This window comes from Bubalus bubalis, chromosome X, assembly GCF_019923935.1.
Source record: "Bubalus bubalis isolate 160015118507 breed Murrah chromosome X, NDDB_SH_1, whole genome shotgun sequence".
Taxonomy (NCBI): domain Eukaryota; kingdom Metazoa; phylum Chordata; class Mammalia; order Artiodactyla; family Bovidae; genus Bubalus; species Bubalus bubalis.
Window position 1 is genome coordinate 141,340,904 of NC_059181.1, and position 72,089 is coordinate 141,412,992.

At 40.3% G+C, this 72,089-nt stretch overlaps 1 protein-coding gene and 4 long non-coding RNA genes across 7 annotated transcripts in view; 2 read left to right on the forward strand and 3 right to left on the reverse strand.

Moving 5' to 3' along the window:
- Window positions 1-9,825: 9,825 nt before the first annotated feature.
- LOC123331885 lies at window positions 9,826-11,453 on the reverse strand. Its single transcript, XR_006548690.1, has 2 exons — window positions 11,394-11,453; window positions 9,826-10,355 (listed from the first exon to the last, which is right to left on the reverse strand). It is a non-coding gene; the product is annotated as an uncharacterized LOC123331885 (long non-coding RNA).
- A 12,213-nt stretch (window positions 11,454-23,666) lies between these two features.
- On the reverse strand, window positions 23,667-37,059 carry LOC123331883. Of its 2 annotated transcripts, XR_006548687.2 has the most exons (4): window positions 36,653-37,059; window positions 29,106-29,205; window positions 26,168-26,251; window positions 23,667-24,262 (listed from the first exon to the last, which is right to left on the reverse strand). It is a non-coding gene; the product is annotated as an uncharacterized LOC123331883 (long non-coding RNA). The 2 variants fall into 2 exon arrangements; XR_006548688.1 differs by lacking the exons at window positions 29,106-29,205; window positions 36,653-37,059 and adding an exon at window positions 26,896-26,995.
- Window positions 37,060-39,504: 2,445 nt separating this feature from the next.
- On the forward strand, window positions 39,505-43,650 carry LOC123331884. The gene is made up of 2 exons (XR_006548689.2): window positions 39,505-40,492; window positions 43,362-43,650. It is a non-coding gene; the product is annotated as an uncharacterized LOC123331884 (long non-coding RNA).
- A 25,585-nt stretch (window positions 43,651-69,235) lies between these two features.
- CCDC160 (coiled-coil domain containing 160) overlaps window positions 69,236-72,089 on the forward strand; it is an 8,472-nt gene continuing 5,618 nt past the window's right edge. Inside the window, exons 1-2 of one of the 2 annotated variants that reach the window (XM_025276363.2) lie at window positions 69,236-69,561; window positions 70,666-70,720. The gene's annotated coding sequence lies outside the window, so the exon portion shown is untranslated. The remainder of the gene's footprint in view (window positions 69,562-70,665; window positions 70,721-72,089) is intronic. The other variant, XM_006074809.3, reaches the window with a different exon arrangement.
- On the reverse strand, window positions 71,017-71,998 carry LOC112582125. The gene is made up of 3 exons (XR_003106709.2): window positions 71,889-71,998; window positions 71,477-71,609; window positions 71,017-71,254 (listed from the first exon to the last, which is right to left on the reverse strand). It is a non-coding gene; the product is annotated as an uncharacterized LOC112582125 (long non-coding RNA).

The following is a 72,089-nucleotide window of genomic DNA, read 5'->3' on the forward strand; positions in this document are numbered from 1 at the left end:
TGTCTGACTCTATGCGACCCCATAGATGGCAGCCTACCAGGCTCCGCCGTCCCTGGGATTCTCCAGGCAAGAACGTTGGAGTGGGTTGCCATTTCCTTCTCCAATGCATGAAAGTGAAAAGTGAAAGTGAAGTCGCTCAGTCGTGTCTGCCCCATGGACTGCAGCCTACCAGGCTCCTCCATCCATGGGAGTTTCCAGGCAAGAGTACCAGAGTGGGTTGCCATTGCCTTCTCCATGATGTGTACTAGGCAACAATAAATGTCTATTGAATAAGTTATTAATACATAAACTTATGAACAAATAAGAAAAGCTATGACCAACCTAGACAGCATATTAAAAAGCAGAGACATTACTTTGCCAACAAAGGTCCATCTAGTCAAAGCTATGGTTTTTCCAGGAGTCACATATGGATGTGAGAGTTGGACCATAAGGAATGCTGAGCACCCAAGAATTGATGCTTTTGAACTGTGGTGTTGGAGAAGACTCTTGAGAGTCCCTTGGACTGCAATGAGATCCAACCAGACCATCTTAAAGGAAATCAGTCCTGAATATTCATTGGAAGGACTGATGTTGAAACTGAAACTCCAATACTTTGGCCACCTGATGCGAAGAACTGACTCATTGGAAAAGACCCTGATGCTGGGAAAGATCGAAGGCAGGAGGAGAAAGGGATGCCAGAGGGTGAGATGGTTGGATGGCATCACCGACTTGATGAACATGAGTTTGAGCAAGCTCCAGGAGTTGGTGATGGACAGGGAAGCCTGGCATGCTGCAGTCCATGGGGTTGCAAAGAGTCAGACATGGCTGAGCGACTGAACTGAACTGAACTGAGCTGGTAAACAAATAGTGACCTTGGAAAAGCACATTCAAGAGTAACTTGTTTCCAAAAAGCTAAAAAAAACAATTGAAGGGGGAGTAAATGGAGAAGATGAGTATGGACCACGAAAAAATGGGCGGAGGGGGAAGGAAGAAAGGAGGGCTGAGGAAATGTTACAGAGATTGCTAGTTCCCTAACCAATATTCATTGTCCCCTCTAAAAGACTGGCTTCCACTGGGCACATGATCATCTAAATTGGAATAAAGTCTGTATTTCCTGACTCTCTTGAAACTCTACGTGGCCAGTGGGATATAAGCAGAAATGTGTGGTAGAATTTTGCATATTTCCCTGAAAAGGTCATTGATATGTGCCCCTTGCCTCTTCCTACCCCTTCTTCCTTCTTACTGCTTGGAATATTGATACAATGGTTGGCACCTCCTCTTGGTCCCTGAGGAAAAGAGCCACACTCTGGGAATGGCAGAGCAGAAAGCTGGAAGAAACTCGAGTCCCGGATAACTATACAATCACCACATCAGCCTTGGATTGCCCTCCTCACACCCTTCACATGAGAAAGAAACTTCAATTTTGTTTAAGCCATTGTTAGGTTGGGTTTTTCTGTTACTCACAGCAGGGTCTAATCCTAAGAAATACAAAGGGTAGTTTTCTTTAGGATGGGGGAGAGAAGATAATGTTTATAGCTAGAGAAAGGAGTCGGTAGAAAGGGAGATAGCAGATCCAGTTGACAGATAAGGTTAATGAGGGCATGGAAGGGATGGAGACCTGGGATACAGAAGGAGGGATGGGCTTTGGTTAGGAACAGACACTTCTCATTCTGTGAGCCCTAAGGAAGGGGACAAGAACTAACATTGGCTGAGCACATTCTAGATACTAAGTGCTTTATAAATATATCTAACCTAATCATTGTAATACTTAAAGGTCAGTATTATAAAGAGTACAAGTTTTAAGTTTGTGCTCAGTTTGCACAAGTGACTTTAGAGAACTCCCTGGTGGTCCAGTGGTTAAGATGCCGCACCTCCACTGCAGGGGGCACAGGTTCTATTCCTTAGTTCCCTGGGAACTAAGACCCTGCAAGTTGCACAGCATAGCCCAAAAAAAAGTGACTTTATTATTATTTCAATGAGTTCAGTCTCTATCTCAAGTTATAATCAGATTTCAGTTCTGTCTATATTGTTTGTGATAACAATAGCAAAACGTTGAAAACAAACAAAATCTCCAGCATAAGGGATTCATAAAACAAATTATGGTTCATTTCCACAATGGAACAGCCTACAACTGCTAAAAAGAATTAGGTAGTTCTCTTTGGATTGACGTGGAATGAACACTAAAACATATTGCAAAGTGAAAAAACATGTTGAAGAACACTGGGTATAGCATGCTATAAATGTATGTGGAAAAGGAGAAGCCAAATCAAAGAATATACATGCTTGTTTATATGTATGCATCTATCTCTAAAAAGAATACACAAGAAACTAGTAACGAGTGGATATGCCTTGAGAAAGAATGGGATGGTGAGAAGGAGACTTGTATATTCTTTGGGGATTCCCTGGTAGCTCAGCCTGCAATGCAGGAGACCCCAGTTCGATTCTTGGGTTGGGAAGATCCGCCGGAGAAGGGACAGGCAATGCCTATTGAATTGAAGATGATCTACAATCTACATATTTTGCCTAAAAATATTACTTAAATAAATAAAACTTCATCAGTTGAGGATTTTTCCTTCATCCTCCTTCCTGGGCTGGCATCTCAGTTCTAGCAGGCTTGAACAGCCCAGAGGCTGCATTGAAAAACTTGAAGTGTTAGTCATTCAGTCATGTCTGACTCTTCGTGACCCAATGGACTGTAGCCCATCAGACTCCTTTGTCCATAGAATATTCCAGGCAAGAGTACTGCATTTGGGTTGCTATTCCCTTCTTCTCCAGAAGATCGAACCCAGATCCCTTGCATTGCAAGCAGATTCTTTACCATCTGAGCCATCAAGGAAGCCCAGTGGCTGCTGTAAGCAGCAGCTATTCACCCTGGAAACACTTAGATCAGAGGTGGATTCAGGTTGATGGGGCCCTATTTACACAATTTGGAGAGGCTTTTTTTCTTTTTTGGCAATGCTGTGTGGCATGCAGGATCTTAGTCACCTGACCAGGGATCAAACCCATGCCACCTGCATTGGAAGCATGGAGTGAGTCTTAACCACTGGACAGCCAGGGAAATCCCTGGAGAGTTTTTTTTAAAGAATTGTGAATAAATATTAAGTACAGGCCTTGGAATTTGTCTGTGCAAATGAGGGGCCCTGAAGCTGAAACTTCAATGGCTTCAAGGTAAATCAGCATTATTCCATTGGATCTGGGCTAATGTCCCTCCTCCACATTGCTCCACTGAGATAAGCCCAGGCTCATCTTATTCCCAGCCTAACGATCATGCCCTGAATGCATACAGTCGTGACTGGCAGCCTTCTTCCAATCTGCCAGCTTCCTCTTTTTCTCAGATAACTTCAGTGCGCTTCTTAGAGGTTACAGGAAAATTCAGCTGTTTTTGTTGCAGAAAGGGGCACCCCTTCCATGGCCTGAGAGTGGGCTCTTGTCTAACATTCAGAAATGAATTGTCTGAGGAGACATGTGTGTTGACAAAGCAAGAGACTTTATTGAGAAGGGGCACCTGGATGGGGAGCAGCAGGGTAAGGGAACCCAGGAGAACTGCTCTGCCACGTGCCTCACAGTCTCAGGTTTTATTACAATGGGGTTAGTTTCCCAGTTGTCTCTGGTCAGTCATCATGCTTGTGCCCATATTTGGTCTGACTCAGGGTTCTTTCTGGTGGTGCATACATCTCACAGCCAAGATGGATTCCAGTGAAAAGGATTCTGGGAGGTTGGCAGGACAATATTATGGGCTGGCATCTCCTGCCTCCTTTTGACCCCTCCCGAATACTTCCAGTCAGTTTTAGAAGACATATTATGGGCCAGAGTCTCCTCCCTCTTTTTGGCCCCTCCCAAATTCTCCCAATTAATTTTTGGTGTTAACAAAAATTAACAGCACCATGGTGTTAACAGCACCATGCTCCTTATTGGGACCTCCTATTGTGAGACAACTCATACAAGTGGTTATCATCATGCCTTGTCAAGGTGGACGGTTTTGGTTAACAGTTTCCTAACATTCTCACAAGCCAGTGCTGTGAGAAAACTGGAGAATCAGAATATGGACAGTAAAATAGCAGCATTGTGAACTCCTCTGAGATCATGAAGTCATCAATCCCCACTTGGGCATGTCACATTCTCTGGCAGTGTCCAGCCAGTCAGGTGCAGGAGCAGAGAAAGGAGAGCTGTTGTATTGGGCCACAGTTGGGATTTTGTATAATGAGTATTGTATCAGGACAAGGACAAGGGAGGTAGTAGTATGGCATGACAGATGTTGAATAGATGGACCACGGATACTAGATTCAATGGTAAAGATCAGAATTTGGGAAAAAAAGATAGTGCAAAGGGAGGGTGGGGGTAGAGGCTGGAAGTAGGCAGAGTTGAAGCCAATTTACTGTGAGGTTGTGGTGCTAAGAGGTTCAGCAGTGATTTCCATGACATCACTATATCCTCGTCCTCTTTCTGTCTTCATGGTCACTCATTTACAGTCTCTTTTATTGAACCTTCTTTCTTCAACTGCCCTTTAAAATAGTCATATCTCCAGGACTCTGTCGCCATACTGGACCTCTCTACTTGGCTATCCCACAAGCCCTTCAGATCCAACACAACAGATTTGTCCAGCTCATTCTCCTCCCCACCTCCTATTTAGTCTTCTTCCAATGTATTGAGCCTTATTTTACAAACTTGATTTATATAAGAACACTCAAATTTTAGAGATGATATAACTGAGGCTCTGTTTACACAACTTGCCCAGTTTCTAAGTCTGCTACAATTATCAGGGCTGGGATTTGAGCCCAGGTCTGGCTGACTGAAAATCCCATCCTCCATTCATAAGTGCCCTTTGATAATTTTGGAATTTTATATGCCATACTTACAAGGCTCTGTCCTGCTCAGTGGAACCACCATTCACCATGTTACCTAAACCAGAAACCTGAGAGTTATGCTCATCTCTTCTTCCTCAAGACCTCTCCCCATGTAATATAATCTCCTCCATTACCAAGTCCTGCTGATTTTACCTCATAATATCTTTGAATCCATCCACCTCCCTCTATCTCCACCACCACCTCTCTAGTTCAAAACACCTGGACCGCATTCTTCTTTGGATCCTCCACCCATTGTCCACATACAGCCAGAGATGTGCTAACAAAGCACAAGTCAGAGCAGATAACTTCCCTTAGTGCCTAAAAGATCAAGGCCACTTTTTATGTGACGTAAAAGATTCTCTATTATCCTCAACAACCTCATCTCTGGCTCTGTTCTTTCTTAAACAGGGCACTCAGGGATTCAGTGATTCAGCATCTGAAGTTTATACCACTAATGAGGTCTCTTTAAGAAAAAGAATACAAAATTAGGTAGGAGACTCTGGGGCGGGGTGGGGGGCAGGCCCTGCAAGTGAGGAACCCTGAAGCTTAAAATTCATTAGCATCACAGAAAATCAATTTCTAAGAAGACTCACCAGTTTGGTAAAAGCACCATGCTGCTTCATATGCTTGCTACCTTGACAAACGTGTCTCCCTACTTGAAATGTCCCTTCCCTGCTTTTTCCTAGCAACTTATGCTTTGCCAGTGGTGTGCTGGAACCAGATCACAGGCTCAAGAGAGCTGATTGTTAAACAGTAATTTTGTGAACTGGTTTTTAAACACAGCCATTATTCAAAGTTTAATTAAATAAATTTCCAATTAAGTAAACTATATCAAAAGTAAAGGTAATAAATACTCAAAACTCATCACTTCCTAATTATTTTTCCACACTTTATTGTTATCTGTGTTTGTGATGCTATCTCCATCCATTGCATCTATGTGGTGGAAATAGTCTATAAATATGTGCTACAGTACATCTCTTCCCAGCTCTGCATTCATGGACTTCACACTGATAGCTTAAAGTGGGTGGGAGTATTTATGGCACAGAAATCAGCAAATGCCACAAGTCAAGACTTGGTTTTCCCTAGAGAGCCAATTGTAAAGTATTTACCAGCACACCAATGTTATAACCCAACTCAAGGAGCACCTCTGTGCAGCCTGCCCTGATTCTCTCCTCCTTAGATGCACGTGTGCACACGCATGTACACACACACACACACACACACATACCAGTTGATCACCACACCCCTCCTATACCCCATGATAGCATTTTAACATACTGTATTTCAAGAGTTGGTTTAATTAAAAGCAGGTACTATGTTTTTCCAGTAGTCATGTATGGATGTGAGAGTTGGACCATAAAGAAGGCTGAGCGCCAAAGAATTGATGCTTCTGAACTGTGATGTTGGAAAAGACTCTTGAGAGTCCCTTGGACTGCAAGGAGATTCGACCAGTCCATCCTAAAGGAAATCAGTCCTAAATATTCATTGGAATAACTGATGCTGAAGCTGAAACTCCAATACTTTGGCCACCTGATGTGAAGAACTAACTCATAGGAAAAGACCCTGATGCTGGGAAAGATTGAAGGCAGGAGGAGAAGGGGATGACAGAGGATGAGATGGTTAGATGGCATCACTGACTCAAAAAACATGAGTTTGAGCAAACTCTGGGAGATGGGGAAGGACAGGGAAGCCTGGCATGCTGCAGTTCATGGGGTTGCAAAGAGTCAGACATGACTGAGCAGCTGAACAAGAACAACTATGTTTCATCCATCTTTGTATCACAAATGCCTCACACATTGTAAGGGCTCAATAAACGTTGGCTGAGTTTCTGGATTCAGTTTCTTCTTATGTCAAATGAGAATACCTGCTCTCCCTACCACATGCAGACCTTACAAGGACAATTGAAATACTAGACATGAAAGCACGTTGAAGGAAATAGTGAAAAGTGTCATACAAGTGCAGGGTATTATTTTCACATGTTCATATAGTTTATTGAGTTTCCATCATAAAACACCTGTTGAAACATATAATTCTAGCTTTTCCTTGTTCTCTTGAAAGATTTTCTGACATTTAACCCCTGGGCTCCCTGGGCCTCTTTGAATCTTTCTGGTGTGAGAGTCAGGCAAAATTGCTTTGTTTTTAACAAAGCTGACTATAAAGTATGTTCCTATAAAGTTGATTTTGGAAACCGACGAAGAAAATGATAAAAATCAGAGATATATTGCCATTGAGGGAAAAATCCCAGTTGACATTTAAGGACCCAAAATGATAAAAGGTATCAAAATAGATTAAACCACTTTACCCAAAACTCTCTTTTTTGGTATCCTATTTCATTTTTATTTGTCTTATTTAACAAGTTCAAATATATAGTTTACTATGTGTCAGACACTATTCTAAGTGCTTTACAGATATTAACTCATTTAATTTTCATCAATCACGCCTTTTTATTTTTTAGTATTCATAGTAACAACTAACATTTATTGGGTGCTTGCTATGGAGCAAGAATTTGCTAAATTTTTATGTCTTATTATTCATGAAAACCTCACATTAGCCCTCATTATCTCCACTTAATGGAAAAATGAGCTGAAACTAAGGGTGTTAAAAACTGTCCCATATTCTCCTTGTATAGATAAGGATACTGGGTCACAGAGAGGTTAAGTAAATTCCCCAAGGTCACACACTTTCTTCCACTGTGGGTCATTTCTGGACCATAACCTCATGATTCTGACTTTACTCTTGCAGCCCCCAAACCCACTCTTCCCTTCTTCTCCTACGTGGATATTTACCAGATAATGATCACATGATCTCCTACTATGTTGGGCAGTAATAGCAAACTATATCAGTATGCACTGTGACATGAGTCTGGCTTTCAGCCAAGAGAGCTGAATTTGCTCTGCCACTAACCAGCTGTCACATTTGGGGAGCCCAAAAACCCAGTAGGACAGAGAAGGCTTCAGCATGGCACCAATAATGCAGCCAAGAATTGCCTGCTGTAGTGGGAAGCCCCTTGAGGAAGGATGCGGCTACTCCCAGCACAGTGTTACAGAAGGTTGCAAGCCTGGCTTCAGGGCTCTTCCCTTTCTCACCCTTGGAGGACTGCCTTGACCACCAGACCTGTGCAAGAAACAGGGTCATTGGAAACTGCATCCACTCCCTCACTTATGTCCTTGATCCCACACCCTTTGTACTGAGTATTTGATGGTTCTGCTGCTGCTGCTGCTAAGTCGCTTCAGTAGTGTCCAACTCTGTGCGACCCCATAGACGGCAGCCCACCAGGCTCCCCCATCCCTGGGATTCTCCAGGCAAGAACACTGGAGTGGGTTGCCATTTCCTTCTCCAATGCATGAAAGAGAAAAGTGAAAGTGAAGTCGCTCAGTTGTGTCCGACTCTTAACGACCCCATGGACTGCAGCCTACCAGGCTCCTCTGTCCATGGGATTTTCCAGGCAAGCGTACTGGAGTGGGGTGCCATTGCCTTTCTCCGCTTGATGGTTCTAGAGCAAACCAAACACGCAACTTCGGGCCAGTGTGAGTTGATACTGTGATTAATATAATCCTAGGTCTTTGGACCACAATCAGCTTTCATGGTCTGACCTATATCAGACCTCCTGGACAAGTTATTCAACATCTCTGAGTCTCAACTTTTCCATTTCTAAACATATGAGTCAGTGCTATGTTGTAGAAAGAAAAAAAGAGTTCTGTGTAAGACAAGATTTTTCATTCATTCATTCACTAAAGCAATGTTTATGGAGTGGCCCCTCTGTGTCAGTCACCAAGTCAGGCACTGGAGACATAGAGATGACAAAGACTGATATTGGGGTAGTCCCAGCCCTTACAAAGTTTACCTTCTAGTTGGGAAAATAGGCAAGGAATGAGCAAATAAGCAAATACTATAAACTTGGATAAGTGTCACACGGTAAACACTGATAGAAATAGTGTGTGGAGATGGGGGTAGAGGCAAGTTTACTTTTCACAGAATATCAAGTAAAGTTTCTCTCAAGTGGCATTTAATGCAAGTCAAAACTACAATGAGGTACCAGCTCACACCAGTCAGAATAGCCATCATTAGAAAGTCCACAATCAATAAACTCTGGAGAGAGTGTGGAGAAAAGGGAAGCCTCCTACACTGTTGGTAGGAATGTGAGCTGGTGCAGCCACTATGGAAAACAGTTTGGAGATTCCTTAAAAAACTAAAAATAAAGAATTCCCTGGGGGTCCATGGTAAGAACTTTGAGCTTTCACTGCCAAGGGAGTGGATTCAATCTCTAGTTGAGGGACTAAGATCTGACAAGCCATGAGGCATGGCCAAAAAAAAAAAAAACTAAAAATAGAGTTGCCACATGATCCAGCAATCCCACTCCTGGGCATAAATCCAGACAAAACTATAATTTGAAAAGATATGTGCACCCCTGTGTTCGTGGCAACACTATTTACAATAGCCCAGACAAGAAACAACCTAAGTGTCCATCAACAGCTGAATGGTTAAAGATATGGTATAGATAGACAAGAGACTACTACTCAACCACAAAAAGGAGTGGAATAATGCCATTTGCAACAACACGGATGGACCTAGAGATTATCATACAAAGTGAAGTAAGTTGACAGAGAAAGACAAATACCATATGATATCACTTATATGCGGAATCTAAAATGAACTTATCTATGAAATAGAAACAGATTCACAAACATAGAGAACAGACTTGTGGCTGCCAAGAGGGGTTGGAGGAGGGATGGACTGGGAGTTTAGGATCGGTAGATGCAAACTAGTATATGTAGAATAGATAAGCAACAAGGCCCTACTATATAGCACAGGGAATTATATTCAATAACCTGTAATAAACCATAATGTAAAAGATTATGAAAAATAATACATATATATGTATAACTGAATCACTTTGCTATACACCAGAAACTAACACAACATTGTAGGTTAACTATGCTTCAATAAAATAAAATTTCAAAAATTAAATAAAAATTGAAAAGCAAAAAAAAAAGGCAGTATTTAATTTTTTATTATTTTAATAGATTTGTGACCTTGGCCAAAATTACAGTAAGCTAAAAAAATACAACAGGTAACTGCTCTGAATCTCAATGGGTGTAACTCCTACTTCCCAGGATTCTTGTGATGATCCAGTGAGATAATATGTATAAAACAACCAGCACATAGTAAGCACCCTATGAATGTTCATTCCTTTTCCCTTCTAGCTTGAGCAATTGATATTTTCCATCCTGAAAATTGCTTAAGATCACACAATCTGCTTTGGCAGGTATTTACCTATCTAGTTCAACAGTCAGAATTTCAGTGGACAAACCAAGACATCTGGAAATTTGCAAAAATAATATGCACTTACACTTTAGGATTGAATCTAGACGCTTCCATTTAGGGTTTCCCCATCATGAAGTCTGAATAATCCTTCCTCTAAAATAACCAGCTGTCTGAGACTTCCTTGGTGGTCCGGTGGTTGAGACTCCATGCTTCTAATGCAGGAGACTGTGGCTTCCATCCTTGGCCAGAGAACTAGGATCTTGTATGCTGTGCAGCCAAAAATAAATAAATAATCAGCTGTCCAAGCAATGAATTAATGTCCTGTAATTTTCCAAACCGTCTCCAGCCAGACTTCCCTATCACTGACTTAACCTTCAACAAAAAGTTATGGGAGATATCCACTACTGGATCCTTGTACTACCCAAGGATCTGGCTCCTTGATTTCTCTGTAGGGTGAAACAAACCTTTAATAGGGAAAGGAGGCTGTGGTTCTCACCTTACAGGTGAAGGACTAGCAGAGTTTAATTTTGATGCCCAAGGTCACATAGCACATTTACTAGCAAGCTCAGACCAGAATTCAATAGTGGCTTTGCCATTATTTTCTTGCTTAGACTAGTCCTTGCCTAGGGTGATGATTAAAAACTCAATTCAGCAGAGCTAAAACCTCTACTGACTGGTCATCCCATCACAAGACATACACACACTAATTGACAGAGTGATGTTGGTTTTGTCAAGAATGATGTGATGATTTGCGGCTGACACTCACTATCTTACAGAATCTGTACTTAGAGCTAAGATGGAGATTATTATACAATAGGCCAGTCCCCTGAAGGTCACTTGGTAGAACCTCACTTGACCACACTTTAAGAACACAGTGCTAAACACACACACACACACACACACACACATACACACACCCCACCACCACCAAGGTAGTCAAACTTTTTAAAGAAGTGCTCATTGTTAATAATGTACCCACAAGTAAAAGTTTAAACCATGTTTCAGTTACAGCCTGAAATGTGGGGAAGATCACACTGTTGGGCCAGGAAGAAAGGAGGTGAAAGTTGCTCAACCTGACAAAGCAAAAACAATGTTCTTCGTTTCTGATTTAAGATATTTTTCATATTCAAGAAAGAATTGCTATTTATTCAAATACTGCTTCCAATTATCAATATTAAAGAAGATAGATCTCTAACTTAAAATTTTGTCTGAATCAACCATGGTATAACATAAATCAGGACCTAAAACCCTGGGGACATTATGAAGTTTTTGTCTTTAGAAAAATTACTGATGATATGCTTTTACCCTTAAACAAGTATGCTGCTGTGCTGTGCTAAGTCACTTCAGTTGTGTCCAACTTTTTGTAGCCTCATGGACTGTAGCATGCCAGTCTCCTCTGTCCATGGGATTCTCTAGGCAAGAATACCAGACTGGATTGCCATGCTCTCTTCCAGGGGATCTTCCAGACCCAGGGATCAAACCCGTGTCTCTTACATCTCTTGCATTGGCAGGCGGGTTCTTTACCACTAGTGCCACCTGGGAAGCCCAAAACAGGTATACTTATTTCCAATTGTTTTCAATACAGTCAGTCTCCAACCTAAAATTTAAGAGCCCTGTCAAAATTAAAATAGCGTACTTATGCATTAAGTTAAACTATGGCTGTTTTCAAATTATTCAATGCAGATAACCATGGAGTATGCTTGAAATAAATTAGAAGCAATGGCTGTAACAGTGTTTCCCAAGTTGATGCTTTTGAGCAGCTCCTAGAAATAGCGCTAGTAATATCCCCGGTTTGGTAGCCAAAGCAATTTAAGCAAATTAGAGATGCTTAAGCTTTTGTCAAATGACTGTACTAAAATCAAATTTGATACACTTTAAAAACCAATATTATAGATAGTAATTATAATTGCTTCCAACAAGTCAATTGAAAAACCATCCCAGACCTCCAACATAGAGTGTCTAAATAGGATTGTCCTTTAAGCACAATTCTACATAAATTACTCAAAGCAACAAAAGAACAGAAGTCACTGTAAAACAGATGCCATTTGATACTTTGTTTCTTCTAAAGCATTCAAAGTGTTCTGGCTTATAGTCAAAATAATCTATGGCTGGAAAAATTCTTGGAGAAAAAGAGGAATTACTGGAATATGAAAGAACCTGCACTTCACCATGAAACAATGTTATGGTTCCTGAAGTGAACTTGCTTTTCCTTTGTCTTGTTAAAAAAAATATGGTGAATATAAGTCATGAGGATATTTTCTCATATGTTCCTATAGAAGACAGGCTACATAAAGCTGTTTGGGTATTTTCCAACACAAGACCAGATGTTCTTAAGTGAAAATGGTGTGAAATTGGGATACACAGCAAATGTTGATCTCTATGACACCACTTTGCTCTTCTTTTTCTTCGACCCTCAGCTTGGCTGCATGCTCTTTTTTCATCAGCTCTTTAAATGAGTCTCTGTCCTCAGCACTCTCTGCTCTCCTCATTGCTAAGGCTTTAATGGATGGGCAGAGCCAGATATGTGTCCTCTGCTCTAGTCCCCCTCTCCCCATCTCTCCCTGGATGTCCCAAAAACCTCCTAAACTCACTTGTATAAAAGTGATCTTATTGTCTTTCTCCATCACGTCCACCAGCCCCGCATCATTTCCCACAACCTTTTACCTATTGCCACTACCTGCTGTTCCTCTGTATTTCAGCTGTGCTTGCCAGGATTTCGGGAGCCACTCCAAAAAAAATTCAAGAAGTAGGGATAAAGTGTGTGGACTTTGGAGTTAGGCTACTCCAGGTGCAGCCACATTCTAATTAGATAAACTATCAGCAAGATTCTCCCACTTCAGTTCAGTTCAGTTCAGTCACTCAGTCGTGTCCGACTCTGTGACCCCATGGACTGCAGCATGCCAGGCTTCCCTGTTCATCACCAACTCCCAGAACTTACTCAAACCCATGTTCATTGATTCAGTGATGCCATCCAACCATCTAATCCTCTGTCATCCCCTTCTCCTCCCACCTTAAATCTTTCCCAGCATCAGGGTCTTTTCAAACGAGTCAGTTCTTCACATCAGGTGGCCAAAGTATTGGAGTTTCAGCTTCAGCATCAGTCTTTCCAATGAATACTCAGGATTGATCTCTCCTTTAGGAGGGACTGGTTGGATCTCCTTGCTGTCCAAGGGACTCTCAAGAGTCTTCTCCAACACTACAGTTCAAAAGCATCAATTCTTCGGTGCTCAGCTTTCCTTATAGTCCAACTCTCACATCCAAACTCTCACATCATTTTCTTATAGTCCAACTCTCATATCCATATGGAGTCCATAGCTTTGACTAGATGGACCTTTGTTGGCAAAGTAATGTCTCTGCTTTTTAACATGCTGTCTATGTTGGTCATAACTTTTCTTCCAAGGAGCAAGCGTCTTTTAATTTCATGGCTGCAATCACCATATGCAGCGATTTTGGAGTCCAGAAAAATGAAGTCGCTCACTGTTTCCATTGTTTCCCCATCTATTTCCCATGAAGTGATGGGACCACATGCCATGATGTTAGTTTTCTGAATGTTGAGTTTTAAGCCAACTTTTTCACTCTCCACTTTCACTTTCATCAAGAGGCTTTTTAGTTCCTCTTCACTTTCTGCCATAAGGGTGGTGTCATCTGTATATCTGAGGTTATTGATATTTCTCCTGGAAATCTTGATTCCAGCTTGTGTTTCTTCCAGTCCAGCATTTCTCATGATATACTCTGCATATAAATTAAATAAGCAGGGTAAGAAAATACAGCCTTGACGTACTCCTTTTCCTATTTGGAACCAGTCTGTTGTTGCATGTCTAGTTCTAACTGTTGCTTCCTGACCTGCATATAGGTTTCTCAAGAGGCAGGTCAGGTGGTCTGGTATTCCCATCTCTTTAAGAATTTTCCAGTTTGTTGTGATCCACACATTCAAAGGCTTTGGCATAGTCAATAAAGCAGAAGTAGATTTTTTTCTCCGACTTACTAATTCCATAGTCTGGCCACTATAATCAGGCAGGATTCACAGCCTATATCACCTACTTGCAAGCTGTGTCACCTTGGGCAAGTTATCTAACCTTTATGGGTCTGATTTTCTTCATCTGTAAGACAGAGATAATACAGATGTATTGCATGCAATACAAGGCCCGGTACATAGTAACCACTCAGTAAATATTAGCCATTATTTTAGTTGTCTACATTCTTCCCTCATCCAATCATGTTCTCCTTCCAATACTTTATTGTAAAAACACCTAAACATAAAGAAAAGCTCAAAGAATTGTACATTGAACATGCACATCCTTATCACCTAAGTTCCACTATTGTTAACAGCTGGCTATACGTGAACCGTGAACTTCCTGATGTTCAAGCTGGTTTTAGAAAAGGCAGAGGAATCAGAGATCAAATTGCCAACATCTGCTGGATGATGGAAAAAGCAAGAGAGTTCCATAAAAACACCTATTTCTGCTTTATTGACTATGCCAAAGCCTTTGACTAGTGTAGATCACAGTAAACTGTGGAAAATTCTGAAAGAGATGGGAATACCAGACCACCTGACCTGCCTCTTGAGAAACCTATATGCAGGTCAGGAAGCAACAGTTAGAACTGGACATGGAACAACAGACGGGTTCCAAATAGGAAAAGGAATACATCAAGGCTGTATATTGTCACCCTGCTTATTTAACTTATATGCAGAGTACATCATGAGAAACACTGGACTGGAAGAAACACAAGCTGGAATCAAGATTGCCGGGAGAAATATCAATAACCTCAGATATGCAGATGACACCACCCTTATGGCAGAAAGTGAAGAGGAACTAAAAAGCCTCTTGATGAAAGTGAAAGAGGAGAGTGAAAAAGTTGGCTTAAAGCTCAATATTCAGAAAACAAAGATCATGGCATGTGGTCCCATCACTTCATGGGAAATAGATGGGGAAACAGTGGAAACAGGGTCAGACTTTATTTTTGGGCTCCAAAATCACTACAGATGGTGTCTGCAGCCATGAAATTAAAAGATGCTTACTCCTTGGAAGGAAAGTTATGTCCAACCTAGATAGCATATTCAAAAGCAGAGACATCACTTTGCCAACAAAGGTCCGTCTAGTCAAGGCTAAGGTTTTTCCTGTGGTCATGTATGGATGTGAGAGTTGGACTGTGAAGAAGGCTGAGCCCCGAAGAATTGATGCTTTTGAACTGTGGTGTTGGAGAAGACTCTTGAGAGTCCCTTGGACTGCAAGGAGAACCAACCAGTCCATTCTGAAGGAGATCAGCCCTGGGACTTCTTTGGAAGGAATGATGCTAAAGCTGAAACTCCAGTACTTTGGCCACCTCATGTGAAGAGTTGACTCATTGGAAAAGACTCTGATGCTGGGAGGGATTGGGGGTAGGAGGAGAAGGGGACGACAGAGGATGAGATGGCTGGATGGCATCACTGACTCGATGGACGTGAGTCTGAGTGAACTCTGGGGGTTGGTGATGGACAGGGAGGCCTGGCATGCTGTGATTCATGGGGTCGCAGAGTCGGACATGACTGAGCGACTGAACTGAACTGAACTGATATTGACTTTATTGCATGTCTATCCATCTATCCATCCATCCATCCATCAGCCCATCTTAACTTTTTAAGCACTTCAAAGTAAGTTGCAGCTTCAGTTAACTCTATCCCTAAATACTTTAGCATGCTTGTCATTAACTAGAGTTTAATACTTAATTCCTTTTTTAGATAAAATGAACATGTACTGAAATGAATGAATCCTAAATATATGTACCTTGATGAGTTTTGACAAATGCACACACCTGTGTAACCCAAACCCCTGTCAAAATATAGAACATCTGCATCACCCTAGAAGGTTGTTTTATGCCACTTCATACCTGGGATGCCCCTACCCTTTCAAAAGGCAGTCATTGCTCTGATTTTTTTTTCCTTGTCAGAGATTAGTTTAATCTAGTCTAGAATGTCATATGAATGGAGCAATACAGGATGTACTCTTATCCTCAATCTTTTTAATGGTGGTAAAGTTGATGTCAAAAAAACCTCCCTTGTTCTGATTTGCACTAATTACTACTGAGGATGAATTCCTAAAAAGTTGTCACTTAGGAATTCTTTTACATTCATTTTTCTATTGCCTTAGACTCTGCAGACCGTAGGGTACGGACTTGGTTCTTAGTTTATCAGATGTGAAAACTTGGACAAATTACTTGACCTTCCTGAGCTTCAGTTTCTTCATCTCTAATATGGACATAATAATTGATTTATCTTATAGAACCTTATAGGATTGTAAAAATTATGATACTAGACCTAAATCATTTATTATTACCGTGTCCAAGACACAGAAATTGTTCAATGAGTGTCAGCTATTATTATCAAGTATTTCGTTTGGATTAAGAATAATTACTGTGCTCTTCCTTCCATACCCACATAGCTCATACCCTCATGACCTCCTCCTCTCTACTCAATTGTCACCTCATCAGTGACAACTCCCTTGATTGTCATATTTTAACACAGCAACCAACCCCAACACTGTTTCCCCCACCTTGCTGTACTGGGTTGAACTGTGTTCCTTCAAAAGATATGTTCAAGTCCTAACACCTATACCTGTAAATGTGACTTTTTTCGGAAATGGAATCTTTGCAGATGTAGTCAAGTTGAAATCAGGTCACACTGCATTAGGGTAGACCCTAAGTCCAATTACTGGTATTCTTGTAAGAAACAGAGAGACACATAGAAACACACAGGAACAGTATCATGCAACAACAGAGGCAGAGATTGGAGTGATGTGTCTACAAACCAAGGACTGAGGGCAACCACTCAGAAGCCAGGAAGAGACAAGGAAGCATCACCCCCTGGAGCCCTCGGAGGGCCTGCCAACACTTTGATTTTGGACTTCTAGCCTTTAGAACTATGAAAGAATAAATTTCTGTGGTTTTAAGCCACCGAGTTTGTTACAGCAGCCCTAGCAGATGAACAAATTCACTTATTTTTCTGCATATCACTTGCCATCTGATATAATAATTATTTATTTTGTTTATTATCCATTTCCCTGACTAAAGGATCCATTAGAGCAGGGACTTTTTCAATATTTATTAATTTTATTCGTCTGTGTCAGGTCTTAGTTATGGCTCATGGGATCTTTCTCAATGTGGCACGCAGGCTTAGATGCCCTGAGACATGTGGGATCTTAGTTCTCCAACCAGGGACTGAATCCACATCCTTTGCATTGCAAGGCAGATTCTTAACCAATGGACCACCAGGGAAGAGGTACTTTGTTTTGTTCATAGTGATTCCCTAGCACTAAGAGGGTATCTGACATACTAGATCCTCAATAAACATTCATGGAAGGAAGGAGGGAGGAGGGAGGGAAGTAGGGAAGGAGAAAGTTGGTTTACTATTCATATATAATACATTATTATATACTATTCATATGTAATACAATATATAAAACATTATGAGTTTATCTTCTGCTTTTTAATTTTCAGATGATTTTTGATATGAAGTTTTTGTGTTCAAATTCATCTTTTTTTAGTGGTTCCTTGTCATCAATATTATTCTTAAAACAGCTTTTCTCAATCTCATGATTGAGCTTTTCTCACTTTATTTTCTTAGTACTTAATAGTTTAATTCTTGTTTTGTTATGAAAATTTTAAATATAAAGAAAAGTAGGGAAAATTAGATAATGTGCAGTTTCATTTTTTATATTCAGCTCTTTATCCATCTGGGGTTTATTCTGATGAGTGGGATCAGAGTTTTAGCTGTTATTTCATTTCAGGTTTTCTCAAAATAATTAACCAACTTTTACTGACTAAACTATCTTTTCTTTCCCAATTTGAAATGACACCCTAATGACCATCTAAATACATATATATATATATATATATATATATATATATATATATATATATTTCAATCAGTAGAACAGCAGAGAAATCTCAGCAACAGGCATCTATTTTTATCTTAGCATCACTTTTATTTTTTCCTAGCATCACTTTTAAAATGCTACTTTCTAAGTTTTAATATCTGTTAAGTTCTCCTTCATGACTCCTTTTTCTCACCATTTTTCTTTTTAAAAATTTTTATTTATTTTAATTGGAGGATAATTACAATATTGTGGTGGTTTTTGCCATACATCGACATGAGTCAGCCATGGGTGCACATGTGTCCCCCGATCCAGAACCCCCCTCCCACCTCCCTCCCCACCCCATCCCTCTAGGTTGTCCCAGAGCACCAGCTTTGAGTGCCCTGCTTCATGCATCAAACTTGCACTGGTCATCTATTTCACATATGGTAATATACATGTTTCAATGCTATTCTCTCAAATTGTCCCACCCTAGCCTTCTCCCACAGAGTCCAAAAGTCTGTTCTTTACATCTGTGTCTGTTTTGCTGCCTTGCATACAGGGTTGTCATTACCGGCTTTCTCAATTCCATATATATGCTTTAATGTACTGTATTGGTGTTTCTCTTTCTGACTTACTTCACTCTGTATAAGACACCAGTTTCATCCACCACATTAGAACTGACTCAAATGTGTTCTTTCTTACAGCTGAGTAATATTCCATTGTGTATATGTATGACGACTTGCTTACCCATTTGTCTGCTGATGGACATGCTTCCATGATCTGGCTACTGTAAACAGTGCTGCAGTGAACATTGGGGTACATGTGTCTTCCCTGTGTATTCTTACAGATGAACTTCAGAATCATCATGAAGTTTGGAAACTGGTTGGAACTGTGTTAGATTCATCCATGTATTTATAGAAGAAAGCTGCCACTACCTCTGTGCTGGGGCTGCTGTCCTGACTCACATCTTCACCTCCTGCTTAGCCTACTAGCCACCTTTGGGCCCAGTACTCTCCAAGCCAGCCTCTATGCTGCTGTCAGAGAGGTCTTACTAAATGGGCAAATGAGGGTCACTTCTCTGCTTAAAACTCTTAAGTGACTTCCCTTTCCATTCAGGACAAGGTTCTGTGATCTAGCCCCAACTTACTTCTCTCCTCACATGGGCCAGCCATTCTGAAGAACCTCCATCTGCTCTCGTCTTTTTACATAAACCACTCTGCCTAAAAAGACCCTTCACTAACCTTCTTGCCTACCTCCCCTCAGGCCCCCTTTCCTGAGGCCCCCTGGGAAGGACTACCTGATCCAGCCTGGGTTTCATGTCCTCTTCTCTGCCTCTGGACATCTAGCTTGGCACTCAACATATTGGTCCCTAATTGCTTATTTATCAAAACCTTGAGCAAGTCACTTCCTCTTGGGCTTCAGTCTCCCAACTTAAGAATAAAGCTGGACTATGATCTATATGCTAGCAAATTTGGAAAACTCAGCAGTGGCCACAGGACAGGAAAAGGTCAGTTTTCATTCCAATCCCAAAGAAAGGTAGTGCCAAAGAATGTTCAAACTACCACACAATTGCACTCATTTCACATACTAGCAAAGTAATGCTCAAAATTCTCCAAGCTAGGCTTCAACAGTACCTGAACCAAGAACTTTCAGATGTTCAAGCTGGACTTAGAAAAGGCAGAGGAACCAGAGATCAAATTGCCAACATCCACTGGATCATCAAAAAAGCAAGAGAATTCCAGAAAAATATGTACTTCTGCTTTATTAACTATGCTAAAGCCTTTGACTGTGTGGATCACAACAAACTGTGGAAAATTCTTCAAGAGATGGGAATACCAGATCATCTCACCTGCCTCCTGAGAAACCTGTATGAAGGTCAAGAAGCAACAGTTAGAACCGGACATGAACAACAGACTGGTTCCAAATTGGGAAAGGAGTACATCTAGGCTGCATATTGTCACTCAGATTATTTAACTTATATTAAAAAAAAAAGATTATTTAACTTATATTCAGAGTACATCATGGGAAACACCAGGATGGATGAAGCACAACCTGGAATCAAGATTGCCAGGAGAAATATCAATAACCTCAGATAAGCAGATGACATCATCCTTATGGCAGAAAGTGAAGAGGAACTAAAGAGCCTCTTGATGAAGGTCAAAGAGGAGAGTGAAAATGCTGGCTTAAAGCTCAACATTCAAAAAACAAAGACCAATGGCATCTGATCCCATCACATCATGGCAAATAGATGGGGAAACAATGAAAACAATGACACTTTATTTTTCTGGGCTCCAAAATCACTGCAGATGGTGACTGCAGCCATGAAATTAAAAGACACCTGCTCCTTGGAAGAAAAGCTATGACAAACCTAGACAGTCTATTAAAAAGCAGAGACTTGACTTTGCCAACAAGGTCCATCTAGTCAAAGCTATGGTTTTTCCAGTAGTCATGTATGGATGTGAGTGTTGGACCATAAAGAAGGCTGAGTGCCGAAGAATTGATGCTTTTGAACTACGATGTTGGAGAAGACTCTTGAGAGTCCCTTGGACTGCAAGGAGATTAAACCAGTCAGTCCTAAAGGAAATCAACCCTGAATATTCATTGGAAGGACTGATGCTGAAGCTGAAGCCCCAAAACTTTGGCCACCTGATGCAAAGAGCTGACTCATTAGAAAAGATCCTGATGCAAGGAAAGATTGAAGGCAGTAGGAAAAGGGGACGACAGAGGACAAGATTGTTGGATGGCATCACCGACTCAATGGACATGAGTTTGAGCAAGCTCCGGGTGATGGTGAAGGACAGGGAAGCCCTGCGTGCTATAGTCATTAAGGTTGCAAAGAGTCGGACATGACTGAGCGACTGAACAACAGTGATGTATAAAGTAGGATTCTTTCAGCTTAAATTTTATACAGTGCCTTGTTTCAAAGCTAATGTAACAGAATTGCCAAATAGACAACTTCTCAGTCAACATATGTTTGTGCTAATTAAACTGATGCCACATTGACTCTTCTGTCTGGGGAAAATAAATTCCCACACTGATAACCTTAGGAAAAAAAAAACTGAATCAAAGGCAAATCATATACTTGTAGTGCTTCTCCTGAACCTATTGTAAATCTTTAGAAATAAGTAAGCTGTATGTGGTATGTTACTCATTTCCCCATGTGGTGGTTTAGTTGCTAAATCATGTCCAACTCTTTTGACTCCATGGAGTGTAGCCTGCCAGGCTCCTCTGTCCATGGGATTCTCCAGGCAAGAATACTGAAGTGGGTTGCCACTTCCTTCTCCAAATTTTCTCCATAACTACCGATTTACGTGACCCATTTCCCCTCAAATTCTAAACAAATGACTTAAATGCAAAGCACTTTTAGAATTATTCAGGATGGGGAACACATGTATACCTGTGGCGGATTCATTTTGATATTTGGCAAAACTAATACAGTTATGTAAAGTTTAAAAATAAAATAAAATTTAAAAAAAATAATAAAAATAGAATTATTGGAGATGTCTAACTTTAACAGATTATTTTTATTTTTTAAAGTTTTCATTTTATATTGGAGTATAGTCCATTAACAAGCTCCAGGAGTTGGTGATAGACAGGGAAGCCTGGCGTGGTGCAGTCCATGGGGTCGCAGAGTCGGACACGACTGAGTGACTGAACTGAATTTTAACAGAGATTATTTTTCTCTTTTAAACTTTTTATTCTACATTGGGGTATAGTCCATTAACAATGTTGTGGTAGTTTCAGGTGGACAGCAACTGATAGTGATAGTTCAGGTGGACTTGGCCATACATACACATGCATCCATTCTTCCTGAAACTCCCTTCCTGTCCAAGCTGCCATATAACATTGAGTAGAGTTCCATGTGCTATACAGTAGGTCCTTTTTGGTTATCCATTTTAAAGATAGCAGTGTGTACATATCCATCCCAAACTCACTATCTCTTCCCCTCATCCTTCCCCTCCAGCAACTAGTTTGTTCTCTCTGAGTCCATTTCAGTTTTGTAATAAGTTTATTTGCATCACATCATTTCCTTTTAGATTCTGCATACACGGGATGCCATTTGACATTTCTCCTCCAAAGGTAGATCAGAATATCTGAAGCTAGAATCACCCAGATCCGCCCTGATTTTAGATGAAGGAACTGAGACTCAAAAGAGGCCAAGTGGTTTACCCCTCAGGAACACAGCCCCTCCACACATGCCCATTAAAAGTGGAAACTGCAATAACTGTCTGCATACTAGCCACCTTTGCTAAAGCACCAGTGAACCACTAGAGACAATAAACTTGCATTATTAAAGCGGAGGTTTGGTGGTGTTAAGGATTATAACAAATAAGCTTTAATCCCCTCTTTTACTGAGCTACTTTATTAGGGGGGAGGGAGACCTTTGCTTTGCTGCCACATCAAACTTAACTATGATTAGGCACCAACAAAGTAGTAAGCATTAGACAGCACAGGAAATATCTGTAGAGTTCTTTATGCTTGTATAATTGCCTCAAGCATTAGTCACTTTTAAAAAATCACACACTTACTTAATAATGGAAGACAGAATTTACTACCAAGTCTCTTTTCATTAAGATTTCACTTCATCACCAAGAATTAAAATCCATCCCCCAAACCACTACCACCAAAGAAAACATACTGAACCCACATATCCTTGAGGTAGACCAACGTTATCATTATTTCCCCTTATGAGGAAACGGAAGCCTTAGGCAACTAGCTCGATGCTAAGTGCAATTCAGTAAGAGCTCCTCTTCTTGATTAAACTAGACTGTTATAAGGGAAAATTAAAATGGTTTTAAAATTCAAAAATTCCATGGCAACAGGAAATAAAACTAAAAATGACACACACACACACACACACCACCTTTCGGTTGTCCGTTATCTCTTTTTGATGAGAAATAAGACTAAAAGATGACATTTCAAATAGACACCTTCCTTTGTTGACTAGAAACTGACTTAGTGTCCTAGAAACTAAAGTCTTTCATTGTTTTTGAGCAGTAGTTCTCAAAGTGTGGTCTCCAGCCATCACAGCAGTACCTGGATTAGAAATGCAAACCCTCAGGCCTCACTCCAGACCTACTGAATCAGTTTTTGGAGGTAAGGCTGGGGATCTGTATTTTAACAAGTGCTAACATTCAAGAACCACTACAGGATCCAAGCTGCCTTATCTGGGGTGGCGACTGGCTGAATAAACTTAACACTTTCCTTGTGTTATTAGTCAATATTCACTTTTTCTACCATGTGATCTGTCTCAAACAGCTCTCATGGGTAATTTCTGCACAAGGTTAGTCACCCCATAGAACCCTGGGCCCCAAATTCTAATAAGCCCACGTCCAGGTTTCCAACATTTACTAGTCTCCAAAGCAAGGCAGTATTTCTCCATCTCAGTGGCCCTTCCACCGAATGATTTCCTCCGACAATCCCAAAGTGAGTGGATCAACAAGCTCCCTCTACCCTGTTAAATCTCAAGTGTGCCCAGTTCCTCAAGGGTAGGCGTCCCATTGATCTATAACTTTGCATCTCCCTCATATGGATAAGCACGGGTACTTAAAATGAGCACATTTTGTCCAGATATGTGTCTGCATCATAAAAATCTTCCAAATTAGGTGTCTTGCTGCTTTCTGCAGATGCACACTTGAAAAGCAGAGATGCACAAGTTTCCCTTTAGGACCCCATCTCATCCAACCATGAGATTTTTTTTTCATGAATTTACCAGCATTTTTAATTGTTTGAAAAAAAGAGTCAATTTTTTCCAGATCTATAAATATCTTTTATTTTGCAAATTTACATTTAAATGTCCATTTACATTCAGTAACAATCTGCTCCTTCACCCAACTGCCAAAATAAACCTTGATTTCAAATATTTTATTTTAAAAACTGTTATCATTTTTAAAACTCCAGATGTGTTTCAGAACATTTTTTAACTGCAGTTAACTAGAGAAAGGACATCTTACTTAAGTACCAACAGACTGTTGTCAACAAGGGTCCTGCGGTTCGCAGATGGATACCGTGCAATTTTTCTCCTATTAAACTAATCAAAATTGCATCGTGATCCACCCGACAACAGCAAAACAGGTCATTTTACAATGATCAAATATCAGAACTTACAACCTTTAAACATGAAAAAAAGATGATAAATTCCTCGTTTCTTCCACAGGCCGGGACAAGTGCAATACTTTATATATAACACAAGCAGTGCAACAAATCCCCACCCATGAATGAATGGGTGTGAAGACTGGAGATTCGTGCGAAGACTGGAGATTCGTGAGAAGGTAGGGCCACAGAAGAAACACAGTATCACAATCAGTTTTGCATGGATTTGCACAGCCATATATCCACACGCTGAAATGCAAACCAGCAAAACTAACTGTAAGTAGCAGTGTCTTTGAATGTTCTCAGCATCAGCAAGAGCCGTTATCCAAGAGTACTGGAAGTGCCCACACTACAGTAGAGTGCTGCCAGAACTACCTGCACTGTGAGCACTTTGGTACTACTGGGACCTGATCTTATGCTTTGGTACCAAAAAACGTATGCTGCACACCACCCTCACCCCTCTGCTCCCAACAAACAAGGACAAAACCAAAGACAAACCTTTGAAAGGCGTCCTATGCAAATATCAGTCAAGGTCTATTTTCCAATGCTGTGTGTCAGGCAGCCTGTGCCAGAAGGAGCATTTAGGGCAGTAGATTCTAAGCTGCTTCACTAACTGCACTAGATGCACCTTAACACAAGAGACACATTCTGGGAAACAGCTCCAAAGCACCCGACAGCTTCCTTATGCACAAACTACAGGTCTCAGTAGCCATTGATTAAATCACCATGGTAATGTAAGAAGTGCTTGCATTGCAGTAGATCTCAAAAAGCTACCTGCACTGTAAGCACTTTTACATGGCCAAGGCCTATTCCTGAAGCAAAAAAGCGAAAGTGTCTTTTGTGAGCTCTTCTTTTCCATCCTCACTGACCTATTCAGACTCACCTGGTTCAAAAAAAAAAAAAGTTAGATACTGAACAAGTCAACTACTAGTTAATATTCCTGAAACAAGCTTTTCTTTGGCTTAGAGAGTCCCAGCTAGGTTTTGGAGTTTCAGCCAAGTCCTGAGAAATATTAATACTCTGAATTATTTACACTGAGTTGAACACAAATAACACTGGCAATTTCAAAAGTCCAATTCTTATGTATAAGCGGATTTCGGACCTCCCCTCTCCATCTAAGAAAACTTGGTATCTGCAACCCAGAAAATGTGCAGGTCCATTACCTCCCCCCACCCTGGTTTTAGAAGAGGTTTATCTAGAGAAAGAGGCATATAAAAATCAGAGTGACTATCCACTTCTTGAGGTAGGGCACCATACAAAAAATGACTGTGAGATTAAATGAACATTCCCTGCCCCCACTCCATTAATAGACTATGAGAGAAATTTTAAAGCTGGTTTAAGAAACGCAGCCTTCCACGCTCTTCACATAATGCACAGATGGCCTAGAGATGTCACATTTTGATCTATTTCAAAGGGCTCTTGTTCTGTTTAAACATTTATGGACCCATTTTCTCCATTAAACCCAAAGAAGGCAGATTAGCTTCTCTTCCCTTCATGTCATTATCGTCCATAAGCAAACCTTCTCCATTCCCAAGTGCTTATCTTACCTAAGAACATGCAGCAAGGAAATGAGCCCCTATTTGAAAAGGGTTCATAAGGTTACTCTACCTCTTCCATGATGGGTTAAGTTTTGTCAAAAAAGAAAAAGAAAAATTCAGAGACTCAGAATCTGTACTATGTTTAACTAGTGAGGGAATTTTAAATGTTGGGCTTCCTTCACGGTATTCCAAACCACTAATCTAGTTTTTATAAGAAAACTCCTTAAACTGATGCATAAAAACTACACTTAAATCTAAAAATCTAAATTCTATGGAGAAAGAAGACTAAAATTAGTAGAGAAGAGGACCATTTTTCCTCTTAAATTAGATTTCTCCGCCTGTACTTTTCCCCCTTAAAAAAATACTCCTAAATGGACTCAAAAATGTATTGTATTTGATTCAACTTGGCAACACTGAGCTCCACACGGGTCGGAGAGCGCCTGCCACAATTACTATTTTTCTTTAATGAGCTGTTCATCTGGTATACCTCGCCCGCGCTGGACAGCCACTCTCCCACTTCCTTAAAATGTAAAAACACTCCCCTCCCCACGAGGAAAGCCTCCACCTCCGCCTTTGTGCATCCCTCGGGTTCTTCCCGCGCCTCTCACACACTTACCTAGCGCTCCCGTTGAAGTCCGGGAGCCGCCTGCGCGCCCAGAGTGTGCTCCAGCTGCTCACACCACGCGCTCCCGTCCTCGTGCTGCAGCCGCCGCCGCCGAGATTAAAGAGAAAGAAACAAAGCATCATGGGAAACGGAGTTCTCCATTCAAAGCCCCAAAAACGCGCCAAGCCCACGCCTCCCTCCCCCTCCATTCCCGGGTTGGTGGGAGACAAGCCAAGGGGGAGGGGAGTCCTTTTTTCCCCTTCACGTGCACCCCCTCATTCCGCACCCCCAAAGTTCTCCTGGAACCTAAAGGTCAGTGATGGAAAAGAAAAGGCGAGTCGTTTCCCGCGCGCTCCCCGCTACCCCTCAACTGCACTAGGGTACTTTGCTTTTCTCAAGTCCCACCCGCTCCGTCCCCTCCCACCCAGCCAGTCAATTCTCCCCATCAGAGCTGCCCTAACGAAGGTTCGCCCCTTCGGCTCCGGCCGCCGGCCCGGGCCACCCCGGCACGGGACCCGGCCCGCGCCCGCCCCTCGCAGGTGGCGCGCGCAGCGATCCCGCACCGGCCACCCCTCTTCCCGTCCCCCGCAGGCGCCCCACCACACACCCTGGGCGGCGCGCGCCACCCGAGCGCTCCGCGGACCCGGCGCGAGCGCAGCCTCCTGCGGAAAGCCCGAGGAGGAAGAGAAGCGAGAAGCCACATTCAGGAAATTAATCGGGGCCACGAGTGCCCGCCTCACCCAAAGCGCCCCCGGCCAGCACGACGCGGGGCCACCAGCCGTCCTGCCACCACTCTAGGAGCGCTCCGTCCCCTCGGCCCTCCGTCCGACGCTCTATCCCTGGGAAAAGCCCGCCCCTCTGCCTTTAATAGCCCAGGGAAAAAGCCCGCCCCCGCCCACCCGGCCCGCACAGGAATTAGGAAACGGAACCCCCACCCCGCCAAAGCGAAAACCCCACCGAGTCCCAGTTACCCACGGGCCGAGCGCAGTCGGCATTTTCCCCTCTTTCCCGCGAGCCGAAGTCTTTTAATTAAAGGCGCACCTCCGACGCGGGCGGGCGGCGTCCAGTGCTAGAGCCGGTGCCACTGGCGGCGAGCCCAGGAGGGCGCACTCGCTACCACCTCGTCCGCTCCCGCTCCCGCGGCGCTCGCCCCATCCCCCCACCGGAGATAGACGACGAGGCCCACGGAGCCGTGGGACCGGGGTGTCCCCCACCCGGCGCGCGCATGCGCGCCACCTCGCCGCTAGATTGAAAGTGTTCCTAAGGCCCCAGGAGGAAAGAAATACAGACACAGCATATTCACTCTGTGCACATGTGAAAGTTCTAACCTCTGGCACCTTGTGCTACTGTTGGGAGGGTTTCGCCTTTGCCAGGAGCCCCCCTCACCCAGTAAATCAGACTTTCTTGGCAGGCATCGTTAACGGTAGCAGCCACCGAGTACACGCACAAATGCAAGGAAGATACGGTGCAATTATCTGGCTTTCTCTTCTCATTCCACAGCTAATGAGAACCAATTGAGAGCCGGCTGCTTAAAGGCCAAAGCCCAAGTACACTCTCTGTGAAAAGTAAGACGACGTCTTAGTTTCTAAGAAGCACAATAAAAATGGAATTAAGCATACCAGAACACTGGGCAAAATGCGGTCATCAGACTATACCCACTCCAGGTTCCGGGCGGACCCGGGAGCGGGCAGGGAGCTTGGGAGTGCGGGAGAGGTACAAATCAGAGAAGGGAAAGAACACGCGGATTCCAGAGAGGAAAGCACTGGGACGCTAGCGGGGGATGAGGAAAGGGGTGTGCCAAATGAAGCCGACCTCTCCCTCCCCACTATTGTTACCGCAGGAGATTGTGGCAGCCCAAAGCCCAGACGGGGACAAGGGCGCCATATGATTCTCAACCTGGTGTACAGTAGTAGCTCAGGCAAGCCGATTACAAAAGACTGGCCTCTCCCGCCCCTGGTCCGCGATGGAGTCCAACCTGAACGGCCCGTGCCTCTTATGAGTCTGGGGTGGAGGCAACGAAAGCCACACTTATTTCTTCAATGGGAGTCACTCCTACAGGTGGGCTTTCTCCTTTTTTCATAAAACACGCAAACAGACTTTGCAGCCCACTCTGGCGCTTCTGCCTGATACTTTCTGGAAACTACGCAGCCCAAAGTTTACTACTGAACCAGACCCGTCCTGTGAGATTGCACCGACTTCAGTGCAATTTTCGACCTTTAATGGTAACGACTAGCAGTGGAAAGAAGAGGAGGGGGAAGGAAGAGATCTTAAACCCGACTTCAAGAAACTGTATTAAAGCAAGATAAGAACAGTACCTTTGAGCTCGAGCAAAACCTGGAGTAAAAAAAGGGTTTTTGCAAAAGTGGCGCGAAGATAATATCATGTGATCCGACCCCAGGGCGTCTCCTTCCCCTTTTGCCAAACTCCCCTCCCCCCGAAAAAAGGGGGGTTAGGGGAGTTACATCCGCTCCTCACAAACTATTAGCATAATTAATTGTGTCCTGCAGCTGCAGCCAGAGCTCCCAGTCAATGAGTAAACATATCCTCATCCTCTTCACCATCAGAACAAAAAGACCCATTACCCTGATTTTGGAAAATGTTCCCAAATAAATCTCATTATCATCAGAAGTCTTAATTTGGCATTCTGTCTCTATGTGTCTTGGTTTGAGAAAGAGAAGAGAGTTGGAAAAGATGAAATCATCCTTTTAAAAGAGAACTAGCAGAAGCAGCTACCCAAAAGTGAAAGATCTGAGTAGAGGCTTTCAAATGGAAATACCATGTTGAGGGACTTCAGTAGCTTAAGATTTTCCAAAAGTTTTAAACAGTTCATTAAACAAGACATCCTACGAGTCTTCCTACTCGCCCCCCTCAACTTACACCCCTCCTCCCACCCCCCTTCCCTTTAAAGCCAGAACAATACCCGGAATAAGGTATTTTGAGATTGCTTTACCAGGATATTTTCTTGTTCTTGATTTTTTTAAGGCTTGCAACATATAGAATGTCTGGATCAAGTTCCCAACTGGCGAAAATAATTTATTCCATCTCAGTACCTGGGTAGTGTAAGGTAAAATTAAGCACAAGCTATATGTTACTATCCAGAAAAAACTAGGACATCATTTGATACATAAGTCACTTATTTTGGTCTTTTTCTTTTGGGAAAAAAAATTATAATCATCAGCCAAAATACCTAGAGAATCAAAAAAAGCTAAAGAACAAAGCATTTCACACACACACACACCCCAAAAGTCAGAATAACTAACAGCTCAAAGAAAAGCACGTGATCCCTTCATGCTTTAAAACTTGTGGTCATGCTGAGGCTAAAAGCTAAGAGCTTGTGACCCCGCAACCCCGTCCCCTCCCCCAGACCACAGCCCAGGGCTTAAGGCTCCAGCTCCCACCAGGCTCCTTCTCCCTCCCAGTATTGTGAGACAAACAATACTTAAGCATTCTGCAAAATAAAGGAGCCACAACTCCCAGTCCCAGTCACATCATTTACGCCCAAACAGATTGGCCTGTGTGTGTGTGTATATGTGTATGGGTGTGGATATAATATATATATGTGTGTATCTCATATAGAACATACATACGCTTACACAGAAGCCCAGATGTTATATAAGAATGTGTAAGGAAGGCATTGAAACTGGCCAAAGGGAGGAAGAGAGAATTTATCTAAGAATTCTCATCACAATGTAAAATTCTTGACACTATTTTGAGTTTCTAATGAATTAAAAACCAGATATCTTGTGAAGAATTGCCCCCCAAATAGAGATACTTGGAGCATTCCTCTGCCTGAAAAGGAGAGGAGGATACCTCTATATTGACTCTAGATTTAATTGTGCCACCAAAAGCAGCAATCTCAAGTAATTTGAATTTTAGCACCTTTAAAAATACTGGTAATAAACATTTTACTCATTTGAGAAATCATTTTACTTGATTTAGAAATAATATTAAGTGGCTCTGTTAAACCTAATGATTGGTATCTTAGGACAAAAAGGTCCCCATGGAAACCAGAAAGTAATTTAAGAGTATTATGTTCCTCACACAACTAGAATGGAGCTTTTGTTCTATGTGTATTTACTACTTTAATTTTTTGGACTACACTTGCAAAGGTCTCTTACACTCTAGTTTTGCCTGGTATCAGGAATTCAGCATCCTCCTGCACTGTGTGTTTGGCTCCATTTGCATGGTTCTGTGTTCATATGTGAGTGTGGGCCCAGGGGGCCTAAAACAAAGCCAGCAGATCAGAACACTCACTGAACAATATGGAGGGGGGGGGGCGTGTGGAGGTACCAAAGAGAAAATATTTCAAATGCTATTTTGCTATTTGATTCTAGAACAAGAACTGGGATTTCAGGAGAGTCACTTTAAACTGGTCTTGACTAACTTTGTTTCTTTTCAAAGTATTCATTTATTTACAAGCATTTCCTGTTTTAAAAATGAATCATCTTGTTTTGAATGGCAAGAATACGAAGATAAATTAATCTGAATAAAATAAATTTGAATTTTTTGTTACTGAGGCTTAATTTGTTTGAGATAATTTGTGTCAATGAAACAAAAGAAAATATTTGCATTAATAATGAACTTCTGAATGCTATTTATTTTCAATAACATATACCAACATAGATCATATAAGTAAAGTAAACAATACATCTTCAACTAAATAGTGTCAATGTGAATTAAACATCAATTTCAAAAGATTTACCCCTTGTTAAGAAGCAGGAAATTTTACTAATTGAACATGAACAATTATATAATTTGGTTTTAAAATGCAGAAAGCAAAAATACATTTATCTCAATCTCAAAGGGTTTTATGAAGATCAAATGGCAGCAAGAGGTGGATCGACTTTCTGAAATGTGAAAAAGTTTAAAATACACATTTTATTAAATTTCATTTGTTAGTAAACTTTACTTTTATGAATTGGTCTTTGCTAGCTTTGATTTTTAAAAGTAAAAGTGTTTCATTATTTACAAACATCTCTTATCCTTATTAATGATTTAATCTTGTTTTGAATAGCAAGAATAAGTTACAATAGAATAAAATTACATCTTGTGTAAATCAAATGAGGTATGTGAGTACTAGCACTTACAGCATGGAACTAATTTTGTTATTATGTGATGCTTTAAAATTACTGTTCTGTCCATCTTTGCTTCTCTCAATAGTATGATAAAACAGTTTCCTCCCACTAACAGCATTATTTTTTACAAGTCAAATATTTCAAGTCAAAATACTTATGCAAATATTGAAAAGATATCAAAATAACCTGCCTTCCATCAGTAGAAAAATTTCTTAAATTAATTCTCCTACCTTGAGAATAGACTCAGTAGACATTAAGTGATTCACTATTAAGATTAAATAGTGTTAAAGGTATTTTTACACTGTTTGAAACACTTTGATTTTCCTGTTTATGTGACCTTAGAAGTAGAACTTCTGATATTACAAACCATAAAATTGCTAGCAGACTGTAATACTATAATTAAAGAAAAAGCTATAAAGCAGAAATATTTTACACACATCATTTTTTTCAATCATTTTTTCAGATTAAATTTGTCCATCTTTGCACCATTATAAATTTTCTAAGGGAAAATAGTCATGACATGGAACATGATGAAAGATACAGTTTTATATTCAAAGTACAATCTCCCAAAACTTATCATCACATTTTCTTCCAAAGCAAGCAAATCGTAATGTTAAGGATTATCCATTTATATAATAATTTTACAATATTAGGTGTGTTACTTGAAAAGGTCGTGATTCAGAAGTAAAGACTCAAGATCCCGAGTATTCATTTAATGTTTGAAAAATTTCAGTCATTCAGTCTTCTCTCTGCTATCACTGCAGTAAAGCATGGCAAAGTTCTACTACCTTGGGTAGAGAGAGCACAATAGTATTTTTTAGAGCTTCTCTCTCTTCCCTCTCCTCAAAGATAACGTTTATCCTCAGTTTGGTAGTCCTCTGCTAAGCTTAGAGAGTCTCTTTAACTGTCTCCTGACTTGTGATTGCTGAAGGAAGTAGAACTATTGTCTGGCCTTTTTCATGCTGAGGAGGAAGGCGCAGTGAAATGTGTTGAATTATCCAGATGCCTGAAAGGACTGCAATGAAAGCTTGGAACAACCTAAATAACAGGACTACCACTCACTGTAAAAGGGAATCTTTCAACAGATACAGCCTACAGAAGATATCTACTTTCAAAATGAAAGAGAGATTTTATTTTCTCAAAACAAATGTAATCTAGCTTACTTTTGACATTTTTGAAAGGATGTCTAAGTCAACAGAGAGACTAATGATTTAAAAATCCAGCATGGAAGGACACAGTTCTCTTTTTAAAAAAGCATAGCATTTATAACCCTACTTGGAGCTCTGTATATGTATATTTTCCTTTTAGAGAAGAGTGATCTGTCTGTAGCATCCGCCACTTTTTCAAGTCCTAATGAATGTAACTACTTGAAACTTTACTCCCTAGATTTAAAATATGATTCACATCACTAAGACAAACGGCTCCTTTATAGCTGCTAGTGATCCCATTTCTATAGCTGCTACTTATTAAACCATCTTTAAGAATTAAAACAGTTTATGTGCTGCTAGAAGATTAAAGCAAGAAGAAAATGTGGAAGTTAAGATTTAAGTATGGGTTGCATATTTGAGAAAATGTTTAGATATCAAATTGATAAACTTGCTGAACTAAATAACATTATTATAGGATGTGATTTAAATATACTAGAACTCGAGGTTAAGGAAGCAAACATGATATGTTGGTATGTATTACAAAAAATACTGTATTACAGCATTTAAACCTTTTTTGCTTTTTATAATTGATTAACTAGACCAAAGTTCAGTGTTTCCTTGGAGGATATCAAGGCTAATAAACAAAGCTATTTTAAATATAGAGTCTGCTTGTTGATTTTGGAGAAACAGCAAGACAAATAATCCTAGTGAATATCTAGCGTTAAATTATATTTTTAGAATGTAATACTTGACTAATCTGTAAATCCTTTCATATTTATTTCGTTTGTAATTTTTCTTTAAAGACTCTTTAAACAAAAGCATAGAAACCACTAGATCTTGATGAACAGTGGTAGATAGCTTCTTTAAAGTAAGATATACAACTTACCTTCAGACCAAATTATACTCTTTGAGGCTTTCTTTAATTTGGTCTGAAAAAAAATTTGCTTTTTTCCGTCTGTATATTTTAATCATGTTTTTTTCAGTTATTGGAAATGTACTTATTCTTCTGACATTATATTATTTGTTAGTGTATCTAGATGTTATATCTTTTATTAGATATAGATACAATTATAGCCTTTGATTTATACCTCAACCCAAATTATTTACAAACATTTAATGTGTCTAAGGATAATCAACAAACTAGAAATTGAATAGATCCCATCAGTTTGGTTAATCACCTAACAAAACACGACCAATTTTCATTTGCTATATTTGTCCCACTAAACTAATTATCCTTATTCATTAAGCTTCAAAAGGCTCTTCTTTAAATAGCAGTTTATAACACCTTTAAAATCTACTGGGAGGAGGGGAGGGTAGTCAATACATTTACTTGATTTTTACTTCTGTGTCAGAAATTTAAATAGAAAAGTTAAGAGAATTCATTTTATATTTTGGTTCCTAAACAAAGTGTCCTATTTATGCTTGTTTTGGTCTACAGTTCCTTGGTTTTCTGCAATTTCAACTATTTCATTTACAATTCAAACCCACCATTCTTAAACTAATCTCTATACTTGATTAATCCCTGCAAGCATACTGCATCTTTTTTTTAACTTCACTAAGAAAGTTACCAAGTATACACAAAAGTCTTGATATTTAAGATCTAAAGCTCCTAACAAATTAATCCTAAAATTAATTTTGCTGGCTTTTAACACTGTCATATATTTTAAGCGATAGAAATTAATCCTAGTATTTGACAGATTGGCACAATTTTTGAAAAAAAAAAAATCCCAAATTCCAATTTGCCTTTCATTTTGCCTAACTCCTGGTCAAGTGTGTATGTTTTTTCAACACTAAGTGATGAAACACTGAAATAACAGCATTAAACCTTGAAAGGACATAGCAAGATATCTTTTAAAGGATAGTTTGAGCCAATATTTTAGGTTTGAAAAGTCCTTAGTAGGCATCAAACCCAATCACTTAGTTTTACAGACAAAGACACTAAGACGCCCAAAATAATTTGCCTAACATGCCTCCACTAAATTGGCACAAAGCCAGAATAAAGAAAACCACTCTTTTGGTTAATTTGGAAAGAAATCTAGATGGTTTTTGATGTATTTTCAAGCTTGGTTTTCCCATAGGGCTGCTGTGAAGATTCAATGAGATCATGCAGGAGAGCATCAGAGTGATCACAATGTGCAGCACTTGACAGCGCCCAACGAATGCTCTTTCTCCCTCTCTTCTCTTTCCTACTGACGCCCTGTGCCTCTTTCTCAGTCTCCTTGCCAAGATCCCAAGTTCTTACTGTCAGCATTTGGGGCACCAGAGTTGCAAGCAAGGCACTGAAAGAGAGTTTGGACTGACTCATGCTATCCAAAAATGTAACAATCTAATCATCCTCACACTTGAACTAGGATCTGATTATGTCAGCTGAAACGACACACAAACTACCCCCTCCTACTCAAGTGTTCCAAGGAACCTGGCTGTTACACAGGGAAATGGGTACATTTCTCACACCTCGCAGCCCCACTCCAAACTGGGATCCTAAATCATAAATAATAATGAACATTTGACCATCCAGATGCAACTTTATGTTCAACTTCATAACCTGCAAACTGAAATTTGCCTCCTTTGTCCCTTGTGTCTTAGGCTTTTCTTCAACTATGCAGTTAAAAAGGAGAAACACAGCTTGCTCTCTGATGCCTTTATCGGTACTAGTTTGACAGTAAAAGAGCTGTTAATATTGTATAAACTGTTATACCATCTGTGTTATAATTCTGCCTCATCAGGTTTTATGGAAATGCCCCCCCTCCGTTTCCTTCATTCCACCAGGCGTGTCATCAAAGGAGAATAAATTAAGTATTGTGCCAGAAAATGTGGTCTACTTTCTAAAAGGCATCTATCTCTAGCTTTCAGAAATGCCTTTTGGAATGAGCAATGTGGAAACAGTGTCCCCATTGTTGTATAGGAATGTCATGAATTGGATCCCCACCCCAGCCTTTTATAGGGAAAAAGAATAAAAAGCGTTCATCTGAGTTTAAAATTATCATATTTTATAGCATATGCTAACATGCTAATGAGATGAGGTATTATCACATCTTTGCTGAGGCCATTATGGATAATTGAGCTTTGTCCATCCACCCAACTAGATTGTAAACTCCGTGATGGTGGAGACAACTTCAACTTTGTAGTTTTATGAGACGCTATCAGAGTGTGTTGACACTTCCACTGTTAGTCTAGTGACTAGGTTGAATATTTGTATTGGGGGATACAGAAATGGCAGCTCTTTTCCACTTTGTTAATTCTATTTCAACACTAAGTGTTTACTAACGATCACAAACCGTATGTAAAGTACTAGATAACACGAGCAACTCTTTAACTCTGTCTAAAAATATATAACTGAGAGATCAAGCGTTGCCCTAGTAAATAAAGATAAGTCCAGGGAGTTTCTCTGTAAAGATTTAGACAGCTCGCAGAGAAGTTCCTTTTGGTGATTTGGAATAGAAAGGGTAGGGGAAGATTAAGGGAAGCCAGTTCAAAGTGTTAGAAAGAGGGTTTTGCATCTCAAAGAGGGGGAGGGGTTGGAACTCTAAGAGGACTGAGGCTGGGAACGGGGGCCTTGCCCTTCCTGCTGACTGCTCTAACCGGCCCTCTCCCCTAACCCTGTGGTAGTGTCGAAAGGGACCAGGAGTTAGAAGCAGGAGCCCTCAGCTTGAGTCTGCTCTCTGTCACTAACTAGCTGAATGACATTTAAGCAAATCACTTACTAGATTACCTCTGAGGTCTCTTCCCACTCCATAAATCTTTGCTCTTTATCTTATTCCCCCCTCCTTTTTGTTCTTCCTTTCCCCCCACCCCACCCCCTCTTCCTGGTCTTCCTTTTAACTGCAATAATAGTAATAATGAATTAGTTACCTCTGGAGAGAGACTTGAGATGGTGTGTGGAGAATTAATGGAGACTGGCTTTTTATCTCTGCTGTGAACTTTTTTCTTTCTTTCCGTCTGTTTTCTTTATTGATTAAATTACCATTTCTCATCCATTTAAGGTGGTTACTACCTTGACGTATTCAATAATCTGCCAAAAATGTTCCTCTTTTGTGGATATGAATGTTAACACAAAACATTTGGCCACAAGGAGTGCAGTAAATCAGGAATTAATGTGGCATTATTTTACCTAGGTCTACCATATAGAAAAATATTCTACAAGGGTGAGCATTGGAACCCGAGGCTCAAGTTGCATTTGACCTCATCTTTTAAGCTATAAATAAGCTATAAGTAAGTCAGCAGAAAGATTCTGCAGACCCCTTTGACTATGATTATGTCCAAAATGGACTCACCTCGTGACAAGGACACAGGGTTGGCAGAGATGTCCGCAAATCTGGGGTCTTTAGGTCTCTCTCCTCCCATTCTTTAAGCGCCATTTCGAGTTACGCCTCCTGCAGGAAGGCTTCCTTGCTCAATCCAGCACACAGTGATTTCTGCCTCCTCCAGTCTATCATGGAGCAGAATTTCCATTTTGTTTCAATTGTGTGCTTAGGCATTTAGTGTTTTCTGTTTGCAGAAAATGGGGCTGACAGAGGTTGAATGAGCAATTCAGGTCTCCACGCACCTTGCTCAATCCCTCCTTAGCAATCCCAAATGCCATAGCTCCAGGAGATCTCATTCCTTTATTAGCTTCACGTACACAAAGTCTGCTCTTCACTGTCACTCGGCCCCTAGAAAATAGTTTCAGCTGCTATCTCTACTCCATCAGTTCCCTTAAATGAAGGATACCAATATCCAAAATGCAAAATCATTGGTGATCCCATTGTTTTATCATTATCAGCAGAATAGCTTGGGTAGATTTTTCACCTAAACTCGAAACAGATTTATTAATGCAGACCCCTCACCCCAAGAAACACTCCAGGCAAAGATGTTAATAATCTGTAACACTGATTGAAGGTTTACTATGTGCCAGGAACTGCTCTAAATACTGTATATTAATATTTCCCACTGTGACTCTATTAGATAGACAATTGTTACTGTTATCCTTCTGTTCTAGATGGTGAACTGAGGCTCTGAGAGGATCGGTAATTTGACATGAGGGAGCCTGTACTTGAAGCCAGGTTGGCCTGTCACTCAGCATCATTTCAGAAATCTTGATCCTCACACCAAAGGACACACAGCAAAGCCATGATAAGTCAGAGTAGAGCTCAGTGCTGGTAGCAGTGATAGAACGTGACTTCTCTGGGAACGTATCTGGGAGGAAGGGAAATAGAACTTTCTGGGACAGAGTCACAGAGTAATTTAGCCTTCAGTGAGAGACTTATTGGGGAAAAAAATTTAAGGACAGGGATAGTTGGCTCCTTTAACTCTTCAAAGCAGCACAGGCCGATAGAAAGGTAAAGCAAGCTGCACGTGTAATTTAAAATTTTCTTATAGCCACATTAAAAAAGGAAAAAGAAACAGGTAAAATTAACTTCAGTACTATATTTTATCTAACCCAATATATGCAAGATATACTTGTTTGACTATGTAATCAATATACAATTATGAATGAGATATTTTACCTGTTTTTTCTTTTTTACCAAATTCGGTGTGTATTTCATATCTATAGCACATCTTATTTCAGACTAAATGCGTTTCAAGTGCTTCATGGCGCATGTGGCTGGTGGTGACCATACCGGACAGCAAGGGCTTAGGGGATTTTCACTGCCTTGTGGCACTAACCACTCTATTAATATCACCAACTAGTCTTCCCTCTTCTTATTCATTATCCACAGTGTGGCTGTTAGCTGTTAATATTGCTTTCCCAATGTTTCCAGGTCATCAAGCAATCTCTGTTAATAAGAGGTTCATTCTATATCCATCTCATAATAACATTAACATTTATTGAATATGTATTATGTGCCAGGCACACTTCTAAGAGCTTTAGCCTTACATGTATTAAGTCATAAAAATCTTCACAGCAACCGTATGAGCTAATCTTTTTACCATCTCTCCATTTTACAATTAAGGAAACGGAAGTCATTTAACTGTCGAAAGCTACGCAACTGGGAAGTGAAGGAGCCATGATTTCAGCCCCACAAGCTTAACCACCTCTGCATCCACTCCATGTTCTAGAATCAGAGTCACAGCTGACTAAGGAGAACTTCATCTGACTCCGTGACAGAGGTACAACTTAGTCTCAGGTCCTCCTGGACCATGCCAGACCTGCGAGGAATCTAGACATCTGCTGTTGTGGTTGCCCATAGTAACTAGTTCATAGTACAATATATAGGGTTTGTAGATATCTCTCTGTGTAGATCTGTACCTACATGCGCACGCGCACGCACGCACACACACACACACACACACACACACAGATCAAACACAAACTTTACAGAGTATTCGTAAAAACCAGAGAATTGTAGAGCTGGAAGAGCTCTGAAAGACCAATCTTATCAAGAAAATTCAGTGCAGCCAGCAGTTAAGAGACTTGCTCCAAATTACACAGCTGAAGTAGAACCCAGATAATCTGACTTCAAGTAATTTTGTATCTACTAACTACCTCTTACCCAGGATACTTCCCATGTGAAAGATAGGAGTTGCAACAGTGTGGCAATTCTATTCTCACTAATATACACTTTATCAAATGTTTATCCTCTCTGCCACAATAGCATTTTTTTTATTGTGTCAGCATTTACAAAAAGCATTTGTGTTTTTTAGAAATTTACGATTGGAGAACTCAGAGTTAAAGTGGATTCCTCTTGCCTTCCCTTGTTTACACCGCTAGTCAGGCATTTACATGGTTGCCTTAATGATTCACCCGGCCAACCCCTTATTAAGCTCTTTAAGGATTAAGACACCATCATACATTTATTTAAATTCACATATGAGGTTCTTTAAGGATTAAGACACTATCATACACTTATCTAAATTCTCTACTGCCCTAATTCTGAGCCTGTAATAAATATGTAATTAACACAATTGAAATTGTACAGTTATCAGTATGAGGAGGTTGGATTTAGCCTTTTCGTTTTATAGATTTTATTAAATGATGTTAAGATGCACTACTCAGAAAGCATTGTTACCAGCTTGACCTTTAGATTCGTGCTGGTTGCCATTGCAGCCAAAGGGACAGCAGTAACATCTCACAAAGATTCTCTTTCAGCCTCCAACTAGCCATCGTTCTTTCCTCGGATCCTTATATTTCAAAGTGGAGAGCTTGACCACAGTTTAAATGTTGAAATGTTTCCCACTTAAGCACAAAACACACTTGATTTCGGCTAAAACAAAAACCTCAGCTTTTATATATTATGTTTCAAAGTGGAGATGGCTGTGAAACTTGAGCCCTGACACAACCTCAACGTGACTTTTTAAAAGTGCTCAGAAAACCCTTCTTCTAATGAACATGATGAGAGGCTGCTCCTTAATGATTTTTTTTTTGCCTGCCTTACATCATTTATTCTAAATCATTAAAAAATCAAAATAGTTTACATTAAACAAATTCTCAAGTACAAAAGAGGATGGTCTCCCTCATTGTTGGATGAAGATGGAAAAGGCTACAGAGCTAGTTCCAGGGGAGAATAGAGACTCGGTAGTGACAGCTTAATTCTCAAGAGCTGTTACTTAACAGAACTTTAAAAAGCCAAATGACATATTCTTGAATTATTAATAAAAATCGTGCAAAATACACTTTAGGGACCATGGGAAAATTCATTTTGTCCTTGCTTTTAACATTTTCAGAGCCTATCTCAGTGAACAAAATGCTAAGTCCAAAAACAAGTGAATTAATATTTAGGTGGTTGAGCAAGACTTCTGATTTTTGTTTATTGCTCTTTGATTTTTTTTTTAGTAGCCCATTGTAAAAACCCTGGGGCGCACCTTCAGAATGCATGAATAATATCAATAATAACTAATACAGCCTGCTATGGAAAATACTGTTTTCAAAACCACAGGTTAGTTCCTGGAAGTCAGCCGGTCAGAGAAAGGATGTGGTGTAGCAGCAAGTTTAAATAGCTTGTGCAACAAAGGGAAGAGAGCTCTGTTGACTTCTGCCTCCTTGAGGGTTGAAATCAGAAAGAACTATATTTAAATAGCTCATTCAGAAAGCATAGAAGATGAAGAAACCATTCCATTTTGAAAAGCTTCACTCATCACTTTGGGGAATTCAGATGAGAGAGGAAGTAATGTATCAGGATAATGATACGATAAAAGTAAGTGTTAACTTTGGATTCAACAAATCAGCCCGGTTCATTTTGGTTGTTAGATGAAGGGCGTCCCTTTTAAAAATGACATCATGTAAAAATTGACATCACTTTTTACATGAGCCCCCAAACCCCATTTCTTCTTGTTGTGAACTGAAGGAGTCATGGTAATTCACCTGGCTTTAAAATTTCTCGCAGTTGTTGAGTTCTGTAGCCAAGTAAGTTCTACAAAATAAACTCATCGCAGGCGCAGGAAAAGCAGCTCTTTTGAAAATACCTTGTGATCAGGCTCTAGGTCACGACCTGGGTCTTGAGAAACTTGAGTTAGTAGATGTTAGTTTTTCTTAGCTCTTTGTTTACCCTGGACTTAGACATTTTGTATTATTAAAAACCTGTGGCTTTTAAGGACATTCTATTTATCTTTCCAGGCTTTTTTGATGGAAATGCCTGGATTTTCTTGGAAACAGGGATTTTATTGTGGATTCCTGGTGCCCCTTGGAGAGGCTTATTTTTCTGGACAATAGTTTTCCTTAGTGTCACTACTCTTTTCATCTCCCAACGATCACAAGCTACCAAGGTCGAGAAAAGTGCATCCTTTTGTTCTAATGAATCTGAAATTCCATTTTAAAAAGTATGCAAAAGGGGCTATTGGTTGGCAATTTAAGGCATAATTCCACTGCATGAAGTATCCAGAGGGGTTAGCACTCAAGACTTTTGGAGAAAAAGAAAATCCAGCTCAGTTAAAGTCAAAGAATTTAGCAGCGATATGCATAGTTTGAGTATTGCCACTTAAGGATTTTAATGTTTTATTATCTCTACTTTAAAGTGTGTTAAACAACACAGGCTTGCTTGCCTTTGTTAAAAGAATAGGACCCAGTAAACTGGCCTAAAGAAGTAAATTACCATTGCCTCTGACTATAAGTGGAATGTTCAAGGCCTGAAAAGTTCCACTGCTCCAGATTGAATCTCTTGCCCTCATTAGAGTATGAGCATTAAAGTGTTTTGTGAGTTCATGTTGTATGTTATTTTCATTGATAACTCAATCTTTTAGGAAAAAAATGAATAAACATTTACAGTTAAAAACTGCACCACTAGCCACCAGTCATATGTTGCTATTTTATATTTGAAGTTTAATTAATGAAAATTCAGCAACACAAAAAATGCAGTTCCTCGGTCTCACTAACCTGGACAATGAAGATGTAGAGTGTTTCCCTCATTACCGAAAGTTCTATTGGACAGCACTGCTTCAAAGGGTACTTATTCTTTGACATGACTCTTCATATCTGGCAGCAGAAAACACTGATGATTGTTGTAGCTTCCTATCCACAGAAGCCCAACTTTCTAGAAGTTGAGTGGTATCTCTTCTCCCAGTCATAATGTATTTGAGAAATTCACTGGGGCTGGTAATTTAGTGTGATTATTAAGAATTCTGAAAATTCCCTTTAAGAGTTGTTTGTTACTCTAACCTATAATTAAAAATAAACAATGAAACCAAATTAAACTCCCCAGTGCCCTCTAGCTTTGATTAACCAAAGAAGAAAGGTAGCATCTTCTATATTTTTTTCCCTAACCAAGATATATAGAACACTATGGAAACTGTGTTTGGCTGACATACAGTAAATGAACACAAAATTATCATGGAAGATTGTTAAGAGAAGATATAATGGTAGCATGTTGTAAAGTGACTACTATTCAAAAGATCCATGTGATATATTTTTTTAATCACCTTGTTGGCTTTTTACTTTTTACAGTTAGAGTTATTTCCTTTTAATCTTTCAAAACATTGTATCTCAGAAATAACTATGCTAATTAGCTTGATTTTCCATACTTCCTAGGCTTGTGATCCTTTCAATTATCCAGTCCTTTATCTACTCCTCATTCCAACTAGCTTGCTCAGGATTCCTTGAATATATTCTGTGCTTGCTTCACTCCAGTTTTGGCTCATGCACTTCTTGTGATCAGGAATGCAATATCCACCTCTGCTTTTCTGAGACTTATTCATTTGTCAAAGCCTGTTTGCAATGTCACCTGTTTGAAGAAATAAGGGACCCCTTCTTCCTCTAAATTTTAACTGCGTTATACTTGTCTCACCTCCTTTACTGGACTGTAAGCTTGTTGGCACAAAGATCTTGGTCTCAGTCATCACTGGATCCCTCCATATAGTCAGCACAGGACAGGTGTTCTAGACTTGGGAAATTCTACCAATTTTCTAAATATATACACAAATTTCTTTGCACTTGGCACTGACATGACAAAGGCAGTAGCATTGTACATGTGGCTTTATATTAAATTTTAACAACTATTTCACACATGCCAATTCATTTTGGCTTATATAGATCATTTGTAATGTTGCTGTGGTTATAGATATATCGATGTACAATATTGTACTCATGTGAGCCAGGGAAGAAAGAAATTGGGCTGCAGCAATGTGAACTATGGTTCTAGTCAAATCTAGATTGTATGAACACTTGACAAGATAACTTTTTTTTGTGTATCAAGTTGGCAAAGATTAAGAAGAGCTTGATAAAGCAGTGTTGATATGGAGAAAGAGAGATTCTTATTTATTTCAGAAGAGAATGTAAATTGGCACAATTTCTGTGGAAGACATATGGTAATTTGGTAATAACTGTCAAAATTTTAAAATGGAACAAGCAATCTTACTTAAAGTTATGTATTCAACAGTCACCCCCCACCTCTATGCCTGTGTGCTCAGTCGCCTCCGACTCTTTTGTGATCCTGTGGACAGTAGCCCGCCAGACTCCTCTGTCTGTGGAATTTCCCAGGCAAGAGTAGTGGAGTGTGTTGGCATTTCCTCCTCCAGGGGATCTTCCTGACCCAGGGATTGAACCTGCCTCTCTTGTGTCTCTTGTATTGGCAGGTGTATTCTTTACGCTGTGCCTCCCAGGAAGCCCCGCCTCCATAGCAGAATGCTCATGGTCTCCTGAGGGAAGTACACAGCACCTTATTGGAAGCACTCTTGCCAGAGCACTGAACCTGAATATGACAAAGCCTGCTTATCAAGCTACCAGTTTGGAGGAAAGACCAGGAAGAGAGAACATGTTAAACAAAGCCATGCAAAGCGGTCAGCAAAACCCAGAATATGGGAAATTGCAGGACAAACAACCGAATTTTGCCAACAAATAAATTGCAAGGGAAGAAAAGGGGAGGGAGAACTTCTAAATTAAAAGTGACTTCAGAAGCATGTTGATCAAGTATAATACGTGCACCTTGTTTGGATTCTGACTTTTAATAGATTAGCAGTAAACAATTGTCCTTAGGGGAAATTTGAACACTGACAGCATATTTTGGGTATGAAGAAATTATTGTTATTTTTTAGGTATGGCAGTGGTGTGTGTTTATTTTTTTTTTAAGAGTCCTTACCTCTATGCATAGATAATGAAATTTTTACAGAAGAAATCTGCCTCAAAATGTGGTGGGGAAAGTGGAGGAGTATGGATGAGACAACTTTGCCCATGAGTTAGTTGATTACTGTTAAAGATAGGTGTTCAGTATATGGGAGTTTGTTGTGTTGTTTCTCTACTTTTGTATATCTTTTTTTTTAACTTTTGAATATCTTTTACATTGACTTTTTAAAAATAGTTAAGTGTAAAGTTTTATAGCAGTATTGCTTGTAATTGGAAAGAAACTTGTGAACAACCTATATATGTAGAATAAGGACTATGCTGTGCTGTGTGCTTCGTCGCTCAGTTGTGTCTGACTCTTTGTGACTGCATGGACTATAGCCCACCAGGCTGCTCTGTCCATGGGATTCTCTAGGCAAGAATACTGGAGTGGGTTGCCATGCCCTCCTCCAGGGGATCTTCTCAACCCAGGGATTGAACCCAGGTCTCCTGCATTGCAGGTGGATTCTTTACCGTCTGAGCCACCAGGGAAACCCATATATCTAGAATAAGGATTAGTTAAATAAAATAAATGTATAGTCACACAATAGGATACTGTGATATTTTGTTAAAAGTAAAAGACAGATGGATTGACAGATCTCCTGATATGAAACAATCTTTCAGATACAACAAGTAGGACAATATGAATAAAATGTTCCCATTTACATGAAAAGGAAGGGATAGATATACCCACATGTATATGTATTTGTAGAGGTTATTTTCAAAGATATTCTTAAGAAATTGCTAACAGTGGTTGCCCCCACATAAGAATCTGGCTATTAAAGGAGAATGGGGTGAGAGAGACTGCTTCTGACAACTTTTCTAATTTAAAAAATACTTTTCATTTTTTTCACGCTTGAAAATATGGCCTAGAGTAGTATCTAAGAACTAAACTTCTTGAGTCGACTCATGCTCATTGCCAAATAGATGCTAGACAAAAAATTTTGCTGACTGGTAAAAGTTGGGGGGTTAGAACACATTTTGAAATTATGTGCAAATTGGCAAGCATTAATGCTCTCCTTTGTGTCAAGGAAATGCATGCACTTCTCACTCACAAACGAGAGAAACATTCCCATTTGGAGATTCCCCAGAGGGACCTATGTTTATAACTAAACACATGTTTTCAAGGGCTATGAAACTGCAGAGGAAATTCAACCCTCTCAGGCAGTGGAAGAGATAATCCAAAACAGCAGATAATCCAAACTTCATAATATTTTGTTTTTAAATGCATAATATTATTTTTAGAAACAGGCCATTTATGTTCTTAATTATGTTTTGCTGAGGGTAATAGACATATTAAAGTGAATTTGTAGTCACTGAGCACCCACCAACAGAAGGTGGTGGAAGACATGGGCCAGAAATCAGCTTTGTGATAGAGGAGATGCTGATAACCTATAACTGGGTCACAAGGTGGTGACTGAAGATTTTTATTTCACTTCCCATCACCATTTAGACATTCTGCCTTTGCCTTCATATGACCTCCCCTCCAAAATCTTTCTGAAAGCATTCCATCAAATTTTCCTTCCAAACCAAAGTTTAAAATAACAATACTTGTCTATAAGAAGAGAGGAAATCATTAGCATCCTTTCTATTTAAAGGAAAAAGATTAAGATATTTTTCAATTAATATGTTTCACGTGGGCAACTCCATTATTCCTGCCTAGTGGAAGGTGATTGTCGGGTACACTGATTCCTCCAGGTACACAGTTTAACAAGTAGGGCAGCAGCCTTAGGTAGACAACGTGGAAAGTCCCTGGGTGGCTGGTAAGAGGGCATTGCTTTTAAAAATATTTTTTGTTGCTTTTTTTGTGGGAGATTGTTGTTTGGGGGCATGGAACTGATGGATAAAGCTGCCAAAGGCAAAAGAATGAAATCCCTTTTCCTGACCACTGCCTGCCTAACAGCGTACTGGGCACTTCTAGACGTGGGACCTCATTTCAGGCTCACAAAGACCCTGTGAAAGAGGTGAGGGCTGGGAGCAGCTGCATGGAGCAGAGAAAGAAGTGGTGACGCCCCCTAGATTCTAGCTCGGCTGACTGGGTAGAAGTGATGCCTTTAACAGAGATGGGGAACGCAGCAGGAGCTACAGATTTGGGCAAAAGTTAGGAAGAGTTAGTGAGTTCCATTTTCCACAGGATAATTGGTGGGTCAGTAGGTCCTGACAGGTCACGTGGTGCACGGTGGGTCATAACCTTTAAGCCAGTGAAAGAAACAAGCCATCCTTTCTATCCCTCTGAAAATCTTAATTCCCACCATATGTTTTACTGCCCATGGCACATTGCAGATCACTGGTCTATTTTTTAAATGCCAGAAGACTGTATTTCTATTGTCCTTTATACGTTTACCACTTATGTTAGTGATAGAAAAGTTTTATTTTTTTAAGTGCAAGTAACAGAGAAGTGTGTTTCATTTACCATAATTGCTGTATTCCCCTAAAGTGTATATACATCCATTCATTTTCAACTCTCTTTAGCAAAGTGCTTCTTTAAAGAAATACACATCTCCAGTAAAACATAAGAAAACGCTCAACCTCACTCAGAGTTCAAGAATGCACATTAAAACAGCATTATTCACCTTCCCATGTTGGCAGGGGTGCTGGGGAAATCCATAGGCACTCTCCAAACAATAATAGTGAGAATACAAATCTTGGCAACCTCTTTGGGACCAACGTCCATGCACTTAATCACTCTATACCACCTGCTGTCCAAGTTTTGTGATTTTTCTCCTACAAATATATGCCCACCAGTACAGGAAACATCCTTGAAGAATGTTCATTATAATATTGAAATAGTAAACAGCTAGAAAGAGCACAAATACCCATGAATGAGTGACTAGTTACATAAATTAAGATACATCAGGCAATGGAGTAACAGGCAGCTGTTAAAAATAATGAAAGATCTGTTTGTATTGGACTCTGTTTAATGTGATCCCATTGGTATCCAAACAAAACAAAAATAAACCCCCCAAAAATGTTTCTTTCTCTGCTTGTATGTTGTAGAAAATTTGGAATGAATTTGAAAGAAATCGTTAATGATGGTAATGCCCAGGAGGTAACATTACAGTGAGACAAGGACAAAGGAAGAGTTTTCATTTTTTACCTTACTGTTTTGTTTGACTTTTAAAACATGCATACATATCTAAAATAATAGAAAAGAGATGCTGAAAAAGTTCTTTGAAAATAAAATACCATAATTTTGTAACTTTTAAAAACTTATAGGAAATGCCCTGGTGATCCAGTGGTTAAGAATCTGCCTGCCAATACTTCGATCTCTGGTTGGGGAAGATTCCATATGCCGCGGAGCAAGTAAGCCCGGACGGCACAACTATTGAAGCCTGGGCACCTAGAGCCTGTGCTCCACAATAAGAGAAGCCACAGCATAAAGAAATCCGTGCATCGCAACTAGAGAGTATCCCCCTGCTCGCTGCAACTAGAGAAAACCCACACACAGCAACGAAGACCCAGTGCACCCATAAATAAATAAAATAGAAAAAGAAAAGAAAACACCATAGCTTTGTTAACTTTTAAGAACCTATAGGGACTGCTCTAGTGGTCTAGTGGTTAGGACTCTGCACTTTCCACTGCAGGGCACATGGGTTTGATCCCTGGTAAGAGAAGGCAATGGCACCCCACTCCAGTACTCTTGCCTGGAAAATCCCATGCACGGAAGAGCCTGGTAGGCTGCAGTCCATGGGGTCGCTAGGGTCGGACACAACTGAGCGACTTCCCTTTCACTTTTCTCTTTCTTGCATTGGAGAAGGAAATGGCGACCCACTCCAGTGTTCTTGCCTGGAGAATCCCAGGGACGGGGGAGCCTGGTGGGCTGCCGTCTATGGGGTCGCACAGAGTCGGACACGACTGTAGTGACTTAGCAGCAGCAGCAGCAGAGGAACTAAGATCCCACAAGCTGGGCTATGTGGCCAAAAGAACCCCTGAAACCCCATGCCTCTCTTTTGGTACATTTTAAAATGTCATGTTCTCCTTTAGTGCTTTTTGAAATTTTAAAATAAATTGAACATTGTAACTGCAAACAAGGAGCTTCCCAGGTGGTTCAGTGGTAAAGAATCCGCCTGCCAATGAAGGAGACCGGGGTTCGATCCCTGGGTCAGTAAGATCGCCTTGGGAAGGGATAGGCTACCCACTCCAGTATTCTTGGGCTTCCCTGGTGGCTCAGATGGTAAAGAATCCGTCCGCAATGCGGGAGACCTAGGTTTAATCCCTAGGTTTGGAGGATCCCCTGGGGAAGGGCATGGCAATCCGCTCCAGTTACAGACCATGGGGTCGCAAAGAGTCGGACATGACTGAGCGACTAACACACAACTGCAAACAAATCATGGCAATGCAACAAAACGTCTTGTTTTCAAACTTACTAGAGATTCTAGAGATTCTAACACTGTCTTATCCTACAATCTCCCTTAATTGTCTCCAGAATGCTCAGTAATCTTATTCCTCTTTTTTGGTTGCTTGTTTTTTTTGAGACATAATTGACATGTAACACTGTATAGGTTTAAGGTGTGCCACATGTTGATTTGATACATTTATATATTGTAATGTGATTACCACCATAAGTGCTATTTCTTTTTGTGGTGAGAGCACTTAAGACCTAGCCTCTTAGCAATTTTGAAATATACAATACAGTGCTGTTGTCTATAATCACTATGCAGTACATTAGCTCTCCAGAACTTATCCATCTAGTTGCAACTTTTAAAAATATTGGGTTAGCCAAAACGTTTGTTCAGGCTTTTCTACCCAATACTTGTTAAACAGCTTTACTGAGATCAAATCAGATCAGATCAGTCGCTCAGTCGTGTCCGACTCTTTGCAACCCCATGAACTACAGCACGCCAGGCCTTCCTGTCCATCACCAATTCCCAGAGTTCACTCAGACTCATGTCCATCTAGTCAGTGATGCCATCCAGCCATCTCATCCTCTGTCGTCCCCTCTTGCCCCCAATCCCTCCCAGCATCAGAGTCTTTTCCAATGAGTCAACTCTTCGCATGAGGTGGCCAAAGTACTGGAGTTTCAGCTTTAGCATCATTCCTTCCAAAGAAATCCCAGGGCTGATCTCCTTCAGAATGGACTGGTTGGATCTCCTTGCAGTCCAAGGGACTCTCAAGAGTCTTCTCCAACACCACACTTCAAAAGCATCAATTCTTCGGCGCTCAGCCTTCTTCACAGTCCAACTCTCACTTCCATATATGACCACAGGAAAAACCATAGCCTTGACTAGACAAACCTTTGTTGGCAAAGTAATGTCTCTGCTTTTGAATATGCTATCTAGGTTGGTCATAACTTTCCTTCCAAGGAGTAAGCGTCTTTTAATTTCATGGCTGCAGTCACCATCTGCAGTGATTTTGGAGCCCAGAAAAATAAAGTCTGACACTGTTTCCACTGTTTCCCCATCTATTTCCCATGAAGTGATGGGACCGGATGCCATGATCCTCGTTTTCTGAATGTTGAGCTTTAAGCCAACTTTTTCACTCTCCACTTTCACTTTCATCAAGAGGCTTTTTCGTTCCTCTTCACTTTCTGCCATAAGGGTGGTGTCATCTGCATATCTGAGGTTATTGATATTTCTCCCGGCAATCTTGATTCCAGCTTGTGTTTCTTCCAGTCCAGCATTTCTCATGATGTACTCTGCATATAAGTTAAATAAGCAGGGTGACAATATACAGCCTTGACGAACTCCTTTTCCTATTTGGAACCAGTCTGTTGTTCCATGTCCAGTTCTAACTATTGCTTCCTGACCTGCATACAAATTTCTCAAGAGGCAGATCAGGTGGTCTGGTATTCCCATCTCTTTCAGAATTTTCCACAGTTTATTGTGATCCACACAGTCAAAGGCTTTGGCATAGTCAATAAAGCAGAAATAAATGTTTTTCTGGAACTCTCTTGCTTTTTCCATGATCCAGCAGATGTTGGCAATTTGATCTCTGGTTCCTCTGCCTTTTCTAAAACCAGCTTGAACATCAGGAAGTTCACGGTTCACATATTGCTGAAGCCTGGCTTGGAGAATTTTGAGCATTACTTTACTAGCGTGTGAGATGAGTGCAATTGTGTGGTAATTTGAGCATTCTTTGGCATTGCCTTTCTTTGGGATTGGAATGAAAACTGACCTTTTCCAGTCCTGTGGCCACTGCTGAGTTTTCCAAATTTGCTGGCATATTGAGTGCAGCACTTTCACAGCATCATCTTTCAGGATTTGGAATAGCTCAACTGGAATTCCATCACCTCCACTAGCTTTGTTCGTAGTGATGCTTTCACTGACATAACACAAACTGTACATCTTGCCATCTGTATATACCCATGAAATCATCACCACAATCAAGATAATGAACGTATCCATCACCCCTAACGTTTCCTTGTGCCCTTGTGTAGTGCCCATCCCACTGCACCCCGTCCTTTGAAAACCTCTGACCTGCTTTATGTTACTATAGGTGAATTTGCATTTCCAGAATTTTCTTTATAAACAGAATCATATAGTATATAGTCATTTTGTCTGGCTTTTTTCATTTAAGATAATGATTCATGATGTTATGTATAACAAAAGTTCATTCCTTTTTGTTGCTGAACAGTGTTACATTGTGTGAATATACTAGAATTTGTTTATCCACTCAGCTGTGGAATGGACATTTGAGTTGCTTTCCATTTTGGGCCATTACAATTAAAGTTGCTATAAATATCTATGTACAAGTCTTTGAAATGGACATATGGTTTCATGTCTTTTATATAAATACCTAGGAGTAGAATGGCTGGATCATATAGTTGGTGTATATTAAGCTTTTTAAGAATTTGCCAAAATTTCTCATCACAAGAAAACAAAATTCTGTAACTATGTATGGTGACAGATGTGAGACTAATTATGGTGATCATTTTGCAATGTATACAAATATTTAATCATTATGTTGTACAGTACACCTGAAATGTACGTAATGTGGTTTGTAAATTGTATCTCAAGAAAAATAATAAAATAAAATTTTTAAAAAATTACCAAATTGCTTTCCGAAATGCTTATATCATTTAAATTCACACTAGTGGTGTATAAAAATTCTAGCTCTTCTACATCCTTGCCAACATTTGGTACAAACAGTCTTTTAAATTTTAGTCATTTTAATAGGCATGAAGTGGTTTTAATTTGCGTTTCATTAATGACTAATGACATTAAGTATCTTTTCTATGTGCTTATTTGCCATCGATATACAGATATATCTTCTTTGGTAACATGTTGATTCAAGTCTTTTGCTTTTTTTTTCATAATTGTGTTACTTGTCTTTTTATTATTGAGCTGTAAGAGTGCTATATATTCTGTATGCATCTTTCATTAGATATGAAATTTGTGATTATTTTCTCCCAGTCCATGCTTTACCTTTATATTTCTTAAACTGGGTACCATGAAGAGCAGATGTTTTAGATTTTGATGAAGCCCAGTTTATAAATTTTTTCTTTCATGGATGTGCTGTTGGTGTTATATATAAGAAACCTATACCTCTGCATCAGAGAAGGCAATGGCACCCCACTCCAGTACTCTTGCCTGGAAAATCCCATAGACGAAGGAGCCTGGTAGGCTGCAGTCCATGGGGTCGCTAAGAGTCGGACACAACAGAGTGACTTCACTTTCACTTTTCCCTTTCATGCATTGGAGAAGGAAATGGCAACCCACTCCAGTGTTCTTGCCTGGAGAATCCCAGGGACGGGGGAGCCTGGTGGGCTGCCGTCTATGGGGTCACACAGAGTCGGACACGACCGAAGTGACTTAGCAGCAGCAGCAGCATGCCTCTGCATGCACACATGCTTAGTCGCTTCAGTCTTGTCCAACTCTTTGCGACCCCATGGACTGTAGTGCATCAGGCTCCTCTGTCCATGGGATTCTCCAGGCGAGAATACTGGAGTAGGTAGCCATGCCCTTCTTTAGGGGATCTTCCCAACCGAGGAATCAAACCCGCATCTCTTTAGTATCCTGCATTGGCAGGCAGGTTCTTTACCACTAGCACCACCTGGGATGCCTCATCTACGGTCAAAAAAAATTTTCTCTAAGATTTTCTTTTATAAACTATATAGGCTTTAATTTTTAAATTTTATTTGTTTATTCGTGGCTCTGCTGTGTTTTCATTGATGTGCTGGCTTTTCTCTAGTTGCAGCAAGTAGGGGCTACTCTCTAGTTGCCCTGCCCAGGCTTCTCATCATTGTGGTGGCTTCTCTTGTTGTGGAGCACGGGCTCTAGGGAGCGACTTCAGTAGTTGGGGTGCAAGGTCTCAGCAGTTGCAGTTCTTGGGCTGTAGAGCACAGGCTTAATAGATGTGGTGAATGGGCTTAGTAGCTCTGAGGCATGTGAGATCTTCCTGGACCAGGGATAGAACCTGCGTCCTCCTGCATTGGCAGGCAGATTCTTTATCACTAAGCCACCAGGGAAAACCCCATATGTTATGTAGTTTAAAGACTAGTTTGGACGAGATCTGTGACACATTTGGAGTGAATGTATTTGATACAAGATATGGATACAAATTATTTTTTTGCATATGGAATTAAAATATTCCAGCACGATTTGTTGAAAATACAACCCTCTCTCCATGAGTTGCCTTTGCACTTGGTCAAAAATCGCTTGTGTACATATATTCATACATCTTATATGAATTTTAAAATCAGATTTTTTTTAATTTTCACCAAAGAAAACTTCTAGGATTCAGATTGGGGTTGTGTTGAACCTACGAATCAATTTGGAGGAGAATTGATAGCTAAAGAGTGTGCATGTGCTTCATTGCTCAGTCGTGTCCAACTCTTTGTGACCCTGTTGACAAAGGAGCCTGGAAGGCTACAGTCCATGGGGATCCTCCAGGCAAGAATACTGGAGTGGGTTGCCATGCTCTTCTCTAGGGCATCTTCCCAACCCAGGGATAGAACCCAGGTCTCCCGAATTGCAGGCGGATTCTTTACCAGCTAAGCGACCTGTTGTCGTTCAGTTGCTAAGTTGTGTCCGACTCTTTGCAACGCCATGGAGTGCAGCACAGCCGGCTTCACTGTCCTTCTCTATCTCCCAGAGTTTGCTCAAACTCATTTCGATGATGCCATCGAACCATTTCATCGTCTCTTTTCCTTTTGTTTTCAATCTTTCCCAGAATCAGGGTCTTTTCCAATGAGTCAGCTCTTTGCATCCAGTGGCCAAAGTATTGGAACTTCAGCATCAGTCCTTCCAATGAATATTCAGGGTTGATTTCCTTTAGAATTGACTGTTTTGATCTCCTTGCAGTCCAAGGGACTCTCAAAGAATCTTCTCCAACACCACAATTCAAAGGCATCAATTCTGCCACACTCAGCCTTCTTTATGGTCCAACTTTCACATCTGTACCTGACTACTAGAAAAACCATAGCTTTAACTAGATGGACTTTTGTTGGCAAAGTGATGTCTTTGCATTTTAATATGCTGTTAGGTTTCTCATAGCTCTTCTTCCAAGGAGCAAGTGTCTTTTAATTTCATGGCTGTAGTCACCGTCAGCAGTGATTTTGGAGCTCAAGAAAATAAAATCTGTCACTGCTTCCCCTTTTCCCTCATCTGTTTGCCATGAGTGATGGGACCAGATGCCAGGATCTTACTTTTTTAATATTAAGTTTTAAGCCAGCTTCCTCACTCTCCTCCTTCACCCTCATCAAGAGGCTCTTTTAGTTCCTCTTCACTTTCTGCCATTGGAGTGGTATATAGCAATGCAATTGATTTTTTGATATTGATCTTGTATTCTACAACCTTGTTAAACTTACTTATTATTTGTCATATTTTTTTAGGATTTTGTACAAAGATGATCATGTCTCAAAGAATAAAATTGGCATTACATCTTTCTTCTCAATGTGGAAAGATTTTCTTTTTCTTCCCTAGTTGCACTGGTTAGAAACTCTGGTAATATATTGAATATAAATGGAGAGAACAGACATCCTTACCTTACTCCTAATCTTAGTGCAAAACCATTCAGCCTTTCATCACTGAGCATGATATCAGCTGTAGGTTTTAGTATTGATAGATGCCCTTTGTAAGGTGGAGGAAGTTTTTTTCTATTCCTGGCTTGCTGAGAAGTTTTATCAGAGATGAATGTTGGTTTTTGTCAAATACTTTTTCTATGTCTGTTTTGATGATCATATTTTATCCTTTTTGGAATAAAATCTTAAGTTTCATAGATTGATTTACAAATGTTAACCCAAACTTCCATTCCCAGGAAAAATGTCACTTGGTGGATTATCCTTTATATAATTAAATTTGATTTGTTAATATTTTATTAAGAATTTTGGTGTCTATGTTCATGAAGGATTATTGTCTTAACTTGTGATTCCTTTGTATAGCTTTGGTGGCTTCGTAGACTGAATTAGGAGGTATCCCAACTTTTTCATTTTCTAAAAAACTTTGTGTAGAATTAATATTTCATTCCTAAGTGCTGGGAAGAATCACAAATAATGTTATCTGGGACTGGAGTCTTCTCTGTAGAAACCTTTTCAATAAGTTCGATTATTATAATAGATTGTTATTCAAGTTATATATTTCTTCTTGAGTGAGTTTTAGTAGGTAGTTTGTTAAAAGACTTTCTCCATTTCGTCTGTCATTGAATTTATAGATGTAAAGTTGTTCATAACATTCCCTTTCTGTGCTTTTAATATCTGTAATGATGTCTTCTGTCTCATTCCACTTTAGTTTTTTGTGTCTTCTCTCTCTTTTCCTGATCAATCTGGCTAGAGGTTTATAGGTTTTATTAGTCTTCTCAAAAAGAAGAACTAATTTCATAGATTTTTTTTCTGTTATCTTTATATTTTAAATTTTTATTTTTACTTCTATCTTTGTTACTTCTTTTCTTTGGCTTACTTTGAGTTTCATTAGTTCTTATTTTTCTAGATTTTGAAAGCAGAAGTTGAAGTCATTGATTTGAGAAGATAGAACTGGCTCCTTTTACAACATAAGTATTTAGTGCTTTAAATTTTTCTCTGAGCACTGCTTTAGCTGCCTATAATACAATTTTATATGATATGTTTTCATTTTCATTCAGTTTCAAATATTTTAAAAATCCTTCTGAGCTCTACTTTGACCCATATGTCATTGAAAAGTGTGTTATTTAGTTTCCAAATATTTGAGGATTTCTCAGATGTCCTTCTGTTGTTGATTTGTAATTTAATTCCATTGTGAACAGAGAGAATGTTTTGTTTTAATTCTTTAAAATTAATTGAGACTTATGGCCCAGAATGTTTTATCTTGGTCAATGTGTGTAATTAAAAACAATATGTTTTTTGCTGGTAGTGGTGGAATGTTGTATAAATATCAATTGGTCAAATTAGCTGATAATGTTGTTTGGGTCTTCTATATGCTCAACAATTTTCTGTTTACTTGTCCTATCAATCATTGAGAGAGGAGTGTTGAAGTCTCCAGGTATTATTGTGGATTTCTCTGTTTCTTTTTGCATTCTGTAAATTTATGTTTCATGTAATTTGAAGCTTGGCTATTAGGCACAAAAATATTTAGGCTTCTTATCTAGAAGAATAGACTGCTTTATCATTGTGTAATGATAGTCTTTATCCCTGGTAACTGTTTTTACTCTGAAATCTACTTTTTTTGATATTAATATAACCACCTCAGCTTTCTTTTGATTAGTGTTAGCACAGTGCCTTAATCCACCTGTTTGGTTTCAACCTATGTGTCTTTGTATTTAAATTTTCTTGAAAGTGACATATGTTTAAGGTTTTCTTTGCTATTCAATATGACAATCTCTGTCTTTTAATTGAGATGCATCAACCATTCATATTTAATGTGATTATTGATATGCTTAGATTTAAGTCTACCTTTGTATTGCTGCTGCTGCTGCTGCTGCTAAATCGCTTCAGTCGTGTCCGACCCTGTGTGACCCCATAGACAGCAGCCCACCAGGCTCCCCCGTCCCTGGGATTCTCTAGGCAAGAACACTGGAGTGGGTTGCCATTTCCTTCTCCAATGCATGAAAGTGAAAAGTGAAAGTGAAGTTGCTCAGTCATGTCTGACTCTTAGCGACCTCATGGACTGCAGCCTTGGAGAAGGCAATGGCAGCCCACTCCAGTACTCTTGCCTGGAAAATCCCATGGACGGAGAGCCTGGTAGGCTGCAGTCCATGGGGTCGCTAAGAGTCGGGCACGACTGAGCAACTTCACTTTCACTTTCCACTTTCATGCATTGGAGAATTAAATGGCAACCCACTCCAGTGTTCTTGCCTGGAGAATCCCAGGGACGGGGGAGCCTGGTGGGCTGCTGTCTATGGGGTCACACAGGGTTGGACACGACTGAAGCGACTTAGCAGCAGCAGCAGGACTGCAGCCTACCAGGCTCCTCCGTCTATGTGTATCTTCTATTTGTCCCATCTCTTTTTGCTCCTTTTTCTGCCTTCCTTTGGATTGAGTATTTTTAATTATTATAATACTTCTTATCTCCTTTGTTGACATTAGTTATAACTTTTTGTAGTTGTATTTTGATTATTGCTTTCTAGGGCTTGTAGTACAGAAAGTCATCTCTTTGCATGATACTGCTGGACTGTAAAAATGACCACCCAAGCTGAACTGTACAAGAGATCTTAATAATGAGAAAGTAACAATAGTTCTGTGAGCTTGGAAAATTTGATCAAAACATTAAAACTCTTTTACTGTTGTTTATAAGTGTATAGAGAAAAGAAAAATGTAGTAAAGTGAGTGTTTGTTTAGTATATTGTCATTTAAAATATTAAAACATTGAGAACTAAAGAGCTTTGTTTCTTTGTTTAAAAAAACTAAGCAAGAAAACTTCCTCTTCCACGAATATGGTATAGACATACTTGTTCCTATTCCTTCCTCCAATTGTGTATTGATATATACACAATTCATATATGCATCATATATGAAGCAACAAAAGAAGACTCTGAAAGCTGGACTAAAACAGACAAACCGTATTGGTTAAGAACTTCAGGCCCTGAGGAATAGCATGGTGTCGAGTTTCCTGCGTTTTCTTTTTTGCCTCATTTTTCCCAGACATGGAGAAGAAGTTGGCAACCCAGAAATGCCAACAGGAACAGACTCAAAATAGTCCCAGTAAAAGCTTGCACTCCCTAGCCAAAGGGCCAAGAAAGGGGCAGCCTAGAAAGAAAGAAAACATTTTGCAGTAACTGCTCTACTCCAGCCAAACACCACAGAAAAATCTGCGATCCCACCCCCAGCCCTAACAGCAAATGCTCAGGAGCTGGCTTAGAATTCCACAGTAAGCAGGCAGTAACAAAGTTCTGTAGAACCCCCACCAGAGTGGTGTCAGAGAAAGCCAAGTCAGGTCACTCTGCTGACCCATACTAAGCTTCCCCTCTTCCACTCTCCATCAAAAATGTATCAGTGGAGACCTCATGGAGAGCTTGGATTTGCCACCCCTGGCAACAAGGAGATGCTCCTTCCCCTCCCCACTGGAGTGATGGTAGAGGTAATAATAGTTTAATAAAATGAACTGGATGGGGTTGTGCAAACCTGAAGTTAAATCTTTAAACATTTGGTAGAATTCGTTAGTAAAACTATTTGGATCTGAAGATTTCTTTGGGGGGAATTTTTAAATTGGGAATTTATCTTGCATATAGAAAATTTTGAAGAATTCATAAATGCATACACACCTACCCCCCCACAACAAACTTCTTAGAGCTAATAAACCAGTATAGCAAGATAGCAAGATAAAAGGTCAATCACTTGTATTTGTTTTTTATATATATACTTTATTTATTTATTTAATTTTGGCTGTACTGGTCTTCATTGCTGCGACGGCTTTTCTCTGGTTGCAGCGAGCAGAGTCTACTCTCTATTTGTGGTGCACAAATTTCTCATTGTGTTGGCTTCTCTTGTTGCAGAGCATGGTCTCTAGGGCACATGGGCTTCAGGAGTTGTGTCTCTCAAGGTCTACAGCACGGGCTCAGTAATTGTGGTGCATGGATTTAGTTGCTCCGCAGCATGTGGAATCTTCCTGGATTGAGGATCAAACCTGTGTCTCCTGCAATGGCAGGCAGAGTCTTTATCACTGAGCCACCAGGGAGGCGTCAATCACTTGTATTTGTATACACTAGTAAAGAACATTCCAGAAATGAAATTAAAATAATCCTATTCACAGGGACTTCCCTGGTGGTCCAGTGATTAACAATTCACCTTCCAATGCATGGGACTAAGTTCAATTCCTGGTCAGGGAAGTAGAAACCCACATTCATCAGGACAACTAAGCCCGTGGGTGCTGCAACTAGACAAAACCCATGTGCTAAAGATCCAGTGCAGCCAAAAAAAAAAAAAAAATCTTACAATAGCATTAAAAAGAATAAAACACTATGGGTAAATTTAACACAAAAGAAGTGCAAGACTGGAAGCTACAAAATATTGTTGAAAGAAATTAAAGATCCAAATAAATGAAAAGACCTCTGTGTTCATGAATTGGAAGACTTGGTATTTTTAAGATGACAATAGTCTATAAACTTGAATCTTTATTTATAAAATTTTGAATAGAAATAAATTATGTTAAATTTGAACAATTCCCTCAAATATTCCCACTGATAGTTATAGCCTGAGCCTGAAAAATATAATGACTTTTTATTATCTAAATGACAGCATAGTGAATTCAAGTACCAAAAAATTATTAGCACTCATTGACTAAAAACCCTTGCTTTTGGGGGTGAAATTTTATAAACTCTTCAAAATAAGGAGGCCCTTTCTTATCAGAAGGAATAAAAACTTTTCATAAGAAGGAATTTATTATGAACAGGCTGAATTCATATGCTCGACCCTTAGCCTGGTAATAATCATCTCAGCTATGTGAACCAAGTAGGGCCTCCACCTTCTTAACATTTAAAGATAATTGGGGGAAGAGACCTTAAATAAATAAACCTACAATAAATATTTAATTGCAAATTAGGAAAATCTTTCTAAAGGAAAAGAACAGGATGCCATTAGATCAGGTGGTTAGGAAAAGTCTCTGACAAATTTACAGTTAAAGGTGAGATGTGAAAGTATAAATAGAAGTTAGTCATGTAAAAAGCATGGAAACAGTATTCCAGGAAGAGGAAACAGCAACTGTAAGAATCTGAGGTGAGAAAGAGTATAACATGTTTGAGGGACCGGAAAAAAAAAATCAGCTTGTCTATAGCATTATATAAAGGGACAATTAGCCATATATAATCTAGAGTTAGATTATATAAAGTTTGTGGTTATGGGTAATGGTAAATAGTTTGAAATTTATGTACCAAATACAGCGCTTTGAAGGCTTTGGCCCAGGCAAAATGACATGACCTAATTTTCATTTTTACTTTGTTCTCAAAGAACTCTATTTTTTAAATTTTTTATTGAAGTATAGTTGATTTACAATGTTGTGTTGGTTTCAGGTTTACAGCATAGTGATTCAGCCATATATATACATATACATACTCTTCTTCAGATTCTTTTCCCATTCAGGTTATTGCAGAATATTGAGCAGAGTTCCCCATGTTATACCATAGATCCTTATTGGTTATCTATTTTATATGTAGCAGTGGGTGTATGCTAATCCCAAGATCCTAATAATTTTCATTTTTAAAAGATCACTCTGGTTGCTGTGGGGAGAATGAATTGGTTGGAGAGAAGAGTGGGTAGAGGACATCACAAGGAGGCTACTGAAGTAATATAAGAGATAGACGTTAGTAGGTGAAGGTAGAATGGTGGCAGAGGAAATGTAGAAATGAGAAGAGTCAGATATGAGCCATGAGGAGTGGTCGTTGATGAGCTGTATAGGCAAGTGAGGTGTTGTGAAAGCAGAAGCTGGTTCCAAGAGGGAAGGAATATAATCAGGTGTGTCAGAAAGCATGGAGAGGTTGAATTCAATAGGAATGAAAAGTATGTCAAATCGATATGGCAGCTGAGTGATCTTTACTGACCTTTGTGAAAGGCTTTAGTAATCCAGAAGCTGTGTTGATGAGGGCCAAAGAGGGAGTATAGGCTTTCTGTTTCTGGCATGTCATCACTGCTGAAGATGACAAAAATTACGGTTCATATATAGAAAAGATTCACTGAAAAAGCCTTAAAGATCTACAAGGTAAGGAATTATCAGGATAAAGCCTCTGAGACTCTGAGAACACAGAGAAGTGAAGTCATGAAACCAGCTTTGTCCTGAAAACAACTGAGAAATTTGGGTGTTTGAGGAGTTCAACTTTGCAAAAGCCATCTAAAACATAGGGGTAAAAGATGCAAGCCCAGGGACCAATTAAAGGTGAACAGTCTAATAGAAATCTTTTTCTATTAAATTGGTGCCCCAAAGGAATAAACCCTCAATAAATGAGAACTTAATTTGCTTTCCTACCCACTCCCCCAGGGACTACAAAGGAATATTTTCTTGATGATGCCAAGCAGGACAAGGAGGAAAAAGATGACCCAGAAACTGTCATCTTGTAGCCCCAAATCACACTGCTGAGGTGACTCAAGATATCTCTGGTGGTGGTATTAGTCACTAAGTCATGTCCAACTCTTGTGACCGCATGGACCTGCCAGGCTCCTCTGTCCATGGGATTCTCCAGGCAAGAATACTGGAGTGGGTTGCCATTTCCTTCTCCAAGATATCTCTAGTCATAAATTTAAAGTGATTCTGGCAAGTTAATGTTTCAGACAACTAGCAAAAGCGAGCATAGATTCTTTGTCCAAGATCTCAAAGAATTTGTCCAAATTATTTTATAAGGAAAATGAGCAACTCACAAAAAAAAGTTAATAATCAAAAAAGGAATTGAATTACCATAAGTGAGAATTAGCAAAAGTACCAGACAACAGAGCCATATGCTGAAATAATTTAGATTTTGGAATTATTAAACACAGAATATGAAGATCTATACTTATTATGTTTAAAGAAATAAAAATGTGTGTGGGAAACAAGAAATTCTAGAGAATGACCATATTTGAAAAATTATTTCATTAAACTTCAGAAAGTTAAAAAAATCAAGGAACTCAAACTGAAGAGATTTATAGCAAATTAGACACAATTAATTAGAGAATTAGTGGATTGGAAGACATTTCAGAAGAAATAATTTCTAAGACAATAAATCTTAAAAGTTCTCACCATGAGAAAAAAACTATAACTGTGGTGGTAATAGATGTTAACTAGATTTATCATGGTGATCATGTCACCTTATATACAAATATCAAAGCACTTTGTAGTACACCTGAAACTGATATAATGTCATACATCAATAATACCTCAATATTTTTGGCCACACTGCATACGGCGTGTAGGATGAAGGATCTTAGTTTCCCCACAAAGGAATCCAACCCATGTCCCTTGTAGTGGAAGTGTGGAGTCTTAACCACTGGACCACCAGAGAAGTCCCTCAGTTTTTTTAAAAACAGAAATTTTTCAGAAATCAGCACAGAGAGGCAAAGAGGTAAAATATATGAAAGAGTCTACAAAGTAATTTTATAGACAGGCTTTGCTATTTGATAAGTTTCAATCCAAGGTGTATAATATAACATCTAGTAGATATTATAATAAATTTTTTTTCTGATCAAAAAATCAACCGATAAAAGAAAGCAAAATTTCCAAGAAAGAAACTTGGAATTTAGAGTGATAGATCTGAATTATGCACTTACTCAGAGTTCTGAAAAGAAAGTAGAGGTAATAGCTAAGAGCTTTTCAGAACTAAGCAGAGATACAGAGTACAGCAGCCAGAGAAATAACACAGATTACTTTCAAAGAAAGGAGAGACATCAGACAGCTAACTGACAGCTGATTCCCAACAATGGTGGAACCAAAAGACAATTGAATTATAGCTTTAATGTGCTAATGGAAAAGAACTATCAACCTACAAGTGTATGCCTTGCAGAAATATCTTTCAGCTAAGACAGTGAAATATAATGAGAGGAATTGCCACCAGAATCTCATTTAGGAAATTTCAAAGGCAAAATAAGTTACTGCAGATGCCAGAGATGTAGAAAGAAGAACAGAGCAAAGCAAGTGAAAACATATGAATAAATCTAAATAAATATTAACTGTATAAAAATAATTAAGTCTTAGAGGGTTAAAGTATATAAATATATAGAATTAGGATATAATAACAACACAAACTGAGAGGGAGCAGTAAATGAACCTAGTATTTAAAGGTCCTTTTGTTGTCTGAAGAGTATTGATTAGTTCTAAATTTTTGTAGGTTTCATACTACAGTCTCAGTAATGAATAACTGTTTAAAAATAAAATCAGAGGGCATAATCTTGGGATTAAAAGAGAAGAAAACCATGGAATAAAAAAAGGTAAGAAAGAAAAGAAAGAAATGTGGTAAAGAGGAGCTTATAGAACAAAAGTAAGGCTATAAAGTTAAACCAAATATTTAAGTATTTAAAGTATTTAACTAGCTGAAATGAACAAAGATGTCAGATTGGTCTTAGAAACATACAGCCAGTTATTTACTGAGACATATTAAAAACCATAAGAAAGCAAAAATATTGAAAGGAAAAGAATGGGAAACATATATATCATAGAACAGTATGCAACCCAACTCGATATACAGATTCAAGGCAATTTCTACCAAAATCTCAGGTGATTTCTTTGTAGAGATTGACAAGTTGAGCGTAAAATTCATATGGAAATTCAAGGAGATCAAAACAACCTTGAAATAGAACAAAGTAGAAGGACTTGCATATCCCAATTTCAAAACGGACTACAGCACTACAGGAACCAAGACAGTGTGGTGCTGGTACAAAGATATACATATAAATCAAAGGGATAGAATTCAAAGTTCAGAAATAAACCCTCAAATGTATAGTCAATTGATTTTTAAAATTTATTTTTAAATTGAAGTATAGATGACACCACCCTTATGGCAGAAAGTGAAGAGGAACTAAAAAGCCTCTTGATGAAAGTGAAAGTGGAGAGTGAAAAAGTTGGCTTAAAGCTCAACATTCAGAAAACGAAGATCATGGCATCTGGTCCCACCACTTCATGGGAAATAGATGGGGAAACAGTGGAAACAGGGTCAGACTTTATTTTTCTGGGCTCCAAAATCACTACGGACGGTGACTGCAGCCATGAAATTAAAAGACACTTACTCCTTGGAAGGAAAGTTATGACCAACCTAGATAGCATATTCAAAAGCAGAGACATTACTTTGCCAACAAAGGTTTGTCTAGTCAAGGCTATGGTTTTTCCTGTGGTCGTGTATGGATGTGAGAGTTGGACTGTGAAGAAGGCTGAGCGCCGAAGAATTGATGCCTTTGAACTGTGGTGTTGGAGAAGACTCTTGAGAGTCCCTTGGACTGCAAGGAGATCCAACCAGTCCATTCTGAAGGAGATCAGCCCTGGGATTTCTTTGGAAGGAATGATGCTAAAGCTGAAACTCCAATACTTTGGCCACCTTATGCGAAGAGTTGACTCATTGGAAAAGACTCTGATGCTGGGAGGGATTGGGGGTAGGAGGAGAAGGGGACGACAGAGGAAGAGATGGCTGGATGGCATCACTGACTCGATGGATGTGAGTCTGAGTGAACTCGGGGAGCTGGTGATGGACAGGGAGGCCTGGTGTGCTGCGATTCATGGGGTCGCAAAGAGTCGGACACGACTGAGCGACTGATCTGATCTGATCTGATAGTTGATTTACAATAACTGTGTTAGTTTCAGGTGTGCAGCAAAGTGATTTAATTTATATATATACATAAAACATATATGTTCTCTGCAATTGTTGCTTGAATAAATGGAAGTTGGGGTGAAATTGAAGAAAAAGATTAGAGACACACTAGAAGAAAGTCATATAAGGCTGGATTCAGTTGCTTTTAAATAAAATATTTACTGAGGTACACAAACAAAAAAATTTGCAAATCTCAAGTGTACAATTCATGATTTTTTACATGTAAAAGCATCCATATAACCAATGCCCAGGTCAAGAAATATTAACAGAACATTACAAAAACCCCAGAAGCCTACCTGGTACCCTTTCTCAGTCACTATCTCCCCTAACAGAACTATTAATCTAACTTCTAACACCAAAGATAAGTCTTGTCTGTATAACAACTTCTGTATTACAGCCAAGACTGGATCAAAATTTGATACCTTCATTATACACTTCTACTATACACCAGTACTACCAGCAGTGGCCAAGGCCTGTTGAGTGCTTTCTGTTTACCAAGTGTAGTTCTAATTGCTTTACATATATTAACTAATTTATCCTCAAAGCCACCCTGTGAAGTAGGTACTATAATTACTCCCCATTTACCAATGAAGAATCTGGCATAGAAAGTTAACCAATTTGTTCAAAGACCCATAAGAGCTACTGGTGGAGCTAGTATCTGACCCCAGATAACAAGTCTCCAGAGTTTGTTCAGTGCAATGTACAAACAACATCAAACTATCTCAGCAACATATGGCAACAGTGTAAAATGGTTACTTTGCATCACCTGCAGTTGCAAAATGTGAATGTCAGAACAAGAGATACAGGGTCTCCCAGGTACTTGTGGTCAGATGCCCTTTATATGTCAATGCTACATAGTTGTTGAAAACCAGACTTTTCTGAGTTCAAACCCCAACTCTGCTGCTCACTAACCCTGTGACCTTAGGCACTTAGTTACTTAACCTTTTTGTGGCCCAGTTTTCTCATCCAAAACTGTAGGTAATAATAGCACCTAGGTCATATGATTTTTGTGAAAGTTAAAGGAATCATTCCTGGCATGAGGTGTGAGCTTCATTCATTCATTCTCCTATTCAACAAATATTTGTTCGTGCTTACCATGTGCCAGGCACTTTGATGCTTGGGATGGATCAGTGAACAAATCAAAGATCGTGCCCTCTTGGAGCGTAGTGTAGAGCAACCTGGAAGGGGGGTGGATGGAGAGAACAGAAGAAAAACAGTATAGTACGTTCAAAAGTGATAAAGTGCTATATTTTTTCAAGTAGAGTAGGATAAGGAGAAGTGGAAACGCTGGAGAGGTTGAAAGTTGACAGCATTAAATAGAAGGGTCAGGGTAGGTCTCACAGAGAATCTAAGATTTGAACAAACACTTGAGGAAGGTAAGGCAATAAGATATGTGAATATCATGTACTTTTTGAAGAGCATTCAAGGCAGAGGGAACAGGCAGCCAAATCCCTAACGGTGAGAGGGTGCCTGGGTGTTATAGGAACAAGGCAGCCAGTATTGCTAGAGTGGCGTCATCAAGAGACAAAGTGGCGGGAGAGGAGGTCAAAAAGGTATTGTATGGAGGTGGGAGTGGAGAAAGTGGGGATGGGGATTCTCCATGCAAATCCTGTAGGACCTTGTAGGCTGTTATAAGGATTTTGGTTTTTACAACAAGTCAAACTGAAAGCCTTTGTAGGCTTTTGAGCAGAGTGGTAACATCGTCTGACTTAGTATTTTATAACAGTTTCTCTGGATCTGTGTTGAATAGATGGTGAGGGGGTTGTGGGTTGACTTGTGTCCCCCCAAAAGATATGATCATGTTCTTACCCCTCTTCCTGTACCTATGAATGTGCTCTTGTTAGAAACAGGGTCTTTGCAAATATAATCAAGTTAAGATGAGGTCGTACTGAATTAACGTGGGCCCTAACCCAGTTAACTAACATTCTTACAAGAGGAGGGGACTTTGGGCACACAGACACACACAGAGAAGAGATAGCTATGTGGAGACACAGACACATAGGAACACCACAAGAAGACAGAGGCAGAGATCGGAGTGATGTGTCTACAAGCCAGGGAAGGCAACGGATGGCTGGCAACCCCCAGAAGTCAGGAGAGACACACTGTTCCTCAAAAGCTCAAGGAGTCAGCCCTGGTGACACCCTGATTTCAGACTGCTAGCCTCTAGAACTATGAAAGAATAAGTGTCTGTTGTTTTAAGTGCCAGGTTTGTGATACTTTGATATGCCAGCCCTAGGAAACGAATATAGGTCAAGTGTGGAAGCAGTTAGGAGGCTATTGCCATAGTCCAGGAGAGAGACGGTGGGGGTCAGGATCAGAGTGGTGATAATAGAGACAGTGAGAAGCCATCAGATCCTGAATACATTATGAAGGTACAGCCAACAGAATCTGCTGATGTATAGGATAAGAAGTGTGAGAAATATTTGCTGTTATTATCTGCATGAATAATTTAAATATTTATAAACATGATGCATATACCAATAAATGTGTATTTTTTTCATTCTCCCAAATATTCTGCATTTGAGACTACTCAAGCAAGTTTGCCAGGGAAATCAAAAAGCAGCTTATTTTGCTGTGTGATCAAGGAGTAAATCACATTACTTGTCTGAGCCTCAATATCCTACTTGGTAAAACAAGAAGATTGGGTTCCATTGTGTGAGCGTATGATCTTGTTACTATCACATGCCTTGTTTTGGTATTGATAAAGGTTCTAGAGGGGTAAACTGTTTTCTGTCTTCCATATTTGAAAACCTATCTCCAAGTCTGAGTACCTTCAAATAACAAATCTCTGTCCTCACTGTTGTTTACTCTCTGCCATTTGATACTTGACTACATGAAGGAGTGACCTCCTACAACGGAAGTAGAGTCCTCACCACTGGACTGCCATAGAAGTACCCTCCATCAGTGTGTTTATATTTTAGGAGGGTAATGAATTTAAAAGACAAGATGATATTAGTACTAATGATAATAGCAAATATTTATATAGGGTTGGCTATGTGAAAAGGGGTAGCAGAGGATGAGATGGTTAGATAGCATAACCGTCTCAGTGGACGTGAGTTGGAGCAAACTCTGGGAGATAGTGGAGGACAGAGGCGTCTGGCATGCTGCAGTCCATGGGGCCACAAATAGTCGGACACAACTTAGCGACTGAACAACAACATGTCACGGATTACTCTAAGGGTTTTAAAGATATTAACTCACCCAATCCTCACAACATTCCTATGAGTTAGGTACAATTATAACTTCTACTGTATGAACAGGGAAACTGACGCACAGAGCAATTAGGAAACATTCTTTTCTTATATTCGGAGAAGGCAATGGCACCTCATTCCAGTACTCTTGCCTGGAAAATCCATGGACAGAGGAGCCTGGTAGGCTGCAGTCCATGGGGTCGCTAAGAGTCGGGCACAACTGAGCGACTTCACTTTCACTTTTCACTTTCATGCATTGGAGAAGGAAATGGCAACCCACTCCAATGTTCTTGCCTGGAGGATCCCAGGGGTGGGGAAGTCTGGTGGGCTGCCGTCTCTGGGGTCGCACAGAATCGGACACGACTGAAGCGACTTAGCAGCAGCAGCAGCTTTTCTTATATTAATAAAGGATCTTATATCAGGGGAAAAAATGAAACCCTTTTAAAAGAATGAAAATAGACATGATAAAATGCAAAGTAGTTTGGAGACTTAATGTCAAGGAAAGTAGTTTTGTCAGAATCCCAGAAACTAATTCTGATGGGGTCCATAACAAAATCAATGTTGGCATTGAGCCTCTTCCTGCTGCCAACTCCTGTTGACATTGGTTCTCTAAGGAGGAAAAAAAAGACTGAGAACTAGGCCTCCGGGCACCTGAACGCAACACTGTCAGACACCAAACACCTGTTAGATCTGATTCCCAAGACGTTTTGAAATGAATCCTGGTCTTGTTTCTAAGTCATTCCCTTGCTAGGTCTTGAAAAATTAGACTGTCACTTTCTTTTTTAAAATCCTTTTCTCTTTATTTATTTTTTAAGATTTATTTGTTTGTGTATTTTTGGCTGCACTGGGTCTTTGTTGCTACCTGCGGGCTTTCTCCAGTTACAGAGGCTCACTGGTTGTGGGCACATAGGCTTTAGTTGCTCTCTGGCATGTGGCATCTTACAGGACCAGGGATGGAAATGGTGTCCCCTGTGCTGGTAGATGGATTCTTAATCACTAGACCACCAGGGACGCCCTTAGACTGTCGTTTTTTAAATTGTATAAACCTCCTTTCACTTGAGATTCCAAAGTTTCTTTTCACTTTGCTACTTCCTAGAAAATACCAGATTTCCTGAAAGTCACTGCTGCTGCTGCGTCACTTCAGTCGTGTCCAACTCTGTGCGACCCCATAGACGGTAGCCCACCAGGCTCCCCCGTCCCTGGGATTCTCCAGGCAAGAACACTGGAGTGGGTTGCCATTTCCTTCTCCAATGCATGAAAGTGAAAAGTGAAAGTGAAGTCACTCAGTCGTGTCCAATTCCCAGCAACCCCATGGACTGCAGCCTACCAGGCTCCTCCATCCATGGGATTTGCCAGGCAAGAGTACTGGAGTGGGTCACTAGGATTACTATTTTGGACAGTCCAGTCCCTCTTTGTTTCAGGCCTCACAACTTTTGTCTAGTCCATCTTTCCGTTAAGCCCAGGCTGGGTACCAATCAGACTATAGCCAAGGTGCATAGTCAGTGTGTGTAGCCAATTTGATGATGGAAGAATCATCATTCGGCAACAAGGCTAATCAAAGTCTGAAGAGATCATTAATTTATTTAACAAAATAGTAGGATTTAAATCTATCACATGACGAAGAACATGGGCTTGTTCCCCAACCAAATCAGGAAAGTTGTGAACAACCTTTGAAGCTGGAAGAGAGTAGCTTGGGGACTGATCAAAGGAAACCACTTTACACTGCCAGTACCGTTGGACTCTTGTGTGTGTGAGTGTGTGTGTGTGTGTGTTTTAGTCGCTCAGTCCTATCTGTCTCTTTGTGACCCCATGGACTGTAACTCACCAGGCTCCTCTGTCCATGGGATTCTCCAGGGAAGAATACTGGAGTGAGTTGCCAAGCCCTTCTCCAGGGGATCTTCCCTACCCAGGGATCGAACTCATGTCTCCCGCATATAGGCAGATTCTTTACCGTCTGAGCCACCAGAGAAGCCCAGTGTTGGAACAGTTGCCTTCAAGAATACTGGAGTGGGTTGCCATGCCCTCCTCCAGGGGATCATCCCAACCCAGGGATTGAACCCAGGTCTCCTGCGTTGCAGGCAGATTCTTTACCATCTGAGCCATCAGGGATGCCCATTTACCAGCAACTGGTTTTAAATTCAAATAGGTGCAAGAGTGGTTTAGAGAAATTCCTGAGTGATGGGTGAGGACACCATGGGCTAGCTGGGGAACGAGCCTGGTCTCCCATAGGCGCGACCAGGACACATGCTCTCCTGATACAGGCCCTTAGAACCTCGGTCAGAGGCAGAAATTCCGACCAGACCATTGTGCTGACTGGCAAGGATGTGCGTGGGGGGTGGGGCGTGTAATTCCCACGTTGTCAGGGACTCCGAACCAAATCCAGGCGACCTTCCAGAGCTGACCGTCCTCGAGGGAACGTTACTAAACTGCAGGCCTAGGGATTATCCGTGTGCCACTCCCTCCTCCCCCACAATCGCAGTGTCCAGGTGGCTTTGTGAGTCACCCATACCCTCCGTAATAAGGCCACCATGGGTGGGGCTGCCTCGCCGTTTCTCGCTCCTTCCCTCCCTGACTCTTCTCTCTTGCTCTTCAAGCTCGGCTTTCGTGCAGGCAGAAGCCACCGCAGCGCCCGCCCACCGGGCATGCTCAGTGCTCAAGCGGATTGTGACGACCGCGCGGTGCGCGGGTCCCTTTAAATCGGACCGGCCAGTTGCCAGGCAACGGCGCGACCCGCGCTGGCGCTGCAGTGCAGAGGCTCTGCTCCGGGCCGGCCAGGCAGGGTCGCGGTGGCCAGCACCGAACCCAGGTCATCTGCCCGCCGCTGGAGGCCGTCTTCGGGGAAGAGGGACCAGGGCCCACTGGACCCCACCCATGCCATCAGGTACGTCTGAGCCCAGTCAGGCCGGGGCTCCCCAGGCTCGCCCCTCGCCCTCCCTGGGTGACCCGGGCGGAGGCATCGTGCTCCCTGCCTCGACGCCCGCTGCGGTTTCCTCACTCTTTAGGGCTCCGGCCGGGAACTGGCGGGCGTTTGCGAACGAAGGTGACTGGGCGTGGAAGTCGGGGTGTGGAAGGAGGAGTGGGGTCAGGCCTCGTCCCTGCTTTCTCCCAGCCAAGGAGTAGATGGGGGTAGGGCCTGGGGAAGTGGGAGGTGTCACCTGCAGTGGCGTCCCGGGCAGCACCCGAGCCTCGCCATCTCCTCTGCACGGGAACCTGCGGTGGCAGGAGTTTAGTTAACCATTTACAGAGAAAACCCCCAAACTCTGGATGCTTAGATGCAGCTTTATAGCAAAAATGTGACTTTCATACTAATAAGGTACTCAGCCTTTCAGAATTAAGGTGACTTCCCATCTTTTCTTCTAGAAGGAGTAATTCCACACTAATAACAAAGAATTGGGGGTAAGAACCGTTCACAGGGCCCAGTTTTCAATGGTTCTTGGCTTCGCTCTCAATATCCACCAAACAATAGACAAGACAGTTTGTCCCGTGAAGTGGACACTTGGCTCATATGTGAGGACCCTGAGAGATTAAGGCAAAAACTGGGATCACTTTCCTTTTTAATGGTTTTTCAAAATAACTGGACTCTGGGGGAGGGAGCCAAGGCCTTGGCTCCAGCCTCTGCTAACGTGGCTCTTGGCATGCTCCTTACTAACAAGCATGTTGCTGTGGCCGCTAGTGGTGGCTCATTTGTTCAGTAGGTGCTAAAGGCAAGAAGGTACAGTGTTGAATAAGATGCGACCATGATTGTCATCCTATCTGATATTTGCGTTGCTGGGGGAAGGAAGACTTAATGGCGTAATAGCTGGGAAATTGGGTTGACAAGTTAAAACGAAAACTTGCTTCAAAGTGTCTAATGTTGCATTTCAGATCAGCCAAACAACATTAAAGCTGTCACTTGTAATTTTAAGCTACAGCTCAGATATGAACACAATTTGGTCATTCTTGTTAATTATATTTTCTAATTAAGCTGTGGCATTTTCTTTTTCAGTTCAATCTGGAGCAGAACGGTCGCAACCAACGGAAGACCTTGGACTTCAGGAACTGTAAGGACCGTTGTGCTGGCTGATAGCTTGCTATGGGTGTTGAGAAGCACAGAGTCTCACCCAACATAAATCTTCAACCTTTTAACAAGACCATTAGTCTGCACTGTCAGTACACTATCAAAAAAAGCCTCATAGAAATACAAAAAAAAAAGTGTCCTAAAGACTTTAGCTGAGCCAAATAAACTTTGAGGGAAAAATAAAAGTTCTTTCCCTAAAATGCCACCCACAAAACCTCATAAGCCAAAGGAAAAATTACAGGTATTTACAGAAACTCAATTAGAATCAAAACATTATAGAATTTTCAGGAAGAATATTAAGAATTATTCACTCCACAAATATTTATTGAGGGCTACTATGTGCCAGGCAACAACAAGGGATACAATGATGAAAAAGATGCCAGGAGATCTCAGCATATTGGTAAAATGAAACTGTATGAAATGATGCTGAAGCACAGAAGAAACTTGCAGAGTCATCCTTGCTAATCTTCAAACTGATGCCCCAATTGTAATATTTTTAAGATGTTTATTGGTGGCTCTGAAAAACATTGGGACATTTGGTAAGTTCATGGCAAAGCAATTAGTGATTTTAAAAAGTGTAAATCTTTTTGGTGTAGAAAGGCTACCACTCTTCTGCTTAGAATAAATTTAGCTTAGAAATCTGAGGACATCAACAACTTACAGGATTTAGGGCTAATTCTTCCATGAAGATACAGCTCAAATTAATGTAAGATTCAAGTTTAAGTTCCCCTCTACCTACCTTAACAGTACTTCTTTTTTTTTAAACTGACTTTTTCTGAGGTCTGATGACTTCAGACTGGCAACTCTGAAGCACATATCTTTGGAGAAGGGTTGGGTTGTTGGTTGATGTTCCAAGGGAAGGTAAGGAAAATCTAAAAAAGAACAAAACCCATTATGTACAGTATAAAATTGCTTGCATTTTGGTTTTCACTAATTTTTCTTAACCACCTGGAAAAAGGTATATTGTCTGTATATTACATCTGAAGAAACTGAGGTTCACAAAAGGTAAGTTTTTATGAAGTTCTAAAATGTGTGTGCCAAGATATCTGACGTCTTCAGTCTTTTTTCCACCAGAGTTGACACAGTTCCTTTCTCAAGAACTTTCTTTTCCTTCTTCCCACAATTTTGCATGGCAAAACATATTTACCCACCTTCTTTCAGACAGCTTTGGAGAGTCCTCATAATGGAGAAGCTCCCATACAGGGGGCAGGTCAGAATCTTCTGGAGCAAGGGAAGAGAGTAATGGTGGCAGGGTTTTGTGCTTGGGAACAAGGGAAGCAGAAAAATAGGTTAAGAACTACTGCTTTTATGTCAGAATAGATTGGACAGTTGAGCAATGAAGGAAGGCCAGT